This window comes from Dendropsophus ebraccatus, chromosome 13 (assembly GCF_027789765.1).
Source record: "Dendropsophus ebraccatus isolate aDenEbr1 chromosome 13, aDenEbr1.pat, whole genome shotgun sequence".
Classification (NCBI taxonomy): Eukaryota; Metazoa; Chordata; class Amphibia; order Anura; family Hylidae; genus Dendropsophus; species Dendropsophus ebraccatus.
The window spans coordinates 44,363,816-44,435,904 of record NC_091466.1 but is presented as its reverse complement, the minus strand read 5'-3'; the positions used below and the strand labels follow the sequence as shown (position 1 = coordinate 44,435,904).

The window sequence follows — 72,089 nt, the reverse complement described above, 5'->3', positions numbered from 1 at the left end:
TGTGGTTATGGGCAATCTGGGGTGGTTACGGGCAGTCTGTGACAATCTGGGGTTGTTATGGGCAATCTGGGGTGCTTATGGGCAGTCTGTGGCAATCTGGGGTGGTAACGGGCAATCTGGGGGTGTTTACTGGCTATGAGGTGGTTACGGACAATCTGGGGGTGTTTACTGGCTATCTGGGGTGGTTATGGGCAATATAGGGGTGTATACTGGCTATCTGGGGTGGTGACGGGCAATCTGGGGGTGCTCACGGGCAATCTGGGGTGGTGACGGATAATCTGGGGTGGTTACAAACAGTCTGTGGCAATCTGGGGTGGTTACGGGCAATCTAGGGGTATTTACTGTCTATCTGGGGTGGTTATGGGCAATCTGGGCGTGTTTACTGGCTATCTGGGGTGGTGACGAGCAATGTGGGGGTGGTCACAGGCAATCTCGGGGTGTTCACTGGCTATCTGGGGTGGTGACGAGCAATCTGGGGTGGTGAATAGTAATCTGAGCGGTTACAGGTAAACTGGAGTGGTTTTGAGTAACCCAGAGTGGTTATGAGTAATCCGGGGTGGTTACAGGTAATGCGGAGTGGTTATGAGTAATCCGGGGTGTTTACAGGTTATGCGGAGTGGTTATGAGTAATCTGGGGTGGTTACAGGTAATCCGGGGTGGTTACAGGTAATCCGGGGCACTTGACTTTGGTGACAGGGGATAAAAAGTGTCATCAGCATTTTGAACAAGCGATCAGCGGTATATAGTATATACCACTGATCGCTTGTACCAGGACCACACCGGGTGGTCCCCGATCATTGCTCCATGCTCTCTGCCACCTCAGGTGGTGGAGAGAATGGGGCTTTGAGCATTTTTAGCAATCTATCACTGTGAACAGAGTCTGTTCACAGTGATGGCGGTGGCCATCTTGAATCAGATGGCCGCCCAGGGAGGGGAAGGTCAGTGACCGTGTCACTAGGGTTAATCCTGGGGAGTGTGGGGGGCGGGGGGGGGGGGGTTGCGGCACATGTTTTCATCTCCTCTCACCGTGAATTCACGGTGAGAAGAGATGAAAATGCTCAGCTGAGACGGCAATGCCCGTTACCGCTGGCTGCAGTTATACTGTTAATAACCGTATCGCCGTTGCGGGAACCGGCCGGGACTGACCTCACACTACCCCAACCTCTCAGCCACCTCCGGAGGGGGCTGTGGGCCTTACCGATGCCGCTGCACTATTTTGCGCCATTGCTGTAAAAAGCTGATGGCAGGAGAATAGAACCCATTAGTGACTACAATAAAAATCCGTATCGGCAGTCACTAATACCATAATAAACATATTCTCTGGGTCACTATGGTTACGATGATACCAAATTTGTGTAAGTTTTTTTTAACTATTACCACTTTGGCTCAATAGAAACTATCTTCCTAGCAAAAACAAACCAAAACTGTCACCACATTGCAAGATCCATAGCGTTTTTAACTTTTGCGCAACAGAGCTCTTTTTGGTCTTATTTTTTGCGGGAAGAATTGTATTTTCTACTGATACCAAGTTTTACGTATACATGTCTTTTTGATCTCTTTTATGACGTATTTTCTAAAGCGGATTGATAAAATACAGAATAGCTCTGGTACTGTTTTTTCTTTCTTTTTTTTTTTTTACAGCGTGTGTCGTGCGATATAATTATTGATACAGTTTTATAGATTGGGTCGTTACGGACGTGGCGATACCAAATATGTATAGGATTTGTGTTTTTGATCTGTTTTATGTAACATTTTATTATGTATAGGGAATGAAATGCATTTTTAGTGTACATTAGTGTAAATACTTCGATCACTAATACAATACACTGTACTACTTCTATAGTACAGTGTACTGTATTATGCATCATGTTGACAGGCATTCAGCACGGCCATGCCTGTCAGCATTAAGCATCTTAATTAGGCCCCCGGGATCACCATGGAGACATCGGGGGACCGGACCGACTGGGACCCACAGGAACCCGTTAGATGCCGCTGTCATGATTTGGTTGGTAGATGGTGGTGTGCAATGGTCTGCGGGGGCATGTAGTGATGGTGGTGTGCGATGGTCTGCGGGGTCAGGGTTCTGTGGGAGCATTCTGCGATGTGCTGCAGTCACGCTCTGTGGGAGCCAGTGGCGTAGCTATAGGGGCCGAAGCGGTTGCCAAGGCGACTAGGCCCGTATGCTAGGGGCCTGCTGGGCCCCCTCACCATCTTCTTTCACTCTCCAGTTCTCCTGAATCAGCTGATAGTGACAGCCCTTTGGGGAGAGCTGAGCTGAGCCTGCAGGCTGCTCTTCTCTCCGATTGTGGGAGCATTATGCGATGTGCTGTAGTCAGGGTCGGTGCGCTCCCTCCACAGTGGTCCGTCGGCGGGGCGTCGCTTGTCACCGGTTCAGCTACTCCCCCATCCTCCCTGCGCTCTCCTCATTCTCCTCTTATCTTTCGGCGCAGGCCGTGTCTCTGTCCAACGCTGCCCACACCGAAAGATGAAAGGAGAATCAGGAGAGCGCAGGGAGGATGAAGGAGGTGCCGGGAGAGGAGACGCGCAGGGGATGAAGGAGGTGGTGGGAGAGGAGAGCGCGCAGAGGATGAAGGAGGTGGCGAAGGAGAGGAGAGCGCGCAGAGGATGAAGGTGGCAGCGAAGGAGAAGAGAACGCGCAGAGGATGAAGGTGGTGGCGAGAGAGGAGATCGCGCAGAGGATGAAGGAGGTGGCGAGAGAGGAGAGCGCGCAGAGGATGAAGGAGGTGCCGAGAGAGGAGAGCGCGCAGAGGATGAAGGAGGTGCCGAGAGAGGAGAGCGCGCAGGGGATGAGGTAGGTGCTGGGAGAGGAGACACGCGCTGCTGCGAGAGCGCTGCCAGGGAGCAGGTGACGGGTGAGTTGAAGTTATTTTCTTTGGAGAGGGCATAAAGGGCCATTAAAATATATCTGGCACCGAGGAGGGCATAAATCTTGCACAGAAGAGGGCATAATTCTAATTGGGGGGACAAAAACTGATTGGGGGTACGAGGGGGCTAAAACTAATTGGGGGCACAGCGGCGCATATATCTGGCACAAAGGAGGACATACATCTGTGGGGGGGGCTAAAACTGATTTGGAGCACAGAGGGGTTGGGGTAAAACTGATTGGGGGCATGGGGGGGCTAAAACTAATTGGGGGCACGGGGGGAGCTAAAACTGGGGGCACGGGGGGGGCTAAAACTGATTGGGGGCACAGAGGGGGACCCTAAAACAACTAATTGGCACAGAGGAGAGCATAAATCTGGTTGGGGGGCACAGGGGAGGGGAGGTGCATAAAACAACTAATTGGGGGCACAAAGGGGTATATATCTGGCACAGGAGGGCATAAATCTCTGAAGGGGTGCTACAACTGCTTTGGGGCACGAGGGGGCTAAAAATGACTGGGGGGGTGAGGGCATAAATCTGATTGGGGGCAAAGAGGAAGGCCTAAAACTGGGGGTGCGGAGGGGGGCCCTAAAACTGGTTGGGGGCACAGAGGAGGGCATAAATCTGGGGGGGGGGGTAAAACTGGGGGAACAGAGGGGGTCTAAAACTGATTGGGGGCACGGGGGGTGGGGTCTAAAACTGGGGGCACAGAGTGGATGGGGGCCTAAAACAGATTGGGGGCACAGAGGGGGGCATAAAATAACTAGTTGGGGGCACGGGGGGCGGGGCAATAAAATATATCTTGCACAGAGGGGAGCATAAATCTGATAGGGGACATAGAGGGGGAACCCTAAAACTGGTGGCTCAAATGGGGGGCATAAAACAACTAATTGCGGGCACAGAGGGACAATAAAATATCTGGCACAGAGGAGGGCATAAATCTGATTGGGGGCACAGGGGGTAGGGGCTAAAACTGGGGGCAAAGAGGGTGTGAGGGCTAAACCTGATTGGGGCACAGAGGGGGCATAAAACTATATGGGGGAGGGGGTATTTGGCTCCAAGGGGAATTGTATCTGGCTATGGGGGAGTGGGCATACCTGTCAACAAGGGGTATATCTGGCAGTAGTGGGCATACTTGGTTGTCTCATACCTCGCTGAAGGGGGTATAACCGGCTACAAGAGCCATACCTACCTACTAGGGGCATACTTGGCTACAGGCCTTTCTGTCTAAAGGGGCATATCTGGCTACAGGAAGCATTGCATCTAGCTACAGGGGGGGCATGATCACTGGCCACAAAGGGGGCATAACAATGGCTACAGGGGCATTATTTGTACAGAAGGAGGATTTATTATTGGGGAAGGGGACATAATTACTGACAACGGGGGGGGGGGGGGGTGTTAAGTTGGGATGTAATGCATCCTCACTTAACCCCTTGGGTGCCAGACTGTAAGCAGCTATATGCACAGATGCTACATACTGTAAGGAGCAAAACACCTGTTAAAATGATGGGGTGATGGGTGTTCTGCTTCTGCTTTTTTTTTTTTTTTTCCGCCTCTCTCCTTTTTGTTTTACAGATCTCTATATCCAGAGCATTCTATATTCCCTGGACTAGGTGGATATTTTGGTTTAATAAAATGATCATGAGAAGTGTGTGTGTGTGTGTGTGGGGGGGGGGGGGGGGTTTATTTGAATAAAAAATATTTTTCACTTGTCTTTTTGTTTTTACTTTACAGTAGGGCTGGGTGATCAAATTAATTCACCCAAAATTTGATAATCTATTTTATTCTTTGGGGGAAAATTGATTAAAAAAAAAATGAATAAATCATTGGACGGAGGCGCATTGTTGTCGGCCTCCAGCTGCTGAAGCAGAGCATGGGGAGGGAGAGTGCCCAGCAGTGTCCTCTGTCCCTGCCGTTGACCTACCCCCATAGCGGGATGAGTACACGCTCTCACGGCTGCACCCCCCCCCCCAGGTGTCTGGAGGAGGCAGCCTCAGGGACTGCAGGATAGGGAGCTGTACAGCAGGATCGGGGGTCTGTACTGCGCCCCGTTCCTGCTGTACATCTCCGGTAACGGCAGTGACGCTACCATCTCTGCCCCCATCGTCCTATCCAGCGGCCTCCTCCAGAGCCTGGGGCCCTCCATTTTTGCCGGGGAGGGGAATGTGTGTGCCTGGATTGAGAGGAGGACTGTACCAGGTATGTGCCCTCCTCCCCCAGACTGCCCCTTTTCAAGGTTTCATGTGGCCCCCTGAAGTTGTTTGCTATGGGACCCAGGGCCGCTTTAACCTAGGTGCATATGGTGCACGTGCACCGGGCCCCTAGTTCAGATCACGTGACAGGGGCCCCCAGCTGAGGAGAGCAGTGAAGGGGAAGGAGCTGAAGACACAAGTGTCGGTGCTCTGTGACACCTGTGGCAGTGCGGGGCTGGTGGTGGTCGGGAAGGAGGAGGACTGTAGCTGCTTCCTGTGAGACAGAGTGACCGGGTCTTACAGGAAGCAGCTACAGGCTGCACTCCAGGCTCTGCTGGCCCTGTCTGCGGGGGAGCCCAGGAGGCAGTGCGACTTCACAAGCATCCAGCCTCTCCCCAGGCAGAGTGTGTGGAGGCCAGGGAGCAGCACCTGCACCATGGATGTAAGTAGTAGCCAGGTGGGGGGAGGGGGGGGAATTGAAGCTGGGGGCCCACTGACAGAGAATTAGCCCACCGGACCTGTCCGGAGTATGTCCCGATAAGCCCCGCCCCCTGGTCTTAAGCCCCGCCCCCGGCACAGACCACAGGTGGTATTTTAAAGGGAACCTGTCACCCCCCTGCCGGGGTGACAGGCTCCCGACCCCCCGTTAGAGCACCCTTTACTCACCTAATCCCGCCGGGTCCCGCTTCTGGATCCGGTCGGGTGATGAAGATCTCAGCCGCTGCAGCCCGGCGCGCGCGCTGAGAGATGAGTCCAACACCCATAGAGAATGACAGGAGAGTCCAGCGCTCCGTCATTCTCTATGAGCGTTGGATCCAGAAGCGGGACCCGGCGGGATTAGGTGAGTATAGGGGGCTCTAACGGGGGGTCGGGAGCCTGTCACCCCGGCACGGGGGGTGACAGGTTCCCTTTAAAACTTACTGCCATTCAGAAGTCACCCAGCGTTCCTGCATCTTATATTGTTGTATGACTGAGGCCACCCAGCTTTCCCAGGATCTTAGTCTTAGTATGATGGGGGGGGGGGGTCACAAGGTCTTACAGACTAGAAGGTCTGAGTCCTCCTAGTCTGTAAGCTCCTGTGTCCCCCCCAGTCCTCCTAGTCTGTAAGCTCCTGTGTCCCCCCCAGTCCTCCTCCTAGTCTGTAAGCTCCTGTCCCCCCCAGTTCTCCTAGTCTGTAAGCTCCTGTGTCCCCCCAGTCCTCCTCCTAGTCTGTAAGCTCCTGTGTCCCCCCAGTCCTCCTAGTCTGTAAGCTCCTGTGTCCCCCCAGTCCTCCTAGTCTGTAAGCTCCTGTGTCCCCCCCAGTCCTCCTCCTAGTCTGTAAGCTCCTGTGTCCCCCCCAGTCCTCCTCCTAGTCTGTAAGCTCCTGTGTCCCCCCCAGTCCTCCTCCTAGTCTTTAAATCCTGTGTCCCCCCAGTCCTCCTAGTCTGTAAGCTCCTGTGTCCCCCCAGTCCTCCTAGTCTGTAAGCTCCTGTGTCCCCCCCAGTCCTCCTACTCTGTAAGCTCCTGTGTCCCCCCCAGTCCTCCTAGTCTGTAAGCTCCTGTGTCCCCCCCAGTCCTCCTAGTCTGTAAGCTCCTGTGTCCCCCCCAGTCCTCCTAGTCTGTAAGCTCCTGTGTCCCCCCCAGTCCTCCTAGTCTGTAAGCTCCTGTGTCCCCCCCAGTCCTCCTAGTGTGTAAGCTCCTGTGTCCCCCCCAGTCCTCCTAGTCTGTAAGCTCCTGTGTCCCCCCAGTCCTCCTCGTCTGTAAGCTCCTGTGTCCCCCAGTCCTCCTAGTCTGTAAGCTCCTGTGTCCCCCCAGTCCTCCTCCTAGTCTGTAAGCTCCTATGTCCCCCAGTCCTCCTAGTCTGTAAGCTCCTGTGTCCCCCCAGTCCTCCTAGTCTGTAAGCTCCTGTGTCCCCCCAGTCCTCCTAGTCTGTAAGCTCCTGTGTCCCCCCAGTCCTCCTAGTCTGTAAGCTCCTGTGTCCCCCAGTCCTCCTAGTCTGTAAGCAACTGTGTCCCCCCAGTCCTCCTCCTAGTCTGTAAGCTCCTGTGTCCCCCAGTCCTCCTCCTAGTCTGTAAGCTCCTGTCCCCCCAGTCCTCCTCCCAGTCTGTAAGCTCCTGTGTCCCCCAGTCCTCCTAGTCTGTAAGCTCCTATGTCCCCCCCAGTCCTCCTAGTGTGTAAGCTCCTGTGTCCCCCAGTCCTCCTCCTAGTCTGTAAGCTCCTGTGTCCCCCCCAGTCCTCCTCCTAGTCTGTAAGCTCCTGTGTCCCCCCCAGTCCTCCTCCTAGTCTGTAAGCTCCTGTGTCCCCCAGTCCTCCTCCTAGTCTGTAAGCTCCTGTGTCCCCCAGTCCTCCTCCTAGTCTGTAAGCTCCTGTGTCCCCCCCAGTCCTCCTCCTAGTCTGTAAGCTCCTGTGTCCCCCAGTCCTCCTAGTCTGTAAACTCCTGTGTCCCCCCCAGTCCTCCTCCTAGTCTGTAAGCTCCTGTGTCCCCCCCAGTCGTCCTCCTAGTCTGTAAGCTCCTGTGTCCCCCCAGTCCTCCTAGTCTGTAAGCTCCTGTGTCCCCCCAGTCCTCCTAGTCTGTAAGCTCCTGTGTCCCCCCAGTCCTCCTCCTTGTCTGTAAGCTCCTGTGTCCCCCCCAGTCCTCCTCCTAGTCTGTAAGCTCCTGTGTCCCCCATCCTCCTAGTCTGTAAGCTCCTGTGTCCCCCCAGTCCTCCTAGTCTGTAAGCTCCTGTGTCCCCCCAGTCCTCCTAGTGTGTAAGCTCCTGTGTCCCCCCCAGTCCTCCTAGTCTGTAAGCTCCTGTGTCCCCCCAGTCCTTCTCCTAGTCTGTAAACTCCTGTGTCCCCCAGTCCTCCTCCTAGTCTGTAAGCTCCTGTGCCCCACCAGTCCTCCTAGTCTCTAAGCTCCTGTGTCCCCCCAGTCCTCCTCCTAGTCTGTAAGCTCTTGTGTCCCCCCCAGTCCTCCTTCTAGTCTGTAAGCTCCTGTGTCCCCCCAGTCCTCCTAGTCTGTAAGCTCCTGTGTCCCCCCAGTCCTCCTAGTCTGTAAGCTCCTGTCCCCCCCAGTCCTCCTCCTAGTCTGTAAGCTCCTGTGTCCCTCAATCCTCCTAGTCTGTAAGCTCCTGTGTCCCCCCCAGTCCTCCTCCTAGTCTGTAAGCTCCTGTGTCCCCCCAGTCCTCCTAGTCTGTAAGCTCCTGTGTCCCCCCCAGTCCTCCTCCTAGTCTGTAAGCTCCTGTCCCCCCCAGTCCTCCTCCTAGTCTGTAAGCTCCTGTGTCCCTCAGTCCTCCTAGTCTGTAAGCTCCTGTGTCCCCCCAGTCCTCCTCCTAGTCTGTAAGCTCCTGTGTCCCCCCCAGTCCTCCTCCTAGTCTGTAAGCTCCTGTGTCCCCCAGTCCTCCTCCTAGTCTGTAAGCTCCTGTGTCCCCCCCAGTCCTCCTCCTAGTCTGTAAGCTCCTGTGTCCCCCCAGTCCTCCTAGTCAGTAAGCTCCTGTGTCCCCCCAGTCCTCCTAGTCTGTAAGCTCCTGTGTCCCCCCAGTCCTCCTAGTCTGTAAGCTCCTGTGTCCCCCCAGTCCTCCTCCTAGTGTGTAAGCTCCTGTGTCCCCCAGTCCTCCTCCTAGTCTGTAAGCTCCTGTATCCCCCCCAGTCCTCCTCCTAGTCTGTAAGCTCCTGTGTCCCCCCCCAGTCCTCCTAGTCTGTAAGCTCCTGTGTCCCCCCAGTCCTCCTCCTAGTGTGTAAGCTCCTGTGTCCCCCAGTCCTCCTCCTAGTCTGTAAGCTCCTGTGTCCCCCCAGTCCTCCTAGTCTGTAAGCTTCTGTGTCCCCCAGTCCTCCTCCTAGTCTGTAAACTCCTGTGTCCCCCCCAGTCCTCCTTCTAGTCTGTAAGCTCCTGTGTCCCCCCAGTCCTCCTAGTCTGTAAGCTCCTGTGTCCCCCCAGTCCTCCTAATCTGTAAGCTCCTGTGTCCCCCCAGTCCTCCTAGTCTGTAAGCTCCTATGTCCCCCAGTCCTCCTAGTCTGTAAGCTCCTGTGTCCCCCCCAGTCCTCCTCCTAGTCTGTAAGCTCCTGTGTCCCCCCAGTCCTCCTCCTAGTCTGTAAGCTCCTGTGTCCCCCCCAGTCCTCCTAGTCTGTAAGCTCCTGTGTCCCCCCCAGTCCTCCTCCTAGTCTGTAAGCTCCTATGTCCCCCCCCAGTCCTCCTAGTCTGTAAGCTCCTATGTCCCCCCAGTCCTCCTCCTAGTCTGTAAGCTCCTGTGTCCCCCATCCTCCTAGTCTGTAAGCTCCTGTGTCCCCCCAGTCCTCCTAGTCTGTAAGCTCCTGTGTCCCCCCAGTCCTCCTAGTGTGTAAGCTCCTGTGTCCCCCCCAGTCCTCCTAGTCTGTAAGCTCCTGTGTCCCCCCAGTCCTTCTCCTAGTCTGTAAACACCTGTGTCCCCCAGTCCTCCTCCTAGTCTGTAAGCTCCTGTGCCCCACCAGTCCTCCTAGTCTCTAAGCTCCTGTGTCCCCCAGTCCTCCTCCTAGTCTGTAAGCTCTTGTGTCCCCCCCAGTCCTCCTTCTAGTCTGTAAGCTCCTGTGTCCCCCCAGTCCTCCTAGTCTGTAAGCTCCTGTGTCCCCCCAGTCCTCCTAGTCTGTAAGCTCCTGTCCCCCCCAGTCCTCCTCCTAGTCTGTAAGCTCCTGTGTCCCTCAATCCTCCTAGTCTGTAAGCTCCTGTGTCCCCCCCAGTCCTCCTCCTAGTCTGTAAGCTCCTGTGTCCCCCCAGTCCTCCTAGTCTGTAAGCTCCTGTGTCCCCCCCAGTCCTCCTCCTAGTCTGTAAGCTCCTGTCCCCCCCAGTCCTCCTCCTAGTCTGTAAGCTCCTGTGTCCCTCAGTCCTCCTAGTCTGTAAGCTCCTGTGTCCCCCCAGTCCTCCTCCTAGTCTGTAAGCTCCTGTGTCCCCCCCAGTCCTCCTCCTAGTCTGTAAGCTCCTGTGTCCCCCAGTCCTCCTCCTAGTCTGTAAGCTCCTGTGTCCCCCCCAGTCCTCCTCCTAGTCTGTAAGCTCCTGTGTCCCCCCAGTCCTCCTAGTCAGTAAGCTCCTGTGTCCCCCCAGTCCTCCTAGTCTGTAAGCTCCTGTGTCCCCCCAGTCCTCCTAGTCTGTAAGCTCCTGTGTCCCCCCAGTCCTCCTAGTCTGTAAGCTCCTATGTCCCCCAGTCCTCCTAGTCTGTAAGCTCCTGTGTCCCCCCAGTCCTCCTCCTAGTCTGTAAGCTCCTATGTCCCCCAGTCCTCCTAGTCTGTAAACTCCTGTGTCCCCCCCCCAGTCCTCCTCCTAGTCTGTAAACTCCTGTGTCCCCCCAGTCCTCCTCCTAGTCTGTAAGCTCCTGTGTCCCCCCAGTCCTCCTAGTCTGTAAGCTCCTGTGTCCCCCCAGTCCTCCTCCTAGTCTGTAAGCTCCTGTGTCCCCCCCAGTCCTCCTAGTCTGTAAGCCCCTGTGTCCCCCAGTCCTCCTCCTAGTCTGTAAGCTCCTGTGTCCCCCCCAGTCCTCCTAGTCTGTAAGCCCCTGTGTCCCCCAGTCCTTCTAGTCTATAAGCTCCTATGTCCCCCAGTCCTCCTAGTCTATAAGCTCCTATGTCCCCCAGTCCTCCTCCTACAGACTAGGAGTAGGACTGGGGGGACACAAGAGCTTACACAGCCATACTCCCTACAGTGGGAACCTGTTATAGCCAGAAACTGTTCCAGTGGTGATATTAGGTCTGTACGTGCCCCCACTAGCTTCACTCTCCATTATTCATAAAGATTTAGGGGTATTGTACCTGACATAGCAATGCTCCCCGACCATACTCCCTTTTTATAACTTGTCATAAAACCTGATGCACTGAGTATAATGCCCCAGTGATAATACCTGATAAATATAATTCAGTTAAGCTTTATAAGGAGAGGGGGCCCACTCTTGAGGTCTGTGCACTGGGCCCACCAGTGTATTAAAACGGCCCTGATGGGACCCCATGACTCCTAGCTATGCCCCTGCCCCTCATCTGTTTCTGTACTACTATTACACCCCTCATCTATTCCTGTACTATTGCTACTCCACCCCCCTCCTCTGTACCTGTACTAGTACTACACCCCTTATCCACTATACCTCCTCTACTACACCCCTTATCTGTTCCTGTACTATTGCTACTACACCCCTCATCTGGTCCTGTATTACTACTACTACTACACCCCTCCTCTGTTCCTGTACTACTACACCCCTTATCCACTATACCTCCACTTAGGGCTGGGCGATATGGCCAAAAAGTAAAATCTTAATTTTTAAAATTTTTTTGACAATTTTCGATTTAAATCTCGATTTTTCTTTTCCTTTTTGCTAAACAGAACATTTTTTTCCCTGCAGCATCAGATTACATTTGAGACAACAACTGTATTGCTTTCCAGTGTACCAGTGCTCCCCCTGTGCCCCGATGTAGTAGACAAGCCCCCTTTGTGCCTCCTTCATAAGTAGGTTTGCCAAATATGTGCCACTCTTTGCCCCCATATAGTATAGGAAATCTTTGTGCTTCCATCTAGGTAGGGTGGTACAGGTACAGATGAGGGGTGTATTAGTACAGGTATAGTTGAGGGGCAGACTGGCGGGCGCTCACACTGATCAGCTGTATGAAGGGCCTGCAGCCTTTTTAAACAGCTGATCAGCAAGTGAGCTGACATGCTGACCCCCACCATACTGATACTTGTGGCCTGTCCTGAGGATATATTATTATTTTTTAAAGATTGGATAGCCACTTTAGGCCACAATCCCACATGCATGCAAATGCATTCTAATCCCAGAAACATTGTGCAACTGCTGGAGAATGCCATTGGTTAGGTTTCAAGCACATGTGTTTGCATGCATGTGGTAATGCCGCCTTAAAGGAGTTGGCTTATAGCCGTTTTTAAATAAAATAGCATTGTTAAAAATATTGGCTTTCCTACCTCTGTGCTGTATAATAAAACTTTATTCCTGTTGTCCCTCATTATAGTGGCCAGCTAGACAGCTTTCCTCTGCTTCTCCACAGCGATGCAATGCATCCAGAAAACAGGCACTGTTATGATCATTTCAGCTGTATGGGTAGGGGTATGCTGAGGGCAGTAGTTATGCGCTGTTTCAGCTGTTGGGGTATGCTGAGGGCAGTAGTTATGCACTGTTTCAGCTGTTGGGGTATGCTGAGGGCAGTAGTTATGCGCTGTTTCAGCTGTTGGGGTATGCTGGGGATAGTAGTTATGCACTGTTTCAGCTGTTGGGGTATGCTGAGGGCAGTAGTTATGCACTGTTTCAGCTGTTGGGGTATGCTGAGGGCAGTAGTTATGCACTGTTTCAGCTGTTGGGGTATGCTGAGGGCAGTAGTTATGCACTGTTTCAGCTGTTGGGGTATGCTGAGGGCAGTAGTTATGCACTTTCAGCTATGATGGATGCTGGGAGTAGTAGTTGTGCACTGTTTTAGCTGTTGGTTATGCTGGGGGCAGTAGTTATGCACTATTTCAGCTATGATGGATGCTGGGAGTAGTAGTTGGGCACTGTTTCAGCTGTTGGGTATTCTGGAAGTAGTAGTTATGCACTGTTTCAGCTATGATGGATGCTGGGAGTAGTAGTTGGGCACTGTTTCAGCTGTTGGGTATGCTGGGAGTAGTAGCTAGAGATAGGGGAGAGAAGAGTTACAGCAGGGGCAAAGGATACTAGACGCTGCAGGAATTGCTGAGGAGGCACATGGCCCGGCAGAGGTCACAGGTCACCACACAGAACGCCGCAGCGGACTGATTTCTGTCCTGATGACCTGTCCGTTACACAGATCTTTAGGATTTTCACAAAAAAACAAATCGATTCTCAAATTCTGGGCGAATTAATCGAATTAATTCGATTAATCGCCCAGCCCTACCTCCACTGCTACACCCTAACTAGATAGAGGCACAAAGAAGATCTCCTATACTATATGGGGCACAGAGGGGGCTTGTCTACTACATAGGGGCACAGGGGGAGCACTGTTACACTGGGAAGCAATACAGTTGTCTCAAATGTCATTAAAATAGTATCTGACGCTGCAGGGAGAAAAAGTGGAAATCGTCCAAAAAAAATTTTAAAATCGAGATTTTATTTTTTGGTCCTTCTTTACAGGCTTAGTAGTGAAAGCCATCCCCAGTACCTGGTCCTGTGAAGAACCGGGTGCCACTAGTCCCACAGCATTTTTTTTTTAAAAAAAAGGTGCTTCTGGACTGGATGGTGGCTGGTGTTATTAGTCTGGGGAGCGCCAAAATAGATGCCCCTTCCCACCCTGGTACAGCTAGGCTGCTGATTTTTTTTTTTTTCACCTAGCTGGTCATGGAAATGGGGGTGAGGGGCCCCTACACTTTAAAAAAAAAAGTGTGTAGGGTCCCCCCCATTCCATAAGCAGCCAGTTAAAGGGGTATCCCCTCCAAGAGCTAAAAAAATGAAATGCTCCCAAACCTAGCTGGTCTTACTCACCAAGTCCCCCTGAGTATTTTGAGCCGTCTCCCATCTTTCTAGCTGCTGCCCCTCCTGAGTTACAAGTTTTTCTAAAAGATGTTCTTTATTCAAGATCGGAAACTACATTTCCCATCATGCAATGCTTCTGCCTGATGATGGCATTGTAGCAGAGCTGAGAGAGCGATGGCGATGTAGCAGAGCTAAGAGCGATGACGATGTAGCAGAGCTGAGAGAGCGATGGCTATGTAGCAGAGCTGAGAGCAATGGCGAAGTAGAGCTGAGATGGCAATGTAGCAGAGCTAAGAGCGATGGCAATATAGCTGAGTTAAGAGAGCGATGGCGATGTAGCAGAGCTGAGATGGCGATGTAGCAGAGCTGAGATGGCAATGTAGCAGAGCTAAGAGAGCGATGGCGATGAAGCAGAGCTAAGAGGGCGATGTAGCAGAGCTAAGAGAGCAATGACGATGTAGCAGAGCTGAGATGAGCTGGGTGAGTTGCAAGGGGGTGCGAATGTCGGGTGGCCCCGCGCTCTAGTGGTGGAGGGGCGGGAGATCGTGTGTCGGGGGGGCTGCAGTCACCAGGTGAGCTGCGGGGGGGGGGGACTTATGGTGGTCGGGCCGCCAAGAGATCACGAATGGGGGGGGGGGGGGGGCTGTGCTCACCGAGTTAGTTGTGGGCAGGTGGGTGAGCGCCAGCTGCCGTGGGCTCTGAGGGGGAGGACCGCGGGCGGACACCAAGAGTTCGTGCTGCTGCACTCACCGGGCGGGTGGTGGCTGCGGGGCCGGGAGATCGTGCACCCGGGGGCTGGATACGGGGCTGCACTGGGTGAGCTCTGAGCGGGGGGCGGGCGGCCACCAGGAGATCACGTGGGGGCTGCACTCAGGAGCTGCAGGCGCCGCCGCAGGTGCATAGGAGCGGTGGGCGAACGCCGCCACGGGCTCTACTGTGGGAGGGATGGGGGGCCACGGGAGCCACCAGAAGATCGCACTGGGGGAGGGGGGGCTGCACTGACCATGTGAGCTGCGGCCGGGTGGCGATGGGGATCAGCTGCTGCGCCCGGGAGGTGGTGCGGCTTCACACTCACCGGGTGAACTCCGGGCGGTTGGGGGGGGCTGTGCGGACGGCCACTGGGAGATTGCGTGCGGGGTATACAGGTTGTGGGGCAGATGAGCTCCAGGGCGAAGGTGGGGGGGCACACAGGGGGTGAGCTTGGGGCAGCAGCAGCAGCTGTCACTATGTCACTGTCCTCCCTCTCCAATGTGCTGGGCTAGAAGCACTAACCCGGCCCATTGGAGAGACTGAGGACACATGATGCCGTCTCGGAGCGTAAGGGCCAGGAGCAGGGAGCGTGTCGGAGTGGACTGAGAGCTGATGATTCTATACAATCCGTGGGAGTGGGGGCACCTAGATAACAGCAAAACTGTGCAGAATCCGTAATAAATTTATATTGGAAAGATGGAAAGCTATGGGTAAGCAACGTATTAATGCAAAAATAATTTTGGGGGGGAATACCCCTTTAAACAAACAAACAGCAGCCACCTGCAGCATAGTAGATGAAAAAACAGAATGAATGAACTATGGTAAATGCAAGGAACATTAGAAAACATGGATCAGATAACATGCTCAAAATAAAATATACCAATTATCTTTACACACAGGCCCAGTCATTACACCAGCTATAGGGTGCTGTACAGACCCAGTCATTATACCTGCTATAGGGTGCTGTACAGGCCCAGTCACTACACCCGCTATACGGTGCTGTACAGGCCCAGTCACTACACCCGCTATAAGGTGCTGTACAGGCCCAGTCATTACACCCACTATAAGGTGCTGTACAGGCCCAGTCATTACATTCACTGCAAGGTCCATTAGACCACTAGGATTTAGTATTATTTCAAGTGGGCCACTTTGGGGTCCATTAGCCCACAATAGCTTACTTAGGCCAGTTTTGCACTTGCCGCATCACAGTGGATTTCATGCTGGGAGTTCCTCAGCTAAATCCATTGCGATGCTCTGTAATGTTTCCTATGAATCTATATTCTGGCAGGATTTTCATTCCACTGCAAGAATGTAACCCCTTCCCACGTAACCCACTGCTGCCCGGCTAATACATTACCTGCCCAGGTAACCCACCGCTGCCCAGCTAATGCATAACCTGCCTACATAACCCACCACTGCCCGGCAAATACATTACCTGCCCACATAACCCTCCACTGCCCAACTAATACATTACCTGCCCACATAACCCACCGCTGCCCGGCTAATACATTACCTGCCCACATACCCCACCGCTGCCCAACTAATACATTACCTGCCCACATAACCCACCGCTGCCCGGCTAATACATTACCTGCCCACATAACCCACCGCTGCCCAGCTAATGCATAACCTGCCTATATACCCCACCGCTGCCCGGCTAATGCATTTCCTGCCCACATAACCTTCCACTGCCCAACTAATACATTACCTGCCCACATAACCCACCGCTGCCCGGCTAATACATTACCTGCCCACATAACCTACCACTGCCCAACTAATACATTACCTTCCCACATAACCCACCGCTGCCCAGCTAATGCATTACCTGCCCACATAACCCTCCACTGCCCAACTAATACATTACCTGCCCACATAACCCACCGCTGCCCGGCTAATACATTATCTGCCCACATAACCCCCGCTGCCCGGCTAATAAATTACCTGCCCACATAACCCACCGCTGCCCGGCGAATACATTACCTGCCCACCTAACCCCCAGCTGCCCGGCTAATACATTACCTGCCCACGTAACCCACCGCTGCCCGGCTAATACATTACCTGCCCACGTACCCCACCGCTGCCCGGCTAATACATTACCTGCCCCCGTACCCCACCGCTGCCCGGCTAATACATTACCTGCCCACATAACCCACCACTGCCCGGCTAATACATTACCTGCCCACATAACCCACCGCTGCCCGACTAATAAATTACCTGCCCACATAACCCACCGCTGCCCGACTAATACATTACCTGCCCACATACCCCACCGCTGCCCGGCTAATACATTACCTGCCCACATAACCCACCACTGCCCAGCTAATACATTACCTGCCCACGTAACCCCCCGCTGCCGGCTAATACATCACCTGCCCACATACCCCCCCGCTGCCCAGCTAATACATTACCTGCCCACTTAACCCACCGCTGCCCGGCTAATTCATTACCATCCTGTGTAACCCACTGCTGCCCGGCTAATACATTACCTGCCCACTTAACCCACCGCTGCCCGGCTAATTCATTACCTACCTGTGTAACCCACCGCTGGCCGATCAGCTGACATAATGTCGGCTGATCATTGTCTTTCAACGAGCTAAATTAAAATGATAGCAATGGTCTGCTGGCCGTTGGTCCGTGTAATAGGGGTGGTGGAAGCAGACCGCTGCTATCTTCTATGGGCTGCCCGGACAATCTGATCATCTAGACATCCGCTCCCTGTACCATCCCCCCCTTTCCTGCTCGCTGTCTGTGTATAATAGCACAGACAGCAAACAAGGAACACTCGCTTGCACCTTAAGGGCTCGTTCACACTACGGAATCCGCACGGATGAGCTCCTGCGGATTTTGTGCGTAGGCAGATTCCGATGTCTGCCCCAAAAAGAATTGCAGATGGCAGAATGTAGCATAGAATAAAATCTATGGGACGCCCAGATGTTCAAGTGGGGGCGCACATGGAATCCACCGGAGCTTATCCGCCCGGATTCCATTGTGTGAACGCGCAATAATGTTGGCTGTGTAATAGGGCCATTACTCTCACTCCAAGTGGGCTATTGTACTCGGATCTACTCACTATGAGGTCCATTATCCCAGTTGCAAATAGATGACTTAGTGTGACAGCTAAATCTAAGTGAGTAATGTACCAGGTACATAGACCCACTATGCCGTCCATTATCCCACATTCTCACACTGAATAAGCTATTTGCAAGTGATTAAATGTACCACGTACATAGATCCACGTTATAAAAGAGCAGAAGTACCGGGTACAGAGATCCACGTTATAAAAGAGCAGAAGTACCAGGTACATAGATCCATGTTATAAAAGAGCAGAAGTACCAGGTACATAGATCCATGTTATAAAAGAGCAGAAGTACCAGGTACAGAGATCCATGTTATAAAAGAGCAGATATACTAGGTACATAGATCCACGTTATAAAAGAGCAGATATACCAGGTACATAGATCCATGTTATAAAAGAGCAGAAGTACCAGGTACATAGATACATGTTATAAAAGAGAAGAAGTACCAGGTACATAGATCCACGTTATAAAAGAGCAGAAGTACCGGGTACATAGATCCACGTTATAAAAGAGCAGAAGTACCGGGTACATAGATCCATGTTATAAAAGAGCAGATATACCAGGTACATAGATCCATGTTATAAAAGAGCAGAAGTACCGGGTACATAGATCCACGTTATAAAAGAGCAGATATACCAGGTACATAGATCCATGTTATAAAAGAGCAGAAGTACCAGGTACATAGATCCATGTTATAAAAGAGAAGAAGTACCGGGTACATACAGTAGATCCACGTTATAAAAGAGCAGAAGTACCGGGTACATAGATCCACTTGGATTTAGCATCCTCACACTGAGTAAGCTATTTCCAAGTGAGGGAATGGACAGGGTACATAGATTTATTTGGATTTAGACGCAACCCTAAAAGTATGTTAAGGACCTGTGATGATGTCATGGTCATTGGTCACATGACCATACTCTCCCAGGTCCTTTACCTAGGGGGCGGTGTAACTGAATATGGAGCACAGGGGAGCTGCTGGAGAAGAGAAGAGACTCCCTCTTTCAGGGTAATGGGTGACCAGGGAGACAACCCTGTCCTGTCCTGGGGCTGAGAATAGGGAAAGTGGTGGTGGTGGGGGAGGAGAGATACCACTAGAAGGGGAGGTGAGAGGAGTCACTGCTGATATTACTGGGAGGAGGAGAGTAGGGCTTAAAACTGCCAGAGTACCTATGGTTGCCTGGATACCAGTGATGCCGTAGAGCTGTGGTTGCCTGGATACCAGTGATGATTAGTACCTGTGGTTGCCTGGATACCAGTGGTGCATAGTACCTGTTGTTTCCTGGATACCAGTGGTGCTTTAGAGCTGTGGTTGCCTGGATACCAGTGATGATTAGTACTTGTTGTTGCCTGGATACCAGTGGTGCCTAGTACTTGTTGTTGCCTGGATACCAGTGATGTATAGTACCTGTTGTTGCCTGGATACCAGTGATTCCTAGTACTTGTTGTTGCCTGGATACCAGTGGTGCCTAGTACTTGTTGTTGCCTGGATACCAGTGATGTCTAGTATGTGTTGGTTTCCTTGATACCATTGATGCCTAGCATCTCAGCTTTCTTCAGCACAGCACACGTGATGCCAGTCGTGCGCTGAGCGCCGTGAAAGGGAGAAGCCATTGGCTCCTTGCTGCCACTGTCAGTGCTGAATTTCTTCATCAGGAGCGCTCACAATTAGGGCCAGCTCACACGGAGGAAAAGTTGCTGAATCCCGCCTGCCTCAGCGTGTTAATGGGATGGCTCGTGTGCCTCCACTTCCACTGCTCTCCGCTCAAAGAATTGACATGTCCACAAGCCATCCCATAGACACACTGTGTGACACTGAGGCAGGCAGATATTCCGCCACTTTTGCTCCGTGTGAACTGGCACTTAATAAAGCCACTTGCAGCACCCGGTGTGGGGGGAGCGGGACAAACATAAATCAATATATATATAGTGTTTGTTCTCCATCTTTGCTTTCTCTTACAGATGAGCCGGCTCTGTAGCTGGCAGCAATGCAGTATATCAGTGTCACTATGTGCAGCATTTATACTCATCAGTCCTGATCACATAACAATAATTTTACAGCATCACAGTTTATGATTAATAATGGTTTTATTGTTAATATTCTCCTTTGTTATAACTGATCATTTATCACTACGATTTCTCAGAAACAAGTGAATATTGGTGATATTTAGCAACATTTCATGGGTGATTAATATGGTGTATTCAAGCATAAGCTTAGGGTGCATCCACTGCTAACTGCTCCTCCCTCATCACTGACTGCTCCTCCCTCCCTCACAGGCCCCTCCTCCATCACTGACTGCTCCTCCCTCATCACTGACTGCTCCTCCCTTACAGGCCCCTCCTCCATCACTTACTGCTCCTCCCTCATCACTGACTGCTCCTCCCTCCCTCACAGGCCCCTCCTCTATCACTGACTGCTCCTCCCTCATCACTGACTGCTCCTCCCTCACAGGCCCCTCCTCCATCACTGACTGCTCCTCCCTCATCACTGACTGCCTCTTTCTAATCAATGACAGGTCCCTCCTCCCTCACTTACAGGCCCTTCCCCATCACTGTCAGACTCCTCCTCCATCACCAACTGCTGCTGCCTCATGAATGGACAAATGGACCCTGACTTGGATTACACCAGATAGCACAATACTCCCTTCGAAATGATCGCGCAGATGACCAGATTGGCAAGGTCCTGGGATTGCAGTGATAGGACTAATAGAGAGCACTCTAAACAACAGGTAGATACAAATCTAATTTTTTTTACTGAACAAGGGACGTGTTTTGGCTCTCGCATCTAATAGAGTTTACAAAGCCTCAAATACAAAGTAATTTAAAGGGCAAGCCCCATGCCCTCTACATATGACTTAGGGGCTTTCCCTTTAAATATGACTTTGGATATGAGTGTTTGTAAGCTTGAGAAAGGCTCTATTAGATGCGAGAGCCGAAACACTTGTTTAGTAAAAGACTCTCCGTTTGTATCTACCTGCTGTTCAGAGTGCCCTCTGTTAGCACTATCACTGCAATCCCAGGACCTTGCCAGTCTGGTTATCTGCAGGGCCATTTCGAAGGAAGTATTGTGCTATCTGGCGTAATCCAAGCCAGCGTCTATTCATCCCTGTTACACCTAGTCGCTGACTAGAGTGCATCCCGGCCAGCTGTACTGATTCCCCTGGATATAATAGCTCTGCATAGCTATGTGTGTATATGTGTGTGCTATGACTGCAGCAGGCTATGTGTGTATGCTATGGCTGCAGCAGACTATGTGTGTGCTATGGCTGCAACAGGCTGTCTGTGCTATGACTGCAGCAGGCTTTGTGTGTGCGTGCTATGGCTGCAGCAGGCTGTGTGTGTGTGTGTGCGCTATTGCTGCAGCAGGCTGTGTGTTTTTGCTAGGGCTGCAGCAGGCTGTGTGTGTGCGTGTGCACAGTGGCGACAGCGGGCTGTGAGTGTGTGCTATGGCTGCAGCAGGCTGTGAGTGTGTGTGTGCTATGGCTGTAGCTGTGTGTGTGTATGCTATGGCTGCAGCAGGCTGTGTGTCTGTGTCTGCTAGGGCTGTAGCAGGCTGTGTGTGTGTGCGCTGTGGCTGCTTCCTCTGTATCACTATGGTTGACCCCTCTATATCACTATGTGTGACCTCTCTATATCACTATGGCTGAACCCACTATATGTCTTTGTGTGACCCCTCTATATTCCTATGGTTGACCCCTCTATATTCCTATGGGTGACCCCTCTATATCACTATGTGTGACCTCTCTATATCACTATGTGTGACCCCTCTATATCACTACCGTATGTGTGGCCCCTCTATATCACTATGGCTGAACCCACTATATCTCTATGTGTGGCCCCTCTATATTATTATGGCTGAACCCACTATATGTCTTTGTGTGACCCCTCTATATCACTATGGCTGACCCCTCTATATCACTATGTGTAACCCCTCTATATCACTATGTGTGACCCCTCTATATCACTATGTGTGAACCTTTTATATCACTATGGCTGACCCCTCTATATCACTATGTGTGACCCCTCTATATCACTATGTGTGACCCCTCTATATCACTATGGCTGGCCTCTATATCACAGGGATCTGCCATTGTTAGCAGTGTGTCTTTCTATATGGTGAATATTTAGTTAGAAACATAGAAGATTGTCAGATTGTCAGGAAAAGACCATTTGCTCCATCTAGTCTAGTTGTGAGTAGTTCAGGACATGGAGGCTGGAGACTGGCTGCATCCACTGCACACACAGGAGACGCTGCTTTATATCTTTCCTTATTCCCTCAGAAGTCGCCCCAGGATCATGTAGGACATTAGGGAGAATCTGCTGAGCCTGTGTGGTAATAACTCCCCTGGTATATGGCCATTTATGCAGGAGCAGGAGTCGGTCCTGATAAAATTCAGGAGTCGGAGTCAGAGCTGCGGCTTACCGACTCCACAGCCCTGCTTTATACTACACTAGATAGCACCTCCCACCCTTTCTTTCCTCCCTCACTGCTCCTCCTCTATTACTGACTGCTCCTCCTCTGTCACTGACTCCACCTTCATCACTGACTGCTCCTCCTCTGTCACTTACTGCTTCTCCCTCTTTAATAACAGGCCCCTCCTCCATCATTGACTGCCCCTCCTTTATCACTATCATGCCCCCTCCTCTATCACTTACTGCTCCTCTCTCTTTAATAACAGGCCCCTCTTCCATTACTGACTGCTCCTCCCTCAGCAAACATCTACCCCCTCTCGTTCTACTGATTGGTTGGGGGCAAACACTCAGAGCTCAAACCAAAGAAACACATTTGCTGTGTCTCTGTGCCATGTGGTGTTGTGCCTCTGTGGCGGGTATACCTGTCATGGCATCGCTAAGGAGGTATAGAGAGATGAGTCCAGCCCTCTCTAAAAAGGCCTCTAAAAGCTGTAATCTGATTGGTTGCTATAGGAAACTGCTCCACCACCCCCCTGCACAATGTATGATAACTCTCCCCATTATTATTAATGTTGCAGAACAAAGTGTATAATACAGTCATTAGCTCTGTAGGTGTTTAATGGATGACAGACTCACCTTAAAGGGATTAGAAAAACATGTCTGTGTCCATCCAAAAATAGTACCACAGGCTGGGGAACATTGCTGTATACATTGCACAGTCGCATCATATATAACATATAATAGTGCTGTTCTACATGTAAACAAATATTGCAAAATTTGGTGCAATTTTAGGGGTGTTATTTTTTTTGCATGGTGTAAAGCAAGGTTTTAAAGGGCTGCATCCAGTACAAGTGAATAGGGGCCAAGGCAGCTGTACCCAGTGGAAGGTAATAGGGTCAAAAGGAGCCCCCTTGGCCCCTATTCCCCTCTACTGGGTGCAGCTGCCTTGGCCCCTATTCCCTTCTGCTGGGTGCAGCTGCCTTGGCCCCTATTCCCTTCTGCTGGGTGCAGCTGCCTTGGCCCCTATTCCCTTCTGCTGGGTGCAGCTGCCTTGGCCCCTATTCCCTTCTGCTGGGTGCAGCTGCCTTGGCCCCTATTCCCTTCTGCTGGGTGCAGCTGCCTTGGCCCCTATTCCCTTCTGCTGGGTGCACAGGAAAAAGTCTCCAGCACTCAGGACGTCCAAAAACTAATTCTTTTATTGAAGCTTAACGGTACAGTAAAAACCTGAAAGCGCTGACACGTTTCGATCTGGCTGGATCTTAGTCGTAGCATAGGTGAAAGCATACAATCATGATCTTATATACTTAATAAACATAGTGCAACACCCATTATCCTGGTCACACCCCTCTGGGGGGTGGACCTCTCAGACATCTGCACATGTGTGCACATATACAAAATATATATATAATGTTAGCAAAGAAGTGGTTGAGACCATTTGGATGCCGGGTGCCCAAAGTAAAAATCCAAAAAGCTTTGCGGTTTAGGAGCATATTACGTCTGTCTCCGCCGTGTGGAGGTTGGGCAACATGTTCATTGCCTGTACAAGAAAAACTGGCTGCTACATCGCCATACCTGCCTTTGGTGATTATCTTAATGCCAACCCCTTACACTTGAGGTTCACATTGGAGTGGAATACCTAAAGCATTTCCTTTTTAGACTTAACTTTAGTTGGCAATATACACGAACAGACAGTGAGTACCAACACGTATCACAAGCCCATAGCTGGCAACACTATCCTGTTCTCCCAATCATGCCATCCACCGCACACAATTAAAGCTGAACCACTAGGGGAACTCACAAGAGCAAAACGTAATTGCTCTGGTGAGGGGATGTGGCTACAAGAAAAATGCCAAGTGTTGGACAGATTGTCTGAACATGGCTATAAAAATGGATGTTGGATCCTGCTGAGAAGAGGGTAGCTGGACGCACACGTGACACTACTAAATATGCCCCTTGATAAAGTGGTCATTTGCGAAACGCGCGTCGGGGTGTGCCAGGGGAACAGCAATATGGGTAAGACTGGATAACCTGCATTATTATGACTATACAGTAAATGTTTTTTTATTTTTTTCGGGCCGGTGGCAATCCTATGTGTGTTATGTTTACAGATCCCATTTGTGTCTAGTGAGTTAGCTATACATGCACTAATGCACCTAGAACTATAGACTTACTGGGACCGTGCTGTCTGTATTATTGATTAACTTGTGCCCCTTTTTTACATATAATACATTTTTATAAATAGTCTTCTGACCCATATTTGTTTTTTGTCCCCTGGATTTTGTACTGTCATGACCTTTTCCCTCATTTTTTATGTATGACATCTTCACATCATATTTTTATCAATAAAGGATATTTTTTTGAATTAAGGAAGTTATGCTCAATTAGTGTTTTTGGTATATTTTGGTAGTCTTTTGAGTTTTCCTTGTTATATTGGGATTGATTGATATGCGGGATACATTGTTTTGCACATGCTACTTATTTAATATTTCCCTGCATATTGGAACTATTTTTGTATTAATAAATAGGGGAACTTCTTGGTCATTCTTCTGCTTAATTTCCCTCTTTGGTGACTGGTTTTCAGGCCAGGCTGTGAAGGCCTCATCCCTCGGAGCAGCAGGAGAAGGATACAGGTAGAATATGAAGCGATTGGAGGAGACTGATAAAAAGCTCAACAACTGGAGAACGTCCGGCAGATGAGGAGCGGGCGTGACGCCCCTGAGGATCAGATGGGGACAGAGACGGCTGAGCCGCAGGTATCACCTCATACATAGACCCACATTAGATTTCCACTGTGGTTATTGGTGCGGAAATGGCACAGATTTTCCCTTTGACAAATAATCCCACAAGATGTCTGCTGCACTTAATCCCTCCTTGACTGGAGTGCTGCAAAAATTTTTAGGAAAAAAAAAAAGATACGAAGATGTAAAATAAAGATATTGGGGGAGATTTATTAAACCTTATGAGGAACTATGTGTTCCTATAGTGCACGGAGCGCTGAGGATGAGTAGGATTCTTGCTGTCATCCTCGGCACCGTTTCTGTTATATTAGGAGATTAATCCGTATGCTAATAAATTGTTTTGGTGCACTGTCCAGCCCGCTCTGCTGATATTCATTAGGGGGGGTGGAGCGGCCAGGGGGCAGATCAGTTCATGTTGGAGCTGTAGCCCCGCCCCCAGTGCACCAAAACAACTTATAACATAGGGATTTAACTCCTAATATCACAGAAATTGTGCTAAGGATGAAGGGAAGAAACTTAACTTCATCCTCAGCGCCCTGTGTAAGAGATATCACCAGTAGTAATAGTTTCCCTTAACATTGCAGTACAAAGTGTATAACACTGTCATTAGTTCTGTAGGTGTTCAATGGATGACAGATTCGCTTTAAAAGAATTATATAGGATTAGAAAAACATTCTTCCAAAAATAGCGACATACGTGTCCTCAGGTTGTGTGTGGTATTACAACTCAGTTCCATTCACTTCAGTGAATCTGAGCTGCAATTCCATAAACAAACTGAGGACAGGAGTGGTGCTGTTTCTATAGGAATACGGTCATGTTTTACTAATCATGGATAACCTCTTTAAGGTTTTTAGTCTGGTTTTGCCAAACAAATAAAGGATTGTTCTGGAGACTCAAAAATACCCCCCTTAATTTACTAATACATTGCTTTAATAAAGTTACATTACTTTCTAAGATAACTGTATTAAAATAAATGTATGTATTTTGGTAGCAAATAGTCAACCATTTATTCATACATTTCCAGCAGGAATAAAAGGAGTGACACAATGCAGAGTGCTCCCAAGAGACGCTCCACAATTGCTTTCGGTAATATGAGTTTTTCCTAAACTAGACATGTCAGGAGAGCTGACCGATCCTCGAGATCCTCTGATCAGTGCTTTACTCTCTCATATAGTCGGCAGTGTGATGACTTGTGTACAAATGATTCTGACCACTGTATGGCGGTATTATTGGCTGTATTGTTCTTTGTGTAGCGGTAATGGATACTTGTCACCTGTGCCTGATCATGTGACTTGGTGTTTCCATGGTCCACTGTTATTTTCCTTGTTATGACCATAGTGTAGACCACATGTTTAAGCAAGTATCAAAGACTGTCATCAAGTAAAGCAAGAGTGCCGTGACATGCGTTGTGTACTGCAATAGGAGGTTACCCCCAGGGGTGGATTAACTTTACCATAGGCCCCGGGCTGTTCACCAAGCCTGGGCCCCCCCACACCACTGTAACTATGGAAGCACTAGCCTGGCGTTCATAGTACAGGATAGATAATGTCATGATGTCCTGATTTGTGCAAAATTGCCATAAAAAACTGTGATTTTTTGCAAATTATGGCAGAAGTGTAGCCAGGAGACAGTACACCATTGAAAGTATAAGTCTTTTTGGGTGGTCATGGGCCCCCCAGAAGCTCAGGGCCCCGGGCTGCAGCCCAAAACGCCCCTATTATAATCCACTACTGGTTACCCCCCCCCCCCACACACACACCTAATGGGGAAATTGCCTAACTACCGGGGGCATCTACCTATGAGGGGGGATTAACCTACTGCACTTCTGCCCCTTCATTCTAGCAATCAGTAAGGGTTTCAGCACCTTTTCCCCACCCACACAATCTTCTAGCGTGTCACTATGACATATCAGAAGTTTGTCCAAATAATAGGAAACCTTTAAAAAATGTTAAATAAAAATATAAGAAAACTGCCCACTTGATGAAAGTTTTACTCACCCCCTTTTTCCCATTTTTCAAATAAAAATGTAACTAAAAATAGCGAGACTTGGTATCACCATGTGCGGAATGATCCGGACACTACCTGGAAGTAAACACACAGACACAAAGATGTAAAGGGGCAAAAAAAGATATTTTATTTCAAGTTATAGGGAGAGTAATTTTACATGTATGACTGTGGGGGCTGTGAGGCTGAGATGATCCTGAGGAAGGCAAAAACCCCTAAGAGGGAAGAGTCAATTGTCCTCAAGGGGAAAAATTCCTTCCCGACCCCAAATGTGGCGATCAGAGCAAGTCCCAGGATCACAGCCGCTATCTATGTGTAGTGCATGTTTATGTGTATATACAGTATATATGTGTGTGTGTGTGTGTAGTTGTCATGTGTCTGTGAGGTGCGATACTTACCAGGCCTGTAGCGGAGAGTTCACGGATAATAGCGCTGTGGTAAGATCACTGGTGTCAATGGCCCCAGGGCTACAACAAGCAGCTATTATTCCTGAGCTCTCAGGGTGGCAGATGGGAAATACTCACCGGCTGCTCCTGTGGTGTAGAGGGTCATCAGGAGGTGGTGGTGGTTTCTGATGCCAGCAGACGTGAATTTACTGTGCAGCGGCGGGAGGGGGTTAAAGGAGTCTTCTCCCCCTTTTTCTAATGTTATAGGGGGCCTCCTCCTCCCCATTTGAGGCAAATGAACCCCAATGATGTTAATGGTGCCTCATTTGCCTTTTGATGTTAAAGAAGTTATCTGGGGAGCTGAACAGGCATTTCCTTTCCTCTCTCACCGGCATCTCACTTCTGGTTTGGTGACCATCTCATCCTGACAACTTCTGACCTGGCATAGAGGTGGCGGCTGAGGTGGGAGATCAGGTACCATGGTGTGGTCACCACATGTGGGTGAAACCAGTCCCGCCAGTAGTGGCCAGTGTATGCACAATGATGGAATATCGTGTGTACATTGGCTACCACTGGTTTCACCCGCATGTGACAATCACAGCCCAGTACCTGCCCCACTGTCTCAGCCCGCTGCCTTTATGCCAAGTCAGATCGTGTAGAATGAGAAGACACCAAACCGGAGGAGAGACAAAAGGAAAGATAATGCCTTCTAGCTCCCTAGCTAACTTATCTAAGGGCGCCTCCTCCAGACCCCTAAAGATGTGTATGGGAGTCTTCTCCTGTAGGTATTGTTGTTAAAGGGGGCCTCCTCCTGCCCCATATGAGGCAAATAAATCCTCCAGATTTTATTGGCGCCTCATTTGCCTCTAGGTGTTAAGGGCGCCTCCTCCAGACCCCTACAGATGTTTAAGGGAGTCTTCTCCCCCTTTTTCTGTTCTTATAGGGGGCCTCCTCCTCCCCATTTGAGGCAAATGAACCCCAATGAGGTTAATGGCGCCTCATTTGCCTCTAGGTGTTACAGTGGTTATCTGGGGAGCTGAACAGGCATTTCCTTTCCTCTCTCACCGGCATCTCACTTCCAATTTGGTGACATCTCATCCTGACAACTTCTGACCTGGCATAGAGGTGGCGGCTGAGGTGGGAGATCAGGTACTATGGTGTGATCGCCACATGTGGGTGAAACCAGTCCCACCGGTAGTGGCCAATATATGCAGAATGATGGAATATCGTGTGTACATTGGCTACCACTGGTTTCACCCGCATGTGACAATCACAGCCCAGTACCTGCCCCACTGTCTCAGCCCGCTGCCTTTATGCCAAGTCAGATAGTGTAGAATGAGAAGACAACAAACCGGAGGAGAGACAAAAGGAAAGATAATGCCTTCTAGCTCCCTAGCTAACTTATCTAAGGGCGCCTCCTCCAGACCCCTCTAGGTGTTCTTAGAGTGTATTCCTCCTATCTTTGATGGTAAAAGGGGGGCTCCTCCTTCCCCCATAAGAGGCAAATAAATCCACCTGATGTTACGGGCCCCTGTTTGCCTCTAGATGTTAAAAGGGGTTATCTGGGGAGCTGAAAAGATATTTCCACCATTACCAGCATCTCACTTCCAGTTCGGACTCATCTCATTCCAACATCTTCTGACCTGGCAAAGGTCTGAGACAGTAGATCAGGTACTATGGTGTGATCACCACATGTGGGTGAAACTCGCCGCCAGCGGTGGTCAATGTACGCACAATGTTGTGATGACATCGGCAAAATTGTTTGTACATTGGCCGCCACTAGTTTCACCCGCATGCGACAATCACAACAAAGTACCTGGCCCACTGTCTCAGGCCGCCTCCGTTTTGCCAGATAAGAAGATGATGGTGTGAGAGGAGACCTAACCAGAAGCGAGACGCCGGCGAGGAAGGAAATGCCTTTTTAGTTACCAAGATAACCCCTTTAAGGGCACCTCCTCCAGACCCTCTAGGTGTTGTGAGTGTCTATTCCTCCTATCTCTGATGGTAAAAGGGGGGCTCCTCCTCCCCCATGTGTGGTAAATGTGTCCTCCGGATGTTATTGGCGTCCCATTTACCACTTGATGTTCCGGACGCCTCCTCCTCCAGACAGCTCCAGATGGTCGGGTGTCTTCTCCTCACTCTGGCGGCGCGGTGTTACCTAGATAGGATATATAACAAGCAATGTGTTAATAATGACAGGTTACATATATAGGCTCCATATGAATATACAGTCAGGATAAAAGTGATCTGAGGTGTGATGGGATTTTGGTTACTCACCTTTACTCCTCCATGGTGGCGCAGCAGCAGCAGAACAGCGCCCGCAGTCTATAAGGGAAAGAGAAAAACCAGCATGACTTTCCTGAGATCAGACCCGTCAGCAGTGATGGGGAATAGACATTACACTGGAGAGAGGGGACTCAGTGCTATCCTAGTGGGTGAGATACAGGCGGCACCATGTCACTTGTATGTCTGTATTATGTACATGAGGCCTTTCGTGGTTATTATATGTGACTGATAATATAATATATAGTGATGACATGAGGATATACAGTGCAGCAATAGAGGTGTGTTATCATGTAAATGTATCATCCCTTATATTTACCTGGATAAGATGGATCTCCTTCTGCTGCTGCTTCTACCGAGGAGAAATGACCAAGAAATGGAGGGAAATCAATGGTTAGTGTAAGGAAACCTGAATTGCTGAGCACATTATATAGAAACAATGCTCTTTTATCAGCTCTACTCACACCTGCAGTAATATACTATTCACCATTACACACAATAGGAATTAGACTCCACCTGCAAATAGAGCGCCCCCGTCCTCTCTCTATATACAGGATGGTAAATAACAATTCCTTCCATTCATAATGTTATAGGTTTTGTTTCATTACCTGGGGATCTCCATGGCCGTCGCCTCTTTTTCCTTGTCGTCCTCTTCTTCTCTGTGTATAGAACGTAAACCATCTCATACATAAATATATTGTTATATTACACATTAAATATTTTATTGTAAAGAAGGTGATTACAATAGTAATGGACTGAGTTGTACACTGCTCTATGCAATGACCATATAGTACTGTATATTGCAGGTACAGTTAGATTCTATGTCTAACTAGAGCGCCCCCTATCCTTTTTTTCAAAACCTTTATTTATCAATTTTCCATAATAGCAGTACACACACGCATACATATGTCATAATTACGGTAGCGGTGCTCAATCCGCTTGACAGCGTATGGAAAATACAAGCATTATACAGGAAGTATTAACAGGGTGCCTTGCACCGGCAAACCAAAAGGGGGGTATGAGTATGTAGAGAGCGAACTCCCAATTGAGGACAAACTTAACACTCACCCGCACACATAAAACCATTCACACATGGCGCTCCCTCCCCCATCCCGCACGATCCAAGATAATAGCACCCGATATAGCAAAAAGAGCTCAACCAGGCCTTACATTAGTCTCTTCCAGAGACATCCAATGGATCCATATCTTTTTGAATTTTTGTGGGCATTTCCTGCTTTCATACAAAGCTTGGTACAGCGGGACATATGTGTTGACTAACCGTATCCACCTAGTTAATGATGGAACATCAGGACTCTTCCATTCCATTATAATGACTTTGCGGGCACAAAATAGAAGAAAGCGAATGAACAACCTATAGTGTTTGCTGTGTGTCACCTCATTGATGAGACCCAGCAGACAGATCTCAGGGGAGCAGATATGAGGAAACTCAAAGTGGTCGGCCATAAAGGCCATAACTTCTCTCCAGAAGGGCATGACTCTCGGGCAGTCCCAGACCGCATGCAAAAATGACCCCACTGCTCCCTGACATCTGAAGCAAACAGCTGTTGTCATAATCCCCATCTTGCAAAGACGCTCAGGGGTATAGTATAGCCTAAGTAGGAAACGAAACTGTATGAGCACATCTCTAGAACTCACCACTGTGGGATAGAAAGTGGCTTCAACCTCCTTCCATTGATTCACTGTCAGGGTCGGAATGTCTTGCGCCCATGCCTCAAAGGCCTTGGCAAAGGGGGAAGAATCTGATTGCAGCAGTTGATATGCTTGCGTCAGTGGTTTGGGGAGGTCCGTAGCACCCAGGAGAAGTTCTGGTTCAGAGAATGCCAAGGGGAGCATGAGTGTGTTAAATTGAGAACTCACCGCATGCCGCAGTTGAAGATAGTGGAAAAAGGCTGTCTGTGGTATACCGTGGGCAGACCTCAGTTGGTCAAAGGATAAAAATTCGTGTGACTCAGAGAACAGGTGAGACAGGAATTTTACACCATGTTTGCCCCACAGGACAGAGCCAGGGAGCGACAGCAAATGCGGCAAATGGGGATTAAGCCACAGGGGCATTCTAGGGGAGAATTTATCATTAGGCTTCATCCTGTGAGCCACGGACCACACCCTTGTCACGGTCAGAATTGGAGCGACATACGAGGAGGAAGGGGTATAGCGATAAAGGGCATTTGTAAGCCCTTCGTAAGAGCCCATTAGAGCACCCGCCACATTTACCGCGGGGTTCCTCAGATCCAGATCCAACCACCAATTTGCATATACAAGCTGAGAAGCAAGGAAATAGTTTCGGACATCAGGAGCAGCCAATCCCCCCTGACGCTTGGACGCCTGCAGTGAAGCTAACTTGATTCGCGGGGGTTTCCCCTGCCAATAAAACGATCTCAACATTCTCTCAATGCGCCCAAAAAAGGCACGACTCGGGAAAGAGGGAGAGGCATGAAATAAGTAGATAAATTTAGGCAGATAAATCATTTTAAAGATATTAATTCTCCCCATCAGTGATAAGGGCAGAGAAGACCAGGCTCGAAGACGAGCCTCGGTAGTGGTTACCAGGGGTTCCAGGTTCAGAGGTATGTAACTCTCAAGGGACGCAGTGACTTCAACCCCCAAATACCTAAATCGCTGAACCACCTGCAGAGGAACAGGAAGCGGGGACGCGCTGGCGTATGCAGCCGAGAGGGGGAGCAGGGAGGATTTAGACCAGTTGACCCTGAGGCCTGATACAGCACCAAAGGTGTCAAGGACAGCAAGCAAGTTCCTTAATGAGGAATCTACATCAGCCAGATACACCAGCGTGTCGTCCGCGTACATGGATACCTTCTCCACCAGGGTGCCCCTTGTAATGCCACAGATCGAGGGAGAGACACGGACGGCCGCCGCTAAAGGCTCCATAGCTATCGCAAAGAGAAAGGGGGAAAGCGGGCATCCCTGTCTCGTCCCTCGCTCCAGGGGAAAGGGTGCAGAAATATCTAAGTTGGTTCGAATGCGAGCAAGAGGAGCAGCATACAGCAAACGAACCCAGGCAATGAAATCAGGACCAAAGCGAAGTCTCGCCAGGAGAGCCCACAGATATGGCCATTCCACCGAGTCAAATGCTTTATATATGTCAAGGCTAAGGACAAAGCCCGGAGAGGCATCAGCACAGGCTGCAGCTATGTTCAGGTGGAGGCGCTGGATATTAATATCTGTGGCCCGACCCGGCATGAACCCGGTCTGATCCGGATGTACTACAGAAGTAATAACAGCAATCAGGCGGGTCGCAAGAATTTTGGCTAGAACCTTTGTGTCGAAGTTTAGTAAAGAGATGGGACGATAGGAGTCAGGTAACCTGGCGTCCTTACCTGGTTTTAATAATAAAATGATAAGAGCCTCCCTGAGGGAATCCGATAGTTTACCAGAGTCCAGGGCACCCTGAAATAGGGAGAGCAGCCGAGGGGCCAGAAGCTCACCGTTGAGCTGATACCATTCCCCAACTAGCCCGTCCAACCCAGGGGTCTTACCCGGTGGCATTGCCTTAACAGCCTCCACTATCTCCTCCACTGTAATGGGGGAATCTAGGAGCCCTGCTTGGGAACCCATAAGGGGTGTTAAGGGGAGGTCTGCAAGAAACTCTTCGATATCCTGAGGTGTTAGTGCATATTTAGAGGAATATAGATCTTTATAGAAGTTGAAGAAAACTTTGTTTACGTCTATAGGGTTAGCAATCTCCTCGCCACTGGAGTCCAGCACTAATGGAATAGATGTGAGAGGCCGCTCATTTCTGGCCAGATAGGCCAGTAACCTACCATTTTTATCCCCGAATTCAAAGATAGAGGCCTCTCTGGCTAGCAGTTTCCTGTCTGCCCGCTCCTTTTGAACTACAACAAGGGCCCTCTGTTTTTTAGCCCACACTTTATAATTAGCATCCGAAGGGTCAGAGACAAGACGTGCCTCAGCCTGCAACATTTCCCTGCTCAGCGTCTCCTCTCTCTCCCGACATCGAGCCCGTAGACTTTTAACACTAGTGACGAAGGCGCCCCGGATGGTGGCTTTATACGCATCCCAGCGTATCAGGGGATCAGGGTAATCAGAGTTATGCTCCCAGTAACTAGTGTGCGCAGAATGCAGTGCATCCTGCACATCAGGGGAGCTTAGCCAACCAGGGTGCATCCGCCAGACTATCAGGGAAGGATGAGATCTTAAGCGCAAAGAGAGAATGACAGCAGAATGGTCTGATATCCCCCGAGCAGTATACTCAATAGATTGGACAAACGGCAACAGATCAGGGGATACCAGAGCAAGATCAATTCTGGAAAAGGATTTATGCACTGAGGAGTAAAAGGAGTACCTGGTATCCGTAGGATACTTCCAGCGCCAAACGTCAGTGAGGCTGAGGGCTGAGCTCCAAGACAAAAAGGGCGAGGACGCGGCGTCCACACCACTGGATCTGTCTAGATGAGGATGAAGAACAGCATTAAAATCACCTATGTATATGACAGGATCAGGAGGAAAGGAAGCCAGCTTCCCCGAGATGTGCTCAAGCAAGGATACAGAGAAGGGGGGGGGGACATAGACACTAACAAGAGTAAAGGACAGAGAGTTATACCTGCAGTGAATAATAACATAGCGACCAAAATGATCACATGCCGCCTGGGTGACGTTAAGGGGCAAAGCTTTGGATATTAGGACGGAGACCCCCCTGGCATAAGTAGAGTAAGTCGCATGGTAACCACTTGCTATCCAAGCTTTCTTGAGTGCCAGGACTTTCTGGCCTGTAAGATGAGTCTCAGAGAGACATATAATGTGAGGGGCATGTTTTTTAATAAAATCAAAACACAGGGCACGTTTGTATTTAGAATTGAGCCCTCTCACGTTCCAGCTAAAAATCTTCAGAGTGGCCATAATAAGGGAATATAAAATATATCATACGGGAATGGGAACCAGAGGATCCAACATAGTAACTCCTGCAGGGAGGGGAGGGAGGCCCACCAGACATTCACACAAGCACACCACAAACACATAATCAAAATAGTAAACATCTTCAGCTACTCTAAGATGTACTGGTATAGCAACTATTCTAAAAGAACTGTGAAAACTAAACACCCTGTCTAACACTACAACCTGTGCAGACCTAGACCCTTAACTATTGAACCCCCTAGGGGCGAAGTCTCTGCCCTAACTGATACTAAGACTAACAGTAGCTAATCATGTACGGTCTAATACACTGAAAAGAAGAAAAATTAGAACAAAACAACACTCCACCAATATTCCCTGGCAAGGAATGCCACTGCAACGACAGCACACTGGACATTTGAATTATAAAAGTATCCTGGGAAACTGTCCAGATATAGGCAACTATCGGGTATCCGGCCACAGGACGTGAGGCGGTCAGTCAGCAGCCCGGTCGGCAGCCCCCGGCTGGATCGGCGGGGCAGCCTCAGCCCATCTCAGCGCCTCAGCTGGTGACGTGAAGAATCTTGTATCTCTGCCATCGATGACCCTCAGTCTGGCCGGATAAAGCATAGCATACTTGTAGCCCTTCGCCCTCAACTTCACTCTGACCTCTGTGAACTGAGTGCGTGCTTTGCGTAAGTCCATTGAGAAGTCTGGATAGAAAGAGACTCTAGAATTGTCCACCTTGACTTCACCTTTGATGCGAACCGCCCGGAGCACAGCATCCCTGTCTCGAAAGTGGAGAAAACGGACTAGAAACGGACGAGGAGGAGCCCCAGGAGGAGGAGCTCTAGCCGGGACCCTGTGCGCCCGTTCCACGGTGAAGAAATCAGAAAAGGTATCATCCGGAAGTATGTCTTTCAGCCATGTTTCAACAAATCGAACTGGGTCCGGGCCCTCAGTTTTTTCAGGCAGCCCAATAATACGGACATTGTTGCGTCTCAGGCGGTTCTCAAAATCATCAGCTCGCTCAGTGACTGCCTTTATTTGTCTGCGCATCTCTGTGAGTTGGTCTGGAATAGGGCGGACAGTGTCCTCAACATCAGAAACTCTCCTCTCTACCTCGGACGTGCGCTCCCGCAGCTTTTGCGTTTCATGACGTAGGATAACGAAGTCTTGGCGAAGCTCGTCCACCTTAGACACCATCATAGTTTGACAGGTACTGATGGCGGCCAGTACTTCAGATAGCTTCTGGTCAATAGTGGATGCTGAATATTGTGATCTCTCAGGGGAGTGCAGGCGGGGGGGACTCATGGACCCTTCAAAGACAGAAAGAGGTGAGGGAGCGCCGTCCCTGTCAGGTGAGTCCGCAAACTTTCCCAGCTTTTGGGCGGTCTGAGCCTGAACTTTGTCAGATAGGGGCGCATTTAAGGACATCTCTCCCTCCTGACCCTCAGAGCCCGAATCCTCATCGGACACAACTTTTATATGTGCAGGAACAGGCCCCTTAGATTTCTTTTTCGTGCCTCCTTTCGAGCCTCCCATGGCGTACACTGATAGGAGTGAGGATACTGGAGAGCGCTAGCGGATAGCAGGGCAGGCAGTATAAGGGGGGTAGCACAAATATATAGTAGCTAGGAGTCCCAACAGCACAGGCCTATACAGCCCTATGGAAGAGCTTTATTCCCCCTGCATCCAGATGAAGAGATAGATGGATGTTAGCAGAGGGCACAGTTCATGTGGCTCAGGTAGTCCAATTTGCAGGGGCTGCCACCATGGATTATGGAGCCCACAGGAGCAAAGCACTGACAGGGCCCCTTCACTGCCTCCAGACACAGGCAGAAGAAAAGGAAGGGTATCAGGGACTGCAGGGGGGACCGTTCCTCAGAACACAGGGCAGGGCCAGCGCCAGGGCCAGGGGGGATCAGGCAGACAGTAGTCCCGGTTTTCACTTGGGGGAGAGCCCTCCACACCACACAGTCACAGTACCTGCTGCAAGTCCCGGTCAGGAAGGCTCCAGGCGGCCGGAAGTCTTTGCAGTGCTGGAGCGCCGCGTGTCCAAGATGGCGCCGGCCGCGTCAGAAAAAGCGCGCGCACCAGCCCGTCCGGTGCCGGCACCTTGCAAGGGGGCCTCAGCGGTCAGGCAGCAGAGCCGTAGTCCGGTCCGGGTCCCGACCAAGCACCTCAGGACGTCCGCTCACCCGCCAGCCAGGAGGGGGGCCGCTCCGGTGAGTTAGGGCAGGAGGGGGGGGGGGGGCGCAAGCTCCGTACACAGCACCCCCACTTGACTCACCGAACACCGGCAGGCAGTCCACGGCCCGGAGGGGAAGCCCCAAAAGGAGGGGGGGGGTGTCACTGACAGGGGGACCGGGCGCCGGGCAGAGATGCAGGCAGACAGGCGCTGTCCCCAGATGCAGGAGTCCACAGGCAGGACAGCTAGGGTTGCAGACTGCTGAAGAGGCACCGCACCGTGAAGCAGGGGACCCTTCACTCACCCCACCACCAAACACCCGCTCCGTGGGGTCTCAGGGGTAGGCAGAGAAGTCCAGGCACAAAAACAGTGGCTTTCAGGAGAAGTTTTCAGGGTAATATTGCCAGGGAAGGACGGAGCTCCACTAAACCACTGCTGCTCAGTCGGCCATCAAGCCACGCCCCCCGAGCGCCCCCTATCCTGCCCTCCTGCAGCTCCTCTCTCTATACAGGATGGTAAAAAAAAAACATGTATTCATAATACTATAAGCTTTGAGCCCTCACCTGGGGATGTCCTCAGCCGCGTCATCTTCCTCATCGGCGTCGATTTCACTGTGTAAAGAACATAAACCAGCTTGTGTGTATATATATATATATATATATATATATATATATATATATATATATGTATATATACATATACACACACATGCTGTCTTCCTGTCGCTTCTCACTCTATACGGTACTAAAAAAGTATTCACAATACTATAAGCTGTGAGCCCTCACCTGGAAATGTCCGCAGCGGCGTCATCTTCCTCGTCGTCGTCGATTTCACTGTGTAGAGAACATAAAACAGCTTGTATGTATATATATACTGTACATAAATCCTGTCTTCCTGACACCCCTCTCTATAGAGTATGGTAAAAAAATAAATATGTATTCACAATGCAATAAGCTTTGAGTCCTCACCTGGAATTGTCCGTTGCCTCGTCCGCCTCCTCCTCTTCGTCAGTCTCACTGTATATAGAACATAAACCAGCTTGTGTGTATAAATATATATAGACATTTATTAGGACCAGTGTAAATCCAGCAGGACCTGTACCTACCACAAGGCAGCTGCAGAAATCTACAAGTGCTCCGCAGCAGGTGTAGGTTTCTGCCCTGGTTTTTCCCTGTTTTTCGGCATAAACCATGATAAATTAGTAGCAGATGGAGGCCACAGCTTTTTGTGCCTCTTTCTCAATGTGCCCAGGGGTGCACATATAAAAAGGCCCTATTCCACGGAACAATTTTCGTCCGTATTTGGCCGATATCGGCTGATAATGTCCTGTGGAATAGAAGGCAATGATCAGCCGACATCGTTCATGTCGGCTGATCGTTGCGTAATTTTTCTTTCAAACGTTGAAAAACAAACGACCAGGATAACAGCGATCTGCTGCTGTCACCCCGAGGAATAGGAGCGGCGATAGCAGACCGCCTCTATCCTCTATGGGCTTTCCGGACGATCTAGCGATCACCCATGCAGCTCCCTTGCAGCTCCCTGCGCCCCCTTCCCAGACTCATCCACTCGCTGCTGCGTGTAATGGCAGTGAACAGGGAACGAGGAGCAATCGAGCACTGACAGCTCTCGTTTGCTCCTCTGCATTGCCCAGTGGAATAGTTGCTTAAATCTGCCCCATAGTTTTTGGGGATATGGGAATATACATGTGTGAGTTTTGGGCAGGAAACATTGTCAAAGTATTTCATGTAGATGGATGATTATACCTCCGCTGCTTCTTCATACTTACACGATGGTCTCCAGGCTCGGGATCCAACCGTGAAGCGGGTACTTGTCGTCTCTGTAACAGAGAACATAGGGTTGGTTAGGATGATTGTTACTTGGTCCCATTTGAAACTTTGAGAAAATGTTATTTATTGTGACCTCTCAATAAGAACATGAATTCCATCAGGATATTTATTAACCCCTTGTCATCACTGCCAGTTGTCCCTTTAAGGGTTTGTGCACACTGAGGAATAAGCAAGGAATTTAAAGCAGGATCTGCTCTAGGGCCATGTTCACATGGCGTATGAGACCGGCCATTCTGTAACCCGGCTGGTCTCTGCAAAGACCATCCCGGCTGGTACTGCAGTACCGTCCGGATGATCTTTCGGGCCGCAGTGTTCTGATGCGGGCACATCAGCGCGCGCCCACATCAGAACTCCTTATAGCACACAATGAAGCAAGCCGACGGAGCCGCTCACTTCGTGTGTGAACTTACTGCGACCGCTATTCACTGAATTGCGGCCGCAGAAAACTGACATGTCAGTTCTTTGCGGCGCCGCTTGGGATCCCGACCGGAGCGTTTACACTGTGTATACACTCCAGCCGGGATTCCATAAAAGAAGATACAGCGTGCCTAGACGTATAAAGTACGGCCGTTGTTGGCGTACTTTTACGCTGTGTGAACATAGCCTTAAGGTGCGTTCACACTACGAAATCCGTGTGGATAACCCGCCGCATATTCCGCCATTCGTCCCCCGTAACCGTCCGCGCCATAGACTCCATTCTATGGTCGGGTGGATTCCACCATACACCAAAAGAATTGACACGTCATTCTGGGCCACATATGATCGCTTTTTATTCTATGCTTTTGTGGGGTGAAGCAAGTAAAAAAAACTATTGTAAAAATGATTTATTTGATTTTATTGCTGTGTTTATGTAGTGTAATTACCTGAACATCCATGGCGCCTCCATCACGTCCATCTTCCACCTATTACATGATAAAAAAAATTGCATATTATAAAGTAGATATTAGTCCTCCAAGTGCTGCATGTTGGGGGAGGTTTTATAGAAACATGTACATTGGAAATCCACTGGCCCAGATTTATTAGACCAGATGATCTGACTATAAATGTGCTGTTAGCACTGGGCATTTGGGATGGAATATTTTGGGGACAATTTTGGACAAAATCTTGGTTGAACTATGTTTATTTTTACATTGAGTGAGTTCACCTTAAAAAAAAATTCTTATTAAACCAAAAGAGATGATTTAAAATACCCAAGGGGATGTTGCTAGGCATCAGATCCCTCCTATGTGGCTTAACCTCTAAAGTGCCTCTGCTTCCCTAGCTCCAATTCCCCCCAGGCTTTCCCCTATCAACTTGACTGATTGTTTTGGCTTGGCCGTCAGTCATGATGATAGAGGAGACTAAGGGCCCTATTACACCAACATTTATCTGACAGATCTTTGAAGCCAAAACCAGGAAAAGACTCTAAACAGAGAACAGGTCAGAAAGGAAAGACTGAGATTTCTCCTCTTTTCAAATCCATTCCTGGCTTTGGCTGCAGAAATCTGTCAGAAAAATCTGTTGGTGTAATAGGACCCTTAGGGTACAAACCCACTTGCCGGATCTGCAGCGAGTCTCCTTGCTGCGTTTTTGCAGCGAGACTCGCTGCAGATCCTGGCCCTATACTTGCAATAGCAGAGAAACTCGCAGCAGGGATGTACATCCCTGCTGCGATTTTGTCTGCAGCCCGCCCCATTAACCCCCCGGCCGCCGGACATTATACATTACCGGGTCCCCGTTCCTGCTTGCTTCGGGGCTCCCGGTGTCTTCACGGCCCGCCCGGCCAATCAGTGCGCTGCGGCAGGGCAGCGCACTGATTGGCCGGGCAGAACGTGCCGGGAGCCGCCGAAGCAAGCAGGAGCGGGGACCTGGTAATGTATATCCTGCCCGCAGCCCCGGCCGCCCGATCGCCCCCCCCGCAGACCCGGCCGCCCCCCCGCAGCCACGGCCACCCGATCGCAGCCCCGGCCGCCCGATCGCCCCCCCGCAGACCCGGCCGCCCCCCCGCAGCCACGGCCACCCGATCGCAGCCCCGCAGCCCCGGCCGCCCGATCGTCCCCCCGCAGCCCCGGCCGCCCGATCGTCCCCCCCGCAGCCCCGGCCGCCCGATCGTCCCCCCGCAGCCCCGGCCGCCCGATCGTCCCCCCGCAGCCCCGGCCGCCCGATCGTCCCCCCGCAGCCCCGGCCGCCCGATCGTCCCCCCGCAGCCCCGGCCGCCCGATCGTCCCCCCGCAGCCCCGGCCGCCCGATCGTCCCCCCGCAGCCCCGGCCGCCCGATCGCCGGGGCTGCAGGGGGGCGTGTAAGCGATCAGTGCTGCGGGGGGACGGGCGATTGGGCGGCCGGGGCTGCCGGGGGACGATCGGGCGGCCGGGGCTGCGGGGGGACGATCGGGCGGCCGGGGCTGCGGGGGGACGATCGGGCGGCCGGGGCTGCGGGGGGACGATCGGGCGGCCGGGGCTGCGGGGCTGCGATCGGGTGGCCGTGGCTGCGGGGGGGCGGCCGGGTCTGCGGGGGGGCGATCGGGCGGCCGGGGCTGCGGGCAGGATATACATTACCAGGTCCCCGCTCCTGCTTGCTTCGGCGGCTCCCGGCACGTTCTGCCCGGCCAATCAGTGCGCTGCCCTGCCGCAGCGCACTGATTGGCCGGGCGGGCCGTGAAGACACCGGGAGCCCCGAAGCAAGCAGGAACGGGGACCCGGTAATGTATAATGTCCGGCGGCCGGGGGGTTAATGGGGCGGGCTGCAGACAAAATCGCAGCAGGGATGTACATCCCTGCTGCGAGTTTCTCTGCTATTGAAAGTATAGGGCCGGGATCTGCAGCGAGTCTCGCTGCAAAAACGCAGCAAGGAGACTCGCTGCAGATCCGGCAAGTGGGTTTGTACCCTAAGTCACTTTGGGACCTTCGTGTGTGCTCTAGGTATGGCGTATTTTCTTTACATATGTGTTGTGTGTTTTGTTAAGGTTTTTGTTTTTCACTTTACAGGTCATGTGATTGAGGTTGGTTTCACATAAGGCAGTTTTTTTTTGGAAATCTGCCGCTGTAATTTTTGAGCCAAAGCCAGGAGTGGATCCGGCAAGTAGGAGACATATAAGCGCTTCCTTTATTGTACCCATTACTTTGAATCCACTTCTGGCTTTGGCTCAAAAACTGCAAGGGCAGCTTTCCAAAAAACTGGCATGTGTAAATCCAGCCTAAAAGAGAAACCAGTGAATCACATGCTCTGCTATGGGGGAAAACACCACAAAAATCAGACACAAGTAATCAAAATGCTGCAAGGTTTGCTAGAAAACAATGCAAGTAATGTAACATTAAAGGGGTAGTTAACCAAAAAGAAAATGCTTTGAAATCAACTGGTGCCAGAAAATGCCAGAGATTTGTAATCTGTGAAAAAATTTCAAGTCTTTTATTACTTATCAGCTGCTGTGTGTCCTGCATGAAGTGGTATTTTCTTTTCAGTCTGGAGAGCAGTAGAGTTTTTCTTCGGGGATTGGCTACTGCTCTGGACAGTTCCTGACATGGACAGAGGTGGCATCAGAGAGCACTGTGCCAGACTGGAAAGAATACACCACTTCCTGCAGGACATACAGCAGCTGATAAGTACAGGAAGAGTTGAGATTTTTTAATAGAAGTACATTACAAATATCTCGCACTCCTTGGCACCAGTTGATTTGAAAGATTTTTTTTTTCTGAACTACCCTTCAACCCCTTAAAGACAAAGGGCGTATATTTACGCCCTGTTGTCGTTAAGGGCGTTCAGAACGGGGCCGCGTGGTGACCCCGCTCTGAACCGCCGCGGTCCCGGGCTACATGCGGCTATTAGTGGGCACGGTCCGATCGTGCCCGCTAATAAGGCGTAAGCGCAAAAAAATCCCAAAGTGCAAAATTGCGCATTTTTGGTCGCATCAAATCCCAAAAAAATAAAAAGTGATCAAAAAATCGTCTATGCGCAATCAAGGTACCGATAGAAAGATCACATCATGGCGCAAAAAATGACACCTCACACAGCCCCATAGACCAAAGGATAAAATCGCTATAAGCCTGGGAATGGAGCGATTTTAAGGAACGTATATTTGTTAACAATGGTTTGAATTTTTTACCGGCCATCAGATACAAGAAAAGTTATACATGTTACATATCGTTTTAATCGTAACGACTTGAGGAACATGCATAACAAGTCAGTTTTACCCCAGGGCGAATGGTGTAAAAACACAATCCCCCCAAATAAAAGAAATGCGTTTTTTTTTTCAATTTCACCACACTTTTAATTTTTTTCTGGTTTCGCAGTGTACTTTATACAAAAATTCAGCCTGTCATTGCAAAGTACAACTAGTTATACAAAAAATAAGGGCTAATGTGGGTCTGTAGGTGTAAAAATGCAAGTGCTATGGCTTTTTAAACACTAGGGATTGTCCTTAAGGGGTTAAAAAAAAACACTGATTTTCATAGGCTTGTTGTTTAAACCGAGATCCCCCTGCAAACATGTCTTTGTGACTGATTATATTACTATAATATATGTTACTATGAGATACTTACTCCCAATCGTCCTCATCCTCATCGGTGTCGTCCTCGCTCCTGTTAGTGATAAAATAGAGAAGATAGTGAAAACCTAACAGAACTTTTCTGGCAGAACTTCATCAATAAGAAGACAGTTTATTTAGAGACATCAGTGATGATCGGTGTCTATAGGGGAGGAATTATAGGGTCACACAAATTTTACATTTTTAGTTTTACATTTAAACAAAATGGTACAAATTTTGCTGGCAAAATACAATTAATGTAAAATTAAAGGATAGTTCAGCAAAAAAGTTTTTCTTTCAAACCAGCTGGTGCTAGAAAGTGCCAGAGATTTGTAATTTACTTCCATTAAAAAATCTCAAGTCCTCCATTACTTATGAGCTGCTGTATGTCCTGCAGGAAGTGGTATTCTTTGCCGTCTGGAAAGCAGGAGAGATTTTCTATGGGGATTTGCTACTGCTCTGGGAAGTTCCTGCAGCAGAGAGGATGGTGTCTGACTAGAAAGAATACACCACTTCCTGCAGAACCTACAGCTGCTGCTAAGTACTAAAGATTTTTTAATAGTGAATTACACATCTTTGGCACTTTCTGGCTCCAGCTGATTTGAAAGAATTTTTTTTGCTGAATTACCCCTTTAAAAAGCTCCTAACACTAATTTTCATAGGCTTGTTGTTGAAGATGAGACTATGAGATACTTACTCCCAATCCTCCGAATCCTCCTCGGTGTCGTCCTCGCTCCTGTTAGTGATAGAATAGAGAAGATAGTGAAAACCAGTCACACATTAGAGACATCAGTTTTCTGGCACAACTTCATCAATAAGAGACAATAATGGATATGAATAAATATGATTCTATGTCTAACTACAGCGCCCCCTATCCTGCCCTCCTGCCGCTCCTCTCTCTATACAGGATGGGAAAAAAATAAACATGTATTCACAATGCAATAAGCTTTGAGCCCTCACCAGGGGATGTCCGCAGCCTCGTCCTCCTCTTCTTCCTCCTCGTCAGTCTCACTGTATATAGAACATAAACCAGCTTGTGTGTATAAATATATATAGACATTTATTAGGACCAGTGTAAATCCAGCAGGACCTGTACCTACCGCAAGGCAGCTGCAGAAATCTACAAGTGCTCCGCAGCAGGTGTAGGTTTCTGCCCTGAATTTTCCCTGTTTTTCGGCATAAACCATGATAAGGCTATGTTCACACAACGTAAAACTACGGCCGTAGTTTTACGTTGTGTGAACATAGCCTATTGATCAATGGGATCCCGGCCGGAGCGTACACACATCGTATACGCTCCGGCCGGGATCCCATGCGGGGACGCAAATAACTGACATGTCAGTTTTCTGCGGCCGGAATTCAATGAATTGCGGCCGCAGAAAGACCTGTCAGTTCACACAGTTAAGCGAGCGGCTCCGGCCGCTCGCTTCACTGTGTGCTATGGCAAGCTCTGATGCGGGCGCATGCTGATGCGCCCGCTTCAGAGTTCCGCGGCCGGACGGATCATCCGGCCGGCACTTAGGTACCGGCAGGGATGATCCGGGCAGAGACCGGCCGTTCCGTGACCCGGACGGGGTCACGGAACGGCTGGTCTCTTACGACGTGGGAACATAGCCTAAATTAGTAGCAGATGGAGGCCACAGCTTTTTGTGCCCCTTTATCAATGTGCCCAGGGGTGCACATATATAAATCTGCCCCATAGTTTTTTGGGGATATAGGAATATACATATGTGAGTTTTGGGCGGGAAACATTGTCAATGTATATCATGTAGATGGATTATTGTATCTCCGCTGCTTCTTCATACTTACACGATGGTCTCCAGGCTCGGGACCCAACTGTAGAGCGGGTACTTGTCGTCTCTGTAACAGAGAACATCGGGTTGGTTAGGATGATTGTTACTTTGTCACATTTGAAACTTTGAGAAAATTTTATTTATTGTGACATCTCAATAAGAACATGAAATCCATCAGGATATTTACTAACCCCTTGTCATCACTGCCAGTTGTCCCCTTAAGAGTATGTGTACACTGAGGAATAGGCCAGGAATTTGAGGCGGGATGCGCTCTTGGGGTGTGTTCACACTTCAAAATCCACGCAGATAATCTTCAGTGGTAACCTGCCTCTGATTAGGCCGCTCGTGCTGACCCACAACTCTGTCCATGCCATAGACCCTGTTCTATGGTCGGTCAGATTCTGCCATCCGCCCAAAGAATAGACAAGTCCATTCTTTGGGCGGACTGCATAATCCACCCGACCATAGAACAGTCTATGGCACGAGCGGAGATGTGTGCGAGCAGGTGGAAGAATTTGCTATGTGTCATCTGTGCGGTTTCCGTAGTGTTATTGCACCCCTATTCCTCAGTGTGCACATACCCCAAACACCGTTGCCCTATTTTTCAAATTTGACATGATTAAACAGTAACGATTTTATGCATCTAAGTGATTCCAACATTAAAAATCCTAAAATTTCTTGAACAATCAGGATTTAAGTTGAAATTCTCTACTTTTACAAAACATACATTTTGCCTGGTAAATTAATTATTTTTTTTATAGTTTACAGTACAGTTACCTTGTGTTGATGTAATTTAATAATCAATCTTTTATTTTGTTTAGAAAGTTAAAGAGCTTATAAATTTAGTAACAATTTTCCATATTTCTCTGAATATTTCAAAATTATTTTGGAACCACCTTATTTAACACCCCCCCCCCCCCTCCCCCAAGGAGTACTCAACTTGCCAAAATGAAAGTAGAATTTAAAGTTTTTATTTATTCATTTTTTTTTTTCATTTTCTATTTTAATTTTAGTTTGAGAAGTCTGTTAACAGCGTCTCTAGAGCGCTCCATGTCTCCCACATAGGTCTCAGACACCAAGGAGCACCTAGTGGATTTAGGGGACCCCTTTTTATTTAGGATATTTTATATGCCTCCTATCAATTTGCAGAGGACTTGGGGTGCAAAAATATTTTTGTGTAACAAGTTGATGGTTTGTTTTGTGCATTCTGGCCCCCATATGATCACTTTTTATTCTATGCCTTTATGGGGTGAAGCAAGTAAAAACAACTATTGTAACAATTATTTAGCTGCGTTCATGTAGTGTAATTACCTGAATATCCACGGGGCGTCCATAACGGCCATCTTCCACCTGTTACATGATAAAAAAAAAAATCACATTATAATAGTCAGTCCTCCAAGTGCTGCATATTGGGGGAGGCTTTATAGAAACTGGTACCAGATTTATTAAACCAGATGACATGACTATAAATGTGCTTTTAGCACTGGGGATTTGGGCTGGAATATTTCTGTGACAATTTTGCACAAAATCCTGGTTAAACTATGTCTAAAGTACAATATGTAAAATATGTCTTCTTACTTTTTATTTTAAACCAATGGACATTTTTTTAAATACCCCAGAGTATGTTACTAGGCAGCAGATCCCTCCTGTGTACCTGTAAGCGTCTTAAGGCTGTGTTCACACTACGTATATTTCAGTCAGTATATGTATATTTCAGTCAGTATAGCAACCAAAACCAGGAGTGGATTAAAAACACAGAAAGGCTCTGTTCACACAATGTTGAAATTGAGTGGATGGCCGCCATTTAAAGGCAAATATTTGCTGTTATTTTAGAACAACGGCTGTTATATTGAAATAATGGCAGTTATTTACTGTTATATGGCGGCCATCCACTCAATTTCAACATTGTGTGAACAGATCCTTTCTGTGTTTTTAATCCACTCCTGGTTTTGGTTGCAATACTGACTGAAATATACTGACTGAAATATACGTAGTGTGAATGCAGCCTATAAAGGTGTGGCCTAACCCCTAAAGTGCCTCTATATTACTTTATTATATTTTACTATGAGATACTTACTCCAAATCCTCCAGAACCTCATCGATGTCCTCGCTGCTGTTGGTGATAGAATAGGGAAGATAGTGAAAACCTAAGACACATTAGAGACATCACTTTTCTGGCAGAATTTCACCAATAAGAAGGTAGTAGAAAGGGTATTTTAGCAAACAGTTTTTTCTTTTAAATCAACTGGCACCAGTAAAAGTGCCAGAGATTTAGAGATAATTTACTTCCATTAAAAAATCCCATGTCCTCCATTACTTATCAGCTGCTGAATGTCCTAAAGGAAGTGGTATTCGTTCCAGTCTGGAAAGCAGGAAAGGTTTTCTATGGGTATTTGCTACTGCTCTGGGCAGTTCCTGTCCCAGACAGAGGTGGCAGCAGAGGGCAACTGTGTCAGACTGGGAACAATACACCACTTCCTGCAAGACATACAGCAGCTGATAATTATTGGAGTAAATTAGAATTGTTCTCAGCCAATCGTGGCTGAGCAGCTGATGACGCTGCAGAGGGGGAAGGGGGGGGCACGAGGGACGGCTGGAGTGGTCAGGCCGGCCTCCCAAAGATTACGTTGTTCGTTGTAATGTGTGTTATTTAGTCAATAACTTTTAAACACTGCACTACCCCTTTAACCCCTTGTTGCACCAGGACATTACTGAACTTCCTGGTGCCACTAGGGGAGTTCAGAGGGGGAAACATGTGTTTACCCTAGGGCAAACAGTCTAAAAACAAAACCCCCCCAAATTAAAAAAATATATATTTTTTTTTTCCAATTTCACCACACATATAATTTTTTTCTGGTATCACAGCATATTTTAGGCAAAAATTACGTCTGCCATTGCAGAGTACAATTAGTGGCGCATAAAATAAGGTCCCCTAAGGGTTAAGACGAGACTATGAGATACTTACTCCCAATCCTCCTCGAAGTCCTCAATGTCCTCAGTGTCCTCGATGTCCTCGATGTCACTGCTGTTAGTGATAGAATAGAGAAGATAGTGAAAACCTAACGCACATTAGAGACATCAGTGATGATCGGGGTCTATAGGGGAGGAATTATAGGGTCACACAAGTTTTACATCTTCAGTAAAGTTTTACTAACCCGAAATCCGATTCTTCATCTAAAGAAAAAAAAAAATAGAAAAGCGTTAGTTTTAAATAAGTTATATTAAAGAGTAAAATAATAATAATATTCCCTATTGGCCGTTGATTGAATTGCTTTATACATTGTAGAGATACATAGATACATAGAGATATTATAGACAAAACTCACCCTCGCCGTCATCCAGTCCAGCCTGAAATAGGAAATAGAGAGAGTAAGCAGAGGACATTGGTATATTGCTGAGCATGAGACCTCCTTCTGTGTCCATCTGACCTATGTGCTTGGATGGGATAGGGTGTAGGTGGGGGCACTATTACAGTGCTCATCCAGGATTACACACACACTCATTTCTTCCAAAAACACACGGGGGGCTGATTTAGTGGGCTATGAAGTAAAATGGTCAGATTTGTAATCCCGCTGTCAGTCCACTCTGTGGAGAAGGTGGGGGGCAGCCCGAGGACCATGTGGATGATATCTATGTTTTTCCATGTGGTCCTGTGGCTGTCTCTACCTTTTCCATGGAGAGGGCAGACAGCAGGATTACTAAGCCGATCGCTTTGCTCTTACATATTCTTACAGCCGCCAGATATCTAACATCCAGGCACTGGAAAAAGTCGGCCTCTCCCTCAACCCTGGAACTTCTAACTAGGATCCCAGAGGTGAGGGGGATGGAGTACCTCTCTTGGTTGTGGACAGAGTGGAGGCCTTTAGTATTATCTGGAACCCTTGGGACTCCTACTGGGCAGAACACCATTCCCAATAAGAGATTTGTGACTGATTTCCTACAATGGGACATACTGATTACACCCTAATGCCCCCCTTTCTGTGTCCTCTCCGGCCCGGGGTATAAGTACCGCAGTAGCAGCCATAGTGTTTGCTATGGGGTCTGCCGCATCAGGGGGCCTGGTAGCCCGTTTACTAGGCCTCCTGAGCCGAGCTGGCCTCCTGGGTCCTGTAAACGTCCCATTAACTGCACACACTTTTACACTGCTTGTTAATCTTGTAGGAAGTGCTGTACATGGGTGGAGGGTGTCGTAGTCCTTACGATACCCGTGGAGTGTTACAATACTCCACGGGTATCGTAAGGACTACGACACCCTCCATCTACAGAGCTCTAATCATCATCATCCACTACTATTCACCGTGTGTGACCTGTTGGACTTCCGGTTCATTTCCATCGCTTATCCTGTATGCCGTGGCCACGGCACATCAGAACAAGAACACAGCCCGCCAGTATGAGCAGTCTCCGATTGAAGCCCTAGGCCAAGCAACTTATTTTCTTGGAGCTACGATTCCAACTAGGTAAAAATAGTGCATGCACTACCTCATACCTTACCGGTAAGCCAACAACAACTAAGAACGCTCATTATCACGCCACAACATCTGTTCCATATGCCTCAGAATTGAGACTGGATATTACCTGAACTATTCCCATGGACTTTTTCAGGAATCTTCAATGAGCATTTTAACTAGGGTATACATTGTTTATGTATTTTATTGCTTGTGAACATTGCAGCTTATTTAGATCTTAAAAAAATTAAATGCCATATTATTATTACTGTATAATTTTTTCATATTTTATTATTTATCATACATAGTACGCTATACACCTTGAGGTTCTTTACTTTCCCTTTCTTTTACTTTTTTACATGTGATGTGTACAGAGACACATTGTTAAGATCACTTGGTAATTAGCGGCAGTAATCCGAGGTGGGACACAATTCCCGTACTCTCTACCTATATATATATATATATATATTTATATATATATATATATATATATATATATATATATATATATATTGTTAGCGATGTCCATGCAGGCTATGTTCACAAAAAATCTTTGACAAGAATGCCTGTTCCTTTATTGTTATAAAGAAATGTGTTGCATTGAAGTCAATGCAAACAGAGGCCGTTGTTCACACAATGTATGGAACTATGTCCGTTGTTCACTACGGCCATGGAAATAATTGACATGTCAATTATTTCAAGACATTCTACATTGACTTTAATGCTGTTTTCAATGCAACAACAGCCATTTCTCCTACAATGTGTGAACATAGTCTAAATAATAAAGCATATACATAACCCTCCACACTCCCCGATGCTTCTGCCTGCTCCCCGGTATCTTCCTTACTTCTGCCCGCTGTCCACAGTCCCCACCGGCAGCTGCAGACAGCGGGCAGAAGCAAGGAAAATTATATACGTAATTATTTTCTATACACAGTCATCAGCCATCGGCGTGGCATCGCTATTACACGTAGCAGTCGGTGGCCAATATTTTTAGGTCAAGACCAAAAGAAACAATCAGTCAATGATCGTTGTCATCAGCCGATTGTTGTCTTTATTACAAGGAGAAATAATCTGCAGAATCGGAACTCTGGCTAGGAGGACCCCACTCTTTTCTAGCTGGGTGTCCATCCATTTGTGAACCAGCACACTTATGTTTGTGAAAAGGTGTGAACTATCTTTTCAACGCAAGGTACTTCTAGTGTTATATATTTCTACTTCTGCCATGTTTGTCTTGGCCACTTGTTTTTTTTTTAATTACAAAAAATACAATAAATAAATAAAGTATCAGGACACCCTTTTATTTTAAAAACAAACAGGAAAATGAGATATCTGAATACTCCAATATAATGGGAGAGGGGTCTGCCTTTCAGACTATGTCTAAAATATGGCCACCATCTTGAAAGTCATTAAAGGTATCAACACAGAAGGGCGGAATTTGTCAAGGTGCAGATTTGCTCCTTCTTCCTGGGGTATGCCTGCCATATCCTCCCACTTTCATATCCCCTGCTTGCCTGATAAGCGGGTAGAGACAGCATGGCAAGGCAGGGAGGGGACATGGCCTCCTCCTGCACCTGATTTACCATGATTTATGCCTGCTCGCAGGTCTAAATCGTGGCAGAAATCTACACCTGAATAAGGCAGGCGCAGGACAGGCCGGATTCACTAAGAGGTGTGCGTCTCTGAGTGAATCTGTTGGGGAAATTGGTTGCGGATCCTAATGTAAGACAGGCGAGGGTCTTCATAAATGCTCTCCCCAGAGAGTTACAACAACTGGGAATGTTCCCTGTGATGCACAGCTATTTGACATATTCAGTGTGCTGTGCATGGTGCTAAACACAGAGCTGAAGCTAAACACAAAGCAAATTTCTGTTGATAACTTTTGAACAAGAGAGATATTGCAAACCTAAATGTGGCAATCCATTTCTGAGACAATTCTGGGCTTTTTTTTATATGCTACATGACCACCTTCCCATTGGAAAATTTGCCCTTGATCCAATATGGCGGCCATCAAAATGGTGACGGAATATCAATAAAAAGTACAAATTCCCCAAACCAGCGCCGCAGATGAATATAATAAAGGTAGATGAGAAATCAGTGTCTGTGGATAATTTTATTACACTCCCATCCAGTACACATTGGGGTAATATACCGTCATATTGTGTCACTCTGTTGCATAGAAAACTCTCCTATATACTGCACACCCTATTTGTGGTATAATTTGTAACTTTACTTGTCACTTTTGTTTGAAAAATGCGGACAATAATCCAACAAATCAGTGTAAGCCTTTATCTTAGATGTAGCGGGTTATGTGGGTTATCCAGAATAAGAAATGTATTTATTTATTTATTTCTGATTTATTTCAAGAACAGCGCCATGCTTATCCTCAGGTGTTATGTGGTATTACAACTCAGTTTTATTCACTTCACCAGAAAATGTGCTGCAATACCACAGAAAACCTGAGGACAATAGTGGCGCTGTTTAAGGATGGGAGCGGCTATGGCCCAGATTTATCAAACTGTGTAAGGCAACGTTCACACACAGTTAAAACATCGGCCGTTGTTGGCAGTGTCAAACATCAGCTGCTGTTTTATTTCTATTTGAATTGCAGGCAGATTCGGGGTGCCTGTAATCCAATTAACCATAGACGTCTGTGCAATGTACAGCCGTCAGAATGGCCATACAGTACAATGTATACACAGTTATTTATGTGGCTGTAGCTAACAGCGGCTGTTGTGTAAGACAGCATGTGAACGATGGCCGCTGATCTCATACAGTTCAATGCAGTGCATTATTTTATGACAAGAACAGCTGTTGTTTTAATAGCCAACACTGGCCATTCTTGTCATAAAAAAATACATTGTGTGCACATAGCCTAAAACCGAAAGTGGTGTCGGCTGTCCACAGCAACCAATCACAGCTCAGCTCAGGAGCATCTGTCAGGTCCACAGCAACCAATCACAGCTGAGCTCAGGAGAATCTGTCAGGTCCATACCAGGTACAGAGCTGCAGACACAGGCAGATAGGTGATAGAGAGAGAATACAAGGGAAGCCTGGGTCTAATCTACACAACAGAAATCTGCAACATAAAATTTACGGTATAAAATCTGCAGCAAACACAGTACATGTGAATGTTCCCTTAGGGTACAAACCCACACACCGTATATGCAGCAGATACGCAACAAATACGCAGCAGATTTGATGGTGCAGATTTGATGCTGTGTTCAGTTATTTAGATCTAATCTGCTGCGTATTTGCTGCGTATTTGCTGCGTATCGCAGCAGTAAATACGCTGTGTATACAGTGTGTGGGTTTATACCCATAAAGACAAAGCAGGATGTGCTACATTTAGGCTGGATTTCCCCAAAGTATCCAAAAAACAAAAACTCCATAATTGCTGCATGGTATAGACCAGTCCCCATATGTATACTGCTTGTAGATGAATGGTGGTCTGCTCATCCTGAATGTGCAGGGTAGGAGGATGGAGATAGTAGGGGGCCTATTAGGGACAATGGTGCTCCCTCTCCATCCTGTGGTTATAACAGGATTTATGGTGTCTGCAATGCTGTGTCCACACTGCACATGAGTCATTCTAGTCTTAGGGCCAGTTCACACTGAGTAAATTCTGAGGAATTCTGTGGCGGAAGCCTCAGTGTTAAACAGAGACTCTATGAGAGGGCTCACGCACCTCCTTTCTCCGCTCCAAGAATTGATATGTCCGATAGAGACGCTGCTTGACACTGAGGCAGACGGAATTCCGCCAAATTTACTTAGTGTGAAGTGAACTTGCCCTTACAGTTTGGGGCCTACAGTATAGCAGCTATTTGCCAGTAAATGTATGTTACACCTAACAATACATCAGTGTGCATTCTAATATATATATATATATATATATATATATATATATATATATACAGTGGTGCCTTGGATTATGAGCATAATTCGTTCCAGGACTGTGCTTGTAATCCAAATCCACTCTTAAACCAAAGCAAGTTTTTCCATAAGAAATCATAGAAATGCAGACAATTGGTTCCACATCCCAAAAATAATGATTTATTATTCTGAATAACATGTAAGACAAATGAAACAAACATTCAGAAACAGCAGAATATGGAAGAGATAACTGTCAGCCAGCAGCTAATGAAGGTGTATGGCAGCCTTTAGTCTATTTAGCGGCATAAAGACTTAAAGGCCTTAAATAAGACCCCTCTGTGCCCCATTTAGTAGATAGGTCCCTCTGTGCCCATATAGTAGGTAGGTCCCTCTGTGCCCCAATAGTACATATAGTCGGTATCCCTTTTTAGGTAATTCCCCTTGTAGTTACCCCCACCACCCAGTATGTAGTATCTACCAATATAGGAGGCATCCCACTGGAGGTAATGCCCCTGGTAGTTACCCCCCTCCCCCAGCACATAGCATCTTCCCTGATAGTTACCCCCCCCCCCCCAGCAGATAGCATTTCCCCTGATACAGATGTGTAATCAGCCGATTACAGGACCAGGAGTCGAATCCACACCAGGTATAATAAGCGCAGGAGTATTCAGATTTGCACACAACGGTGCAACCAGGGATCATCCAGAGGTAGATGCCATAGTAAACATATACTCTTTATTGCAACGCGTTTCGGCCCTATATTGTCTAACATGGGCCTTTATCAAGCTTGATGCTTAATAAAGGCCCATGTTAGACAATATAGGGCTGAAACGCGTTGCAATAAAGAGTATATGTTTACAATGCCATCTACCTCTGGATGATCCCTGGTTGCACCGTTGTGTGCAAATCTGAATACTCCTGCGCTTATTACATCTGGTGTGGATTCGACTCTTGGTCCTGTAATCGGCTGATTACACATCTGCATTTGCTTCTCCAACCGCCGGTGGTGACGTCCCCCAGTACAGCTGCGGAGTACACCCCTTTATGCTGCATATAGAGTTGTGCCTAAATTTTGCACAACCTATCCAGGTGAGTGGATCCCTGTAAGACCCTGCTACCATTCACCTGGTTATCTTTTATTACACGAGGAAGCGCCCCCTGTCTCTTTTTTTCTCATTTCCCCTGATAGTTACCCCCCAGCAGATAGCATCTCCCCTGATAGTTACCCCCCCCTTCCCCAACAGATAGCATCTCCCTTGATAGTTACCCCCCAGCAGATAGCATCTCCCCTGATAGTTACCCCCCAGCAGATAGCATCTCCCCTGATAGTTACCCCCCAGCAGATAGCATCTCCCCTGATAGTTACCCCCCAGCAGATAGCATCTCCCCTGATAGTTACCCCCCAGCAGATAGCATCTCCCCTGATAGTTACTCCCCCCCTCCAGCAGATAGCATACCCTCCCCATAGACTGTTTATTAGACCCTGAATGGGGGAGGGGATCCTGTATGACACAGTACCCACCTCCATCATATACTGCTCAGGGCCTCAGGGTTCCGTATGGGCACCAGGCCCTGACCAGTATATGGTGGAAGGGAGGACTGCATCATACAGGATCCCCTGCCCCCTTCCTGTATACTGTTCACTACGCTCTGAACAGTATAGGGAAAGGGGGTTACTGTATAATAAAGAGCACTGAAGCTCTGCCCACTCGCTACAACACATGCTCTGCCCCCTTGGTCGCAAGTCCCACCCCCAGCCTCCGAGACCCCTACCCCCCAAACACCCACCACCACCCTCCCTTTACCCTGTAATGGGGGCGGGGGGATTTCACTACAGGCCGTCTCTGGGACATTGTGCAAGAGGAGCGGCAGCCCCCATTCACCCTTAGGGCCCCTCCCCCTCGACAACTCCAACCATCCCTACCCACCACCACCCCCCCACTGAACAGCATCTCAGCGGTGCTGTAAGATGAGAGGGATTACACTCCAGGCTTCCCATCTGCCTGTAGAGCCCGTAGAGGGACAATGTGCAGCGGCACCCCTCTTGTATGTCAGCATCTGAGGGGAGATTTCACTACAGGCTTCCTTGTCACCTTCTCTGTGACTCTCCATCTACTGTGGCTCCCCAGCTGTTGCACAGCTACAACTGCCCTGGTGACATTACATGACAGGAGTTGTAGTTATGCAACTTAGAGAGTTCCAGGCTTCAGAACTACAACTCTCATCTTGTACCATCACCACAACATGAGAATGGGGCTTGTAGTTATGCAACCAGGAGAGCTCCAAGTTGGGAAACTACAACTCCCATGAAGTATTGTCCTCACTCCATGATCATGGGGGTTGTAGTTCTGCAACCTGGAGCATTCCTGGTTGAATAACTACAACTCCCGTCTTGTACCATCACCACAACATGAGGATGGGGCTTGTAGTTATGCAACCAGGAGAGCTTCAGGTTGCAGAACTACAAATCCCATACTGTACCATATATATTATAATTATTTTTATTATTTGACCTTAGAGATCACACAGTAGATCCTGATCCAGTGATAGCATTGTCACATATTACTGCACATCTGGATAAAGTCTTAGGCCAGGCCCATGTATGTGTGCTATGTGATTTCCCTCTCTACCTTATAGGAGTATATTCCTTCCTATGTCCGCAGAGGTGCTGGAGATCACATAACACACACAGTGCATGAGCCCGGCCATAGACCACAGCCACCACCCAGCAGTTATCATGGCCAACTAAGCCCCGCCCCCTGCATGGAACATGGCAAAATGGCAGTTGGAAATGGCTGAACATGGGGAATAAGTAACAGGGTGTAAGGTATTTATAGCTCCCCATTCTACACATCTCCTCCCATCACCACTGTCTCCTATGGGGGGGGGGGGCACCTATGTGGTCATGTGATCAGGGAGGAGTATCTACAGGTACAGATACTCCTGGACAGGACATCCCACTATGTACACAACCCCATCTCTATACAACCCTATCTGCTATACCCTGCTATACTGGATGGGGAATTCTCACTCACATGTTCCTCGTAGACAACGGGAAAGTCTGTATCCTCCACGAACTGGTCCTCCTCGCTGTAGATGATGGTCAGCTCTTCCTCCATGTCTCCAAAACTCCTTCTGTCACCAATCTCGCACAAATCGCCTATGTGTGTGAGAGAATTAAAGATTACATGGAGAAAACTGATTAAAAATAGAAAATAACAAAAAAATACCAGGAGCCAATGGATGTGTGTACTTACAGTCCAACTCCTAATAAAGCTCTGAAGGGTCCGGTTTGTAAACAAATTACATCATGATTTTCAATAATCTTTATTTAAACATCTTGAAACAAATACTTGTACTAACCATACAATGAACAGTCGGCCATTGGCAGGAATTAGTGTGAATAAAATCTTGGTCTATGCGCTCGGCTGTAGTTTTTTATTATGATTTATACTGATATTTGATTAATGTTGCTCAAAAAAACAAAAAAATACATTTAATAAAAGGTTCCAGTCCCTTCCTATAAGAATAGTTTGTCTCTATATAATTACTATTTTATTAATAGTTTTATATAAGGGTAATAAGTGATTATTATTACATATCTGCCGCTACTTTCCCGCCTGCTCTGCCTGTGTAGGGTTCAGGTCTCTTTTGGGGTTTAGTGTTTATGTTCATCTTGACTATTGTGCACAGTTTGCCATAGGCGGCCATTATAACACATATGTGTATAGAGAAGTCCAGTCTCCTACACTCAATACACTTCAGCCTGTGACAATATGGGGCATTGCATCTGGTTACAGGGGGCCTATCTAACTACTAATGTTATTGTATATGGCTACAGAGAGCCTATCTAGCTACATAGGGCATTGTTTCTGGCTTCAGGGGCCAATGTATCTGGGTATAGGGGCCATAATGTATATGGTTAAAGGAGACATTGTGTTTTGTTATGGGGGCATATCTAGTGGTAAGGGTCATTCTAACTGGTTATAGGGGCACACTGTATCTGGCTATAGCAGACATGGAATTTGATCCAGGTAGTATATCTAGTAACAAGGGGCAATGTATCTGGTTATAGGGGTATTGTATCTTGTTATAGGTTATTGTATCTGGTTATAGGGGCATTGTATCTGGTTATAGGGGCATTGTATCTGGTTATAGGGGTATTGTATCTGGTTATAGGGGCATTGTATCTGGTTATATGGGTATTGTATCTGTTTATAGGGGTATTGTATCTGGTTATAGGGGCATTGTATCTGGTTATAGGGGTATTGTATCTGCTTATAGGGGTATTGTATCTGCTTATAGGGGTATTGTATCTGCTTATAGGGGCACACTGTATCTGGCTATAGCAGAAATGGAATTTCATCCAGGTAGTATATCTAGTAACAAGGCACATTGTATCTGGGTATAGGGGCATTGTATCTGGTTATAGGGGTATTGTATCTGGTTATAGGGGTATTGTATCTGGTTATAGGAGCATTGTATCTGGTTATAGGGGTATTGTATCTGGATATAGGGGCATTGTATCTGGCTTCAGGAGGCACAGTGTTAAATTGGTGGGAAGTAAGTGTAACTTTCTTTCTGTTTGCATGGAATTGTTTTGGGTTATATGGGGCATAGCTGGCTACAGGGGGCATTGTATCTGGCATTGTAGGCAGCATATCTGCCCCTCGGGCCAGTCCCCCCCCCCCTCTCCATGCTGTTAAACTAAGGCTACATAGTTTGTCTATACTATGGGGAGCTACAAAGGGGCCTATACTATGGGGGGCTACAAAGGGGCCCATACTATGGGGGGCTACACAGGGGGTCTATACTATGGGGGGCTACACAGGGGGTCTATATTATGGGGGGCCACAAAGGGACCTATACTATGGGGGTGCTACACATGGGATCTATACTATGGGGGCTACAAAGAGGCCTATACTATGGGAGGCTACATTGGGGGTCTATACTATGGGGGGATACAAAGGGGCCTATAGTATGGGGGGCTACAAAGGGGCCTATACTATGGGGGGCTACAAAGGGCCTATACTATGGGGGGCTACAAAGGGGGCCTATACTATGGGGGCTACACAGGGGGTCTATACTATGGGGGCTACAAAGAGGCCTATACTATGGGGTGCTACACAGGGGGTCTATACTATGGGGGGCTACACAGGGAGTCTGTACTGTGAGGGGGGCTACACATGGGGTCTATACTATGGGGGCTACAAAGCGGCCTATATTATGGGGGGCTACAAAGGGGCCTATACTATGGGAGGCTACACAGGGGGTCTATACTATGGGGGCTACAAAGAGGCCTATACTATGGGGCGCTACACAGGGAGTCTGTACTATGAGGGGGGGCTACACATGGGGTCTATACTATGGGGGCTACAAAGCGGCCTATACTATGGGAGGCTACATTGGGGGTCTATACTATGGGGGGCTACAAAGGGGCCTATACTATGGGGGGCTACAAAGGGGCCTATACTATGAGAGGCTACATTGGGGGTCTATACTATGGGGGCTACAAAGCGGCCTATACTATGGGGGGCTACAAAGGGGCCTATACTATGGGGGGGCTACACAGGGGGCCTATACTGTGGGGGGCTCTTTGTATACTGGTATCATTGGTAATATTTGTGTTTATATAGTGGATTTTATTCAGTATCAGTATTCAGTTTTTGGGAAAAAGCAGCCATGTTTTTTTTTAAATCCTGGATAACCCCTTGGAGGGAATCTGTCAGATCACAGCTGCAGATCCCGCCAGACAGGTGTTAGGGAGATAAATCACATGACCTTTAGTCGTCATTTGTAAACTTTTAAAATTGTCCTTTTCATTACCAGCTGAAGTGTCACAGTGATGGCAGTGGCAGCACTGGGAGATGCTGCTGCTGCTTGGCTCCGCCTCTATGACACTGCAGCTGGTAACGGCTGAGATTACAAGTTTACAGTCAGTAATCAGCAGCACTAAGGGGGAGATTTATCAAAGGGTGTAAAATTTAGACAAGTGCAAACTACCCATAGCAACCAATCACAGCTCAGCTTTAGGCAGTGCTGAAAGGAAAGCTGAGCTGTGATTGGTTGCTGTGGGCAGTTTGCACCAGTCTAAATTTTACACCCTTTGATAAATCTCCCCCTAAATGTCCAGTCACCTCTATCTCCCCTGCACCTGTCTGCTGAGATCTGACACTCTGTACCTCATATCGACCTGACGGATTCTCTTTGAAGAGGTTATCCAGGCTCTGAAAAGCATGGCGGCTTTCTTCCAGAAACAGAAACACTCTGGTCCTCAGTTTGGGTGTGGGTTTTGCAGTTTGGTTCCACTGACATGAATAAAGCCTAATTATACTGACAATTAGCTTACAAAAAACAAGGAAAAGCACCCAATAGTCTATTTCAGGACTAGTAATCTGTCAGTGTGATGGAAAAACAAAACATATACCATATAATATACCAGTATTATACAGAAGAGTGATACTGGTATACAGCTAGTTATAGCTAATAATCCAGTCCTCTCCTGTGCTTTACTCAAATACTGCATGTATGACTACCAGACAGGAGTTGAGATCAGGGCCACACCATCCTGCTGTATTAGGATTTATGGAAAACATTGGTTCACCCATGGTTGATATATGTCAGTATAAAAAGTTATTCCAACATAAAGTATGTACCATGTCTTTAGTGTATATCAGAAGCCATGCTAGGAGGTGTTGCAACACCTGAATGTGTTTAGGACTATAACCAGGAGGTAGCCGGCCATAGGAGTAAAGCCAGAAAGCGTTGCAAGAGTAATACCAAGAAGATTTTAGGAGTATAACCAGGAGGTGTTATAGGAGTAATGCCAGGAGGTGTTCAGAAGTATAACCAGGAGAAGTTGTAAGGGTAATGCTCTCATCTCTAACTGTAAACAAACGGTGCCCCATACATTTGAGACATACGATGTGCCAGATTGAACAATGCTGTCAACTGCAGAAATCACCACCCTGTAGTTTTTATTTATTGATTTATTTTGTGGGGGCGGGGGTACAACTACATCTCATAGCATGCCCTAACAGCCAAAGGTATGGTGGTAGTTACAGAATTTAGAAATAAATATCCCAGGTATGTGGTATGTGGTATGATAAAATCTTGTATGGCTACATTCTAGATTCTTAATAGTTTGACATTTTGCTTGAGAAGTCTAAAGTGTGAGCTACTGTATATACATCTTCAAAAGTTAAACAAATATATTGCAGGCAGAAAGTGGAGCTCTCAAGCAATTCACCTATGAAAAATATATAACAATCATTATTTCATGTATATACAAAAACACCACAAAAAAAGTTAAAAAGCAATTAAAAACCCACAAAGGTTATAATCTAACAAAGGAGGAAAAACATGATAATTAATCTCCCACCGTGGAACAAATATCTCAAAACTGGTAATACACAGAAGCACAAAGGGGACAGCCAACTAACACTCTGGTCTAATACATCAACAGGATTCCCTCAAAATTATATAAGAAATTTATGGAACGTTTAATGTATTCCAGCTTAATTTACATACAAGTAGAAAACCTTCCCGATTTGATTCTTTTTTTTTTTAAATGGCTTCATACAAGAATGAACACTGCCATCTTGTGGTTGAAATAAATAACACCATATATTCACTATCCGAACTAACACACATGAAACTGAAATGGTCACCACTGACTGATATCTGTCTACAGAGCCAACATTAGGTGTCATAGTGCCCTCTTGTACCCCTCTTCCCCCCTATATACAGCAAGACAAACTTTATGTTTAGGATGCAGGAGAGTGATTTCCTAGATCACCATATCTGCCTTGGTGTCCTCAATTCTCATATTATACAATAACTACTGTACCATGGTCAGATTTGTTAGCCAGGAGCTTTAACAAATCTACCATTCTATACTACTACTGGGAAAGTTTAAATCTACCTAGTTAGGCAGATTTACCATTCTTGAAATGCATCATATACTGTATGTCCCATTTCCCTAATCCATCAGTGAGAAACGTTTCCTGCCCAAACTGCAAAGTTACACTTTCTGTAGACCTGAATTTGATGCCAGTGCCACAATTTATAAACTAACAGTTTCAACAATATTCATTCCCTGAATTTCTAGCTCTTTAGTGCTCATACAGAGGTTTCTGTCGGTCTCCTGGCAAAGATGGAACGAGGGGATATTTCTTTGGTCTTTATGACGCTACATTATGTTATGGACGACAAACTCCTGAGAAAAAGGAATGAAACCAAGGGCACAACATAAACACACAAATCATTGTAATCAGGTGTGAGATGGTCACAATTTTATTTAAAATCACATGGCACTGAAAAAAATCATAGACCCCCAGCTCACAAAAAGTCACCCTCCAGCAGTCAGACGAGGAAAAAAACCCTGTGGAGGAAACCTCATGGGAGCCATGGCTGGAGAGTTGCCCCTTCCTCGGACTTAGATAGTAAAACTAATTTAACATAGTTAAAGAATTTGAACATTTTATCTGATTTACAAACAACAACATACTGTACCATAAATAGTCTTCAGTGATATCTAGCTGCCATATCTGTCACCATATTAAATGACAACTCCAGCCAAAATCTTTTTTTTTATATGTTAATTTATAAGCAAAGTTACACAAATTTCTAATATACACTAATTATGAGAAATGCACATATAGTGCTATTTCCCTCAATTTAGTAGAAAAAAAGTGACGTCACGACTCCCCGTTTATACCTGCAGGGTCCAGCAGGGGGTGCAGTATATGTAAGCATTACATGTAAAAAACAGCAGGGCTGTTCCTGTGCTTTTTATACTAAATTCAAAGTCCAAAGTTTGTAATTTTAAACATGCTCTTGTCTGGTCAGGGGGACATTGTTGATCTTCAGATCTTTCTGGATGACTCCTTTCTCATGAAGGAGTTGTATCCTACAAACCATCTCGCCTGCAAGGAATTTAATAGTAGGGGAGTCCAAACCCAGGTTCTTTTTCATGTGTGCCCCATTGACCAGCTGCATAATGTAATACACATAGGGGGACATTTATCAATGTAAAAATACGTTTTTTTCGCCGGAAAGGGGCCAGATGCGAATAACTTTATTCGTAAATGGCCGTTTTGCGAATAAAATATTCGCATCGGGCCCCTTTTCGCCCCGGTAAGCCAGGGGGGCGGGGGGCTGAAGGGGGCGGAACTGGGGGGGGGGGGGGCGCGGACTCAGAGTCCGCGCTATTCATCAATATTTTCGCAAACAAAATTGTAAGGAAACCTACTCCAGCACATAGGGGGACATTTATCAAAGTAAAAATGCATATTTTTCGTCGGAAAGGGGCCAGATGCGAATAAATTTATTCGTAAATGGCCGTTTTGCAAATAGAATATTCGCATTGAGCCCCTTTCCGCCCTGGTACTCCAGGGGGGGCGGAACGGGTGGCGCGGACTCAGAGTCCCCCCTCCCCTCATCAATATTTTCGCAAAAAAATACTCAGGAAACCTACTCCAGCTCTGAGCTGGCGTAGGTTTCCTGGTGCGGACAGGATTTATGTAGAGACAGTCCGCCTCTACATAAATCTCCATACTGCCGAAGCTGAGGGGACATTTTTAATTCCGGCGCAGAAAACGCCGGACTTAATAAATATTCCCCACAGACTTTGGTATGAAAGTCACCACAGCCATGCATCGGGAAGAAGTTGCTATTGGTAAATTGGAGGATGTGCCTCTCCACTAGTCCTGTCTTGTGTTCCATCAGAATCCTCTTCTTCATGATTTTAACAGAAACACAGTCTCTGCAAATGGAATCTGTTGGTAAATCACTTTCCCATAAACTCCTTCTCCAAGCATGAGCTTCAGTGACTGCTTTGAATTTCCTACTGGGTCCAGTCTGTATTGATGACTCTGGAGCCGCTCATCAGCATGGTTACAGCAGAGTGGTGCCGCCTATCAGTCTGATTATGGTAGATCATGTGGCATACTCAATTTTGGGTATTTTTCCTTCTTGACTACTATCTGATGGGTCACTGGCACACATACAAATGGAGCACATGTGTATGCATTCACCTATCACCCCTTATCTTGACATTGAAATCTTTAAACTGTTTGGGGATAATGGTGTCATTGCAGAAACAGATATTGCTGGTGTCACATATGCTTATGCCTTGCAGCATTTGTCTAGCTTTAGTAAACTATAATAGTATACTGAGTTTTGCATTTGCAAATTCTGAGTGTGCTTACCCCATTGTGATTTCTCCTGCAGGTTCAAGTCTGAGCTAGTGAAAAGTCAGTTCTTGAAGGTGATGTGTTGGAAACACGAAAAATGGGCAGTGGTCTGAGCGACTTTTACAAGGACCAGAATTTGATGGGTAAATGACTAGACAGAGCATCTCTAAAAAAGACAGGTCTTATGGGCAGGGCTGTAGTTACTCCTCATGCTGCCCTAGGCATCAGACCCCAAGTGTTATACTGACCTTTGTATCAGTATAACTCAAATCTACAATGCCATACAGATCCCTGTATCAGAACCTCAGTAAAATGCAGATTCCAGTATAAGAACCTCAGTTTAACAAAGACCCTAGTATTAAATTCTTATATAACACAAACCCTAACCTCAAACCCTCAATGTATTGCAGACCCCCAGTGTAATGCTTGTCCCAATATTAGACCCCTAGTATAATGCAATGCAGACCACAGTCTAACAGACTCCAGTATCGAACCCTCAATGTAATGCAGACCCCAGTATCATACCCCCAGTATAAAGCAGACACCAGTATCAGATCCCCAATGTAACACAAAGCTCAGGTACAACATGTTAATGTAATACAGACCCCTAGCCAGACCCCTGTAATGTAATACAGACCCTTATAAAATGTTATAGACTCCATAAAGGACCCTACAGCATAAAACAGACCCCAGACAGACCCCCCCCCCCCCCCCTTACACAATACTAGGTAGATGGTTTTATTGTAAATTGATCAGGGCACTTGTGATTGCAGTGTCCAATTTTGGAAGAATACAGTGCACTATTGTAGGCTATGGTGGTAATATTAGTCTATTGCAAACACTGTGGGGGAGATTTATCAAAACTGGTGTGAAGTGAAACTGGCTCAGTTGCCCCTAGCGCCCAATTAGATTCCACCTTTTATTCCTCACAGACTCTTTAGAAAATGAAAGGTGGAATCTGATTGGTTGCTAGGGGCAAGTGAGCCAGTTTCACTTTACACCAAGTTTGATAAATCTCCCCCTGAATGTCTACTGATATTTTATGTACCCGTGACTTTGGATCTCAGAAAATCCAGAAAGTCTTTTTAACAGAATAAAACAATGTATTTGCATAATAAATATCTGAGTTTATATCTGAGCAAAATCCCCCAGTAATTGGTGAAAGCGGTGCAGCGAAAGGCAATACTGAAATATGAAACAATAAGTGTTTCTACTGTGAATACTGTAAATCCCATGGTTTGAAATCATGAGCCGCTTGTCCGTTTGGTGCTGACAATAGTCAAGTTTTTCCTCTAGGTGGCACTGTGGGGTTCCTTTTACAATACCAGTAATAATAATTTTTTCCCTCAAACTTCTGAGACTTAATAAAACACAGCGCTTTACTCATCTGTGACGTAAGAAAGTTTCCACAGAATCCTTTTCAGATATTTATTGGTTTAATAAGGATCTGTGTTTAACCTTCAGTTGTATAAGTCCACCACAGGCTACAGTGCTAACAAACCACAACTCCAGCTAAACATAGCATATAGGATGTAAAATGTCATAATGATCTCTAAATAAGACATTTTTAGGATTCTAATGAATCAGAGGACTAGAGTTCTGTCTATGCAATTTTAAAGATCAAGTAGGAGCTAAATTTTAAGTTGTAGTTAAAGTGTTTGTTAACAACCCCTATCCATAAGCCCTATTAAATCATATGGTTAACTGGTCTTCAGGGGTCCATCAGGGGTGCACGGATATTCGTCATGTAATTTACCATTCTATTGCAGTGTAATGAGCACTAAGTAGTGGTTAACTGAGAGAAATCAAAAGTCATGGACCCCATACCCACCATAAGAGCCCTGATACACACAGATTGGGTTGACTATTGCAATGGAATATGCACTCACATTTCTTGAATGCTACAACTGGTTCTGGTAATACTGGTGGTCATGTAATTGTTGGTATTCTAAGGGTTAAATTACAAAAGAAGTCGGACACTCAAATGCGCTAGCTAATGGCTTTGCAAGTATACCAGCAAACTTTGGTGGCTACTGGCTGACGTTTTCAGGTCACGTATGGCCAAAGGCTCATATGATTTCACCCTAACAGATTTTTTCTAATGTAGCACAGAGTGCAATAAGGTGTCCTGTGACAATTTAAATGTGACACGAAATAGGCCAATGCAGGTGTATACAGGAGAATTTTAAACTGCCTGCCTGTCTGTCTAAGTAGCTAATGTCCTGGTAGTCTGTGCACTGTATGGACGGAGCTATATGTTGTGTATTAGCCCTAACAAGGGCTTTTGGGGTCTTGCCTGTCTAAAATCTGTGGAAATCATAACTTTCCCTACTCCAAGATCTATCCCTCAACTTTTCCTGCAACAATTAGAATGTAGTAGCAAATAGATCCAGTGAAGCCTATTCATCACAATAAACAGCATCTGCATGTCTGTCTGTGTATGAGAATAAGCAGGTGAGCTGATGTGCTGGTAGCCTGCCGATTCGCTGTCTATTAAGAGCTATATGCTGTGCTGTGTATTGTAGTAGCCCTAAGAAGGGCTTTTGGGGTCTTGCCTGCCTACAATCAGCTAAAATCCTCACTGTCCCTACTCCAGGATCTCTCCCTCACTAGGTTCAAGATGGCATCTGATAACGAGCAGCAGGAGCTGAGTTCTTATACTATGGAGGTCACATGAGTAAGCCAGCCAATGAATGTTGATGCTGTTCTTGCAATGCAAGCGTGCTCCTAGGGCCTGTCACACCCTCCCTGCATAGTTATTGGCTAGAAAAAAGCGCCAAGCATGGTGGGAGAATTGAGTTTTTACTGCATTTTCACTCAGATACTTGAGTATAACGACCATATTGAATAGTGTAATATTCAATCGAATAGCTACTTTTAAAGTAATAATGCTTATTAAAGTGCAACATGGATAAAATTTCATGTGATGATGTAAAATACATAACTTGAAAGTGCTATTAATATATGCACACACAACATCTATTTCTATTCTCTTGAAGCTGAATGAGTGGGTACACACCAACTGGCCCCTTAACTCTCATCTGATCATTCTCTTCTAACAAAGGAATAAATGTTCCTCTAGGAGTGAAAAAAAACATAAAAGATATTTAATTGGGATCCCAAACTGCGGACATTCAATCCCAGCCATCATAACTGATGTGCAATATGACGTATAAACTCCTGGAGGAGGACTGTATGAAAAGTGGATCAGGACATCTATCTTCTGCACCCTGTAGTGATTATTATACTATACACTGAGCACACGGCGCTGATGTGACCATACACATCTACTGATACAGTGTCACAACAACAACAGTGCCCACATTATAGAAAGCCTGTGCCAAGAGTAATATCCTGTGACAATCACACACTGAACTCATTGCCGGTGTAAGTGCTGAAGATTAGTCTTATTAGTTATCTGCAGGAAAGCTGGCCTCTATGTGATGAGAGGGGGAAGAAGGGGAAATGGAGGAGGCTCCACATCTGTCACCATGCAGATCTGCACCACTGCTTTGTACTGCTACACTGCAGGACAGGGAGGATTGGACCTCATCCATGAATATGAAAGACAGAGAAACTGAACTGACTGTGAGAATTATCTTTAGGATACAAAAAGAATGATTTGCGTCTTGTTATATAGCCACTTATTTCTATGTTCAGGTATTATTGCTGTGTTCTTCAGATGCAAGAGAAAATTCCATTTTAGTATACATCTTCATAGGGAACATTCCGTTATTTAGCTTCTATATCCACTTTTACTCAAACATCGGTAAAGTCATACCTTAAAAATGATAGGAAAGGAGGATAAAACCAGCAGTGAAATATGATACAAATATAAAAGAATAGGCAGAACATTATGTGTTGTGTAGTTTTTATTAAAAAATTTTGAGAAATAACAGAACAAAGCAAACAGTGCAGCTGTCACTGTCGGACTGGCCCGCCAGAGGACTAGAGAATCCTCCGGTGGGCCCCCAGCTTTAGAACCTGCACAAACATTGACAGACATGTTGTTTCTCACTGGTTCTTCATTGGTGGGCCCCCAGGATCATTTCCTCTGATGGGCCCCAGTATCCCAGTCTGACACTGACAGTTGTACATCAATGAAATACAATGAATTCTAGTTAAACACAAGAAAATGACCCAACATCTTTATTCCATATTAAATATCATGTGTGAGCATAGAAAAGGCAGTATGAACAATCGAAGGCTGTTTTAAAAGATGTCCGTTATTGCCGAGATGTAATTCACTGCTATGCATTGCACTGAAGTCTATGGAATGACGGACATCCAATGTGCACAATGTATTAAATAATGGACGTTGTCTGCGCGGACGTCCAAATAATGATCATAAAAATTATTTTTGGACGTCTGTTCCAAACAGCGGAAGTTATTTTTTAGTTGTTCACCCACAGTTTTCCCTCTTCTTTCGACATCTTTACTATTAAATTCAATGGCTTTTTAATTAAAGACACACTCAAAGTCCACCTAAACTAAAGTAATGTACTAACAGCAGTACGTTGCACTGATGGGCAGCCAAGCAGCAAAATGACAGCTGTCAAAATGATGGACGTTATTTTAAACAGACAGGAAAAACGTTGTATGAACATAGCCGAAATCTGTAATCACTTATTTGAAAGAAGGGGCAGAAGAAAAAAGGGGAAAAGCAGAAGGAGTAGGGTAAGGAAGAGGATGGGGTTTGTTACAAAAATATGACAAATCAGAGAGCAATGGGAGGCTGCCCTCCTCGACCAGGTGCCCAGGGCCCCCTTTGAAATCACAGCAGCAGGGGAGGGAGGTCAGATGAATCATTGAATAGAAACCAGCCTCTCCACATTTTTAGATTCACCTCACTAAAACCATTAGAATACCAATGTCTAGGAATAACTAGTCGTGCAGCCGCCAAGAAGTGTCTCAAAACTTCCTTTTTAATGGTCCTGGGAGGAGGCTCAGCATAGTTACGTGTCTGTGTGTGGGGGGGGTCTCAATGCACTTTCCAGAATAAGCAGTATACACCTGAAACACCCACTACCAAAATTCCTTAATTGTCGAGCAGTTCCACAAGATATGAAGAATGCTGCCCCGAGCCACAGCCCTCCCCGAGCCACAGCCCAGCAGTCTCCAGAGCCTGTCGGGTACATAAGATGAATGTCAAAGGGTCAATGGTACTATCTAGATAAGATTGTGTAGTTCTTCTTTTTGCATGCAAGGCCATAGAAAGCCCATGTGTGAGAGTGAAGATATTTTGTTTCTGCTCTAGAGATGAGCGAACCGGGTTCGGGTTCGAGTCCATCCGAACCCGAACGATCGGCATTTGATTAGCGGGGGCTGCTGAACTTGGATAAAGCCCTAAGGTTGTCTGGAAAACATGGATACAGCCAATGACTATATCCATGATTTCCACATAGCCTTAGGGCTTTATCCAACTTCAGCAGCCACCGCTAATCAAATGCTGAAAGTTCGGGTTCAGATCGACTCGAGCATGCTCGAGGTTCGCTCATCTCTAATCTGCTTCTCACTTAAACGTCAGAGAGCAATTAGCTTCCCATTTCTTAAAGAAAAAGGGTTTGACCAGTATTGCATAGGCAGACCATTAATATAAGCTTTAGCTACAGATCACAAACCAGCTATCATGTAGACGGCAATGGACAGCAGGTAAGTGACGGCCTGCTGGGAGGAACCCGGGTATCTGCTGTTGCAAGGAAACACTGTATATCTTTACGTTTTCTAGACAAAACATTTTGATATCTTTTAATCTCATCAACATCAATACATCAATACAATCTCATCAACATTATACACAAACATCTCCTTTCCCTTCTATGACCAATCACAGGACAGCACCTACTCCTCTCTGCTATGCCATTACATTGTGCTGCTCTGAGCAGAAAAGACTGCATTATGCTTGGGAATGTTTGTTCATGTGTGTGTGTGTGAGATGGTGGAAATCACATAAATAAGTTGCCATCTCTACCACATGGGGGCTATGTTCGCACTACGTAAGTTTCTGGCCATAGCGCGTTCCGTGAATAAGCGGCCGGAGATTTACGTAGTTTGCGTATAATGGAAAGTATACGATCTACGGCTGCACAGTTCACACTACGTAAGAACTTACGCCAGGATCGTATGTGGCGCCGTAAATGAACCAGACCATTGTTTGAGAATGGAATTGCTGTAACTTACGCCCGTAGCGTAACATGCGGTCCCGTACGTAGTGGTGATTTCTTCATTTTAGCTCTTTGATTTGCCGATCCAAAAGGTTCTGTGGGGTGTCCGGGGCTAGCCAAAGATATCCAAGTAAAAGACCGCTGTCAAATCGCTACGTACGGCGCTCGGGAAGCGTAAGTAGACTACGGGTGTAAGTTCGCGGACTGTACGTAGCCGACCGCAACTTACGTAAATCCCCGGCCGGAGTTTAACACGTATATGTCCGGCCGCGAAAAATATGCGGCCGGATTTATACGTAGTGTGAACATAGCCTAATGGTACAAATGCAAAATCAGTGTGTCTGACTTTGCTCAAAATTTCCCCCAAAAATTGGATTCAACTGGGTATGAATTTTTGAAGAATTATTTCAAGTGAATCACAATGTACAGGTGCAGGAACATCTGTTTGCAGTCCCTGCTTCCGTACTTGCCTTTCAGTTACATTTTTTGTTCCTAACTCATTGTGTAGTGCCTCGTGCTATGTATCAGGCCTCCTGGAGGTCATTGGCTCCGCATCTGGTTTAGCAAGACATATGCAGTTTTAATCATGCCATAAGCTATGGTATTAGACTAGGAGATATGCATTCACCATCACTGCTTACACTCACAAGATTTGCTGGTCTGCACCCATGCCTCATCACTCAGTCTACAGGAGCAGAGACTCCTGTCTTTTGATAGGAGTCCCTGCTTATGTATAATTTGATTTGAGCAACTCCTCTAAGAAAGAATTTAGGGACGTTCACTCATAGATTATCAGTAGGTAAGCCAGAAGTAAGAAACAGATGAAAGGAAAGCTAAGTGACCATGGGATTCCTTGGAATCGCTATTTATCCTAAACAAAGTGAATAAGGTTGATTTTTTTAAAATAATCCTGGAAAATTTAAATAATAAGATATAAAATATAAGAATAAGTCCCTAAAGCAAGTGGCCACTTCTCATCTCTAGCTAATACCACAAAGAACCAGTGTCTGGCAGGAGATGAAGTCCAATGACGTATGGGGTCTATAGAGATATCTGTTGTTGCCCTAAGGAGTGTTCTGGAGTCTGGTTATCTAAATATTTTAGGTACAATTAGCTTCCCGAATAATGCCAGCAGTTTCATTTACTAAATGCTGTCCAGGAATAATGTGCTGCCAGTGTATTTGCAGAAGCATCTAGAGTCCAATGAGACACATCTGATATTTTAGGCTCCAATCAGTTGTACTGGGTCTACGGGAGGAGTGGTGCCAAGTAATTTGGAAGCATAACAGCATTAACTCAATTCTTGATTAAACTTGGCCCAAATTTATAAGAACAAACTCTTTTAGGTCTGATTGCATTGGTGTAAATCACGTCCAAACACAGTGATCAATCTAAGTGTAATGCACTAAGTGAATCATTCCATTGCCTCTAGCTCACTGGAAATAATCAGAATGATCCAGCTAAGTTTTTAGAACGAAAATTTTAGATGCTAACAATTCTAAAAGGAACAGTCCATGTAACTCAGATACACTAAATCAGGGGTGGCAAACCTTTTTCTTGTCTAGGACCATTTGGACATTTATAAAATCATTTGAGAGCCATACACTACATGTTATACTGTATGCGGCAGTGGCATAGTGTAGGAGGGCAGCACCCAGGGCAAGGAAAAGTACTGCTGCCCCCCATGTTCCTAGCATTGTAGTTAAGTGATGCCCCTGGTAGCTGTAGTCAACTTACCCAGTGAAACCCTGGTAGCTTTAGTCAACTCCCCCAGTGATACCCCTGGTAGCTGTTGTTCACCCCCGAGTGATGCCTCCAGTGAGGCTGATCAGAGAAGAAGCCCCCTGTGAGTCACTGGATGTAACTGCTCTCTCTTATAGGGTCTGTAGTGACAGTGGTCATGGTGTGGCGGTATTATGTAATGGTATCAGGGGCGAAGCTAGGATTCACTGGGCCCCATAGAAAAAATACTCTAAGGGCCCCCCTCCCCTACAAACAACACAAAGCACTGTGTATATATGTATAGGCTCTGTGGTGTGGCCAAAATTAATCTCTTGTGGCCAGAGGCAGAATCCTACCTCTAGCCACAAGAGTGACTGGCAAAGCAGAGAGCCAATGGCTGCTTGCTCTGTCAGGTCACTGTTTTTAACTATAAGGGCTCATTAGGAGCCCTTACGGTTAAATACATAGGTGCATGAGCAGGCTACCTTCTGCTTAACCCCTATGTACTGCAGTGTGTAAGTGACCCAAAGTTCAGAAGACAAGGAGATATCTGCTTTACTGCTGGTGCACCGATAGCCTTTGACCTCTGCATGGAGGCCAACATTATCCTACTTGACTGCAGCAGATAGTCGAGAACAGAGGTCAGGGTTTATAAGTGCAGTGAAGCAGAGATCTCTTTGTCTTCTGCTTGTTAACCCTTTGTGTTGCAGCATGTAAGTAAACACTGGGTCACTTACACACAGCAGCACATAAGGGGTTAAGCAAAAAGACACAGGATGCTCTTATCTTCCCTGTGCATCCCAGGGCCCCCCTCCCTCATGGGCCCCATTGCAGCTGCCTACCCTGCCTTTCTGGTAGCTACGCCACTGATTGATATAATTGGTAATGTCTTTTTGATTTGTTCTTTAGCAGTATGGAACTCATATGTAACATATTTTCCGGTATATAAGGCAACTGGGCGTATAAGATGACCCCTGAAATTAAGCAGATTGTCAGGGGTTCGCCTTATACGCCGGAAAATGTTAACCCCTGCCTGACCGCAGCCCTGCTGGGGTCAGGCAGAGGTTAACTGCGGCTTAATTAAAAAAAAAAGACAAACATTACATTTTTCGGGGTTAAAAAGTCATCTTATATGCCGGAAAATACGGTAATCACTTTATAGTAGTAATAATGTTAAAACGTAAATATGTATGTGTTGAGGCACATGATACTGTGTCGGGGCACTTTGAGGGCATTATACTATATGCAGAGACTTAGAGTGTGTCCTTACCTTATTGTCCTAAAAAAATACTTTTAAATTTGAGCCCGTGACAAACGGGAGTATCTGTGCCTTTAACTTTGCACCAC

The 72,089-nt window shown here is 47.2% G+C and overlaps 3 long non-coding RNA genes across 3 annotated transcripts; all 3 read right to left on the bottom strand.

Annotated features, from left to right (window-relative positions):
* Positions 1–29,733: 29,733 nt before the first annotated feature.
* Positions 29,734–37,039, bottom strand: LOC138771027 (uncharacterized). The gene is made up of 3 exons (XR_011359539.1): positions 36,989–37,039; positions 36,767–36,814; positions 29,734–29,784 (listed from the first exon to the last, which is right to left on the bottom strand). It is a non-coding gene; the product is annotated as an uncharacterized lncRNA (long non-coding RNA).
* A 144-nt stretch (positions 37,040–37,183) lies between these two features.
* LOC138771416 (uncharacterized) lies at positions 37,184–47,350 on the bottom strand. Its single transcript, XR_011359613.1, has 5 exons — positions 47,308–47,350; positions 46,420–46,455; positions 45,654–45,692; positions 37,990–38,040; positions 37,184–37,219 (listed from the first exon to the last, which is right to left on the bottom strand). It is a non-coding gene; the product is annotated as an uncharacterized lncRNA (long non-coding RNA).
* LOC138771417 (uncharacterized) lies at positions 38,914–43,286 on the bottom strand. Its single transcript, XR_011359614.1, has 3 exons — positions 43,247–43,286; positions 42,566–42,604; positions 38,914–38,952 (listed from the first exon to the last, which is right to left on the bottom strand). It is a non-coding gene; the product is annotated as an uncharacterized lncRNA (long non-coding RNA).
* Positions 47,351–72,089: the final 24,739 nt, after the last annotated feature.